The sequence below is a fragment of the Sorghum bicolor genome, chromosome 3 (genome assembly GCF_000003195.3).
Source record: "Sorghum bicolor cultivar BTx623 chromosome 3, Sorghum_bicolor_NCBIv3, whole genome shotgun sequence".
Classification (NCBI taxonomy): domain Eukaryota; kingdom Viridiplantae; phylum Streptophyta; class Magnoliopsida; order Poales; family Poaceae; genus Sorghum; species Sorghum bicolor.
The window spans coordinates 65721787-65788312 of NC_012872.2; the positions used below are offsets into that span (position 1 = coordinate 65721787).

Genomic DNA, 66526 nt, shown 5'->3' on the forward strand with positions numbered 1-66526 from the left:
AAGAGTTCTCCGTATTTAACAGAGTTTTTCCTATCTAACGAAAGCCTCCTAGATCAAATGCAAAGACATTATAAATTTGTAATAGGAGAAAGATTTCCTACTCCTTAGCCATTAAGATATGCAGCCATAAAAAGGGAAAAGATTTGATGGAACAAGATTGGCCAAGCGGTAGAGTCATGGAAACACTTGTTGATTCCTATTTTAGACTGTAGCTCCATTGAACAATATGCTACAACGAAAACATGGAAGAATTGCAATCTTAGATCAAAACATTATGTATGGGATGATACAAACCGCCTAAAAAAGAATTCTTGATCGTTGAATAACCTGATTACTAACTACATCAAACAATTTGCATTAATAAAACTGTGTAAATCCATTAGATAACAAAAAATATGCATGTCTAATGAAATGGTTGTTGCTATCTGTTTTCATAACGAATCCTTCATTTAACTGAATGAGTAAAAAATAGGCCCTATCTCTTAGGTTCTTTTCTAACTTCCTATCCTTTAGTCTCAGGTCAATGGATCTTCTCGGTTAGAAGATCTCCCATATGGATAATACACATTACAGATGACTGAGCCCAATGCTATTGTTTTGTTCTGAAACAAATATATCTATGGAGGCTAGTTCGTCCTATTCTGGTATTTAGGACTAAGACGTCCTGGATTCTCACTTGTTAAGCCACGAAAGGAGAAGAGAAGTTGAAATACCAACAGACCCCTATTTATTCTCTAATTCACTCGGCCCTACCTATTTTTACAAGGTCTAGTGCTAAAGTCACTGAATGGGTAAGTCACCAATCTAATCCATTTGACAAATCGAGTGTTCTATATATATAGAAATAGCACAGAATAGACATAGAATTTTTGGTTGGAAAATTTGAATGAACCATTGAGTGAAAAAGGAGCAAAGAATGACAAAAGATGAGACTCTACTAGTCTTCACTCTTATAACTTTTTTGGTTTCTATTTTCTTATTCAGCTCTTATGACTTTCTTGGTTTCTATTTTCTTATTCAGGATCTTGCTTTTCATGTTTCTCATCTTTGCAACTCATGATTTTTGTGACAAAACCAAATCCAAATTGGTGAAATCATGATTTGGGCTGGCATAATAGTTATTATCTTTGCAATTGCGGTTTGTATCTTTTTTCCTCAAAGAATGAATAAAACTCCTTGTTGAAGCCCTATATGATAAGCTTCCCTGTATTTGGGAAGTTTCTCTTTCACGGTATTAGGATTGTTTGATCGATTTCCTTGATTGCTACTTGTAGGCGTGCGCTCAAAGGATACAAACAGGGATTTACAAACAAAAAAAGAAATTCGTAGTCACATTTTTCTCATCATGTTAAAAGAAGGGCTTTACGTGAGGCAATCGAGGTTGGGATACATGTAATCGATTAGTTTGTGTATCCTATGACACAACACAAGCAGCATCTCCGGGGGTGGGTGGGGGGTGGACAAAGAAACATTGACCTTTGCTTATCCTGCTCTAGTAATAATAAAATAATAAAGCAAATAAAATTCCTGCTTTCGTCAAAGAAAAAAAGGTTCTGTCTCAGTTGCAACCTGCAGCTACTCTGAAGAAACAACAGACCTACGAAAGGGCCCCTGACAGAATTTCGCAAACACTACATGTTAGATATTGTGGTTCTTCAAAAGAAAACAATTTCCAAAAGTCATCAGAAGCACATGAAACCTGCTAGGATGAGGGATGGCATTGGTTGTGGTTTACCCCTCATCCAAATAGGCGTCCTTCGTGGTGCTTCAACTTTTTCTTTGGTATATATATACTGGTGTAAGCTATATATGTATATTCTTATCATGTTCTAAGAGAGCTCACATTTCGTGCGATGCCTGCCAAATGGAATGAATAGCATAGAATATTCTTGTTAATATTCAGTACCAAAAAATTGAGAAGAAGAATAATGCAAGCAGTAGGCATAACATTACCTTTACCCTTGCCCGTGGGTAAGAGCTCTTCAGCGTCAATTCTCAAGTCAGCATTTGATGAGCGCCTCTTCGTCGCCTTGTTTAGTACCTCAACCTCAACAGCAAAGGTTCCGCACACAGGACGGTGATCAGAAAACCTAGATTCCCCACGGTAGTAGGATAATTGCACAATTCCATCCCCACGCCACAATATTCTATCACACCTGAGAAAATTCAACTACTTCAGAGGGATGAGACACAATAAATAAGTTAAGTAAATGATGGTTCAGAAGTACAGTATTTTCATAGCACAACACGGGAAAACACAGACAAACCGCATCGTAAACTGAAAAAAGTGTAGGAACAGATATCAATGGAGCATAGCAACTTTATCCTAAACAAGTTAGCTTACACAATATGAAAACTGCAGAATGCGGTGGTTTTCATTGTATTGTTGAAATAAAAGTATAATAAGAATGTCTCAGTTCTTCTGTGGAATACTATGTTTCCTTTGACAGTTGGAGACTTGGGAGTAAAAAGAAATGAAGGTAGTATTAGGTAATTTTGTGTAATAGAAACTAGATTTAAAAGTGGTGCATACCATGCAGGAGTTCTTCTCTTTTTCTTTGATGTTGCAGTCTCACCAGCATAAGAATCTGAGTTGAAGGAGTACTTATATGTTGGAGCAAAATATATCTTCCCCTCATTCCAACCTTTAAATACTCGCCCAGCATCCCGTTCAATTTTAAGCTGAAGCAAAATAATACACAACATAAGGCGATGTAATGACATAAAAGTTTATTGGGGGAGGGGGATCAGCTATCAAAAGATTTACTGGAACTTTTCAGATATCCTTTGTAGTGCTTGTTAGCATAAAGCAGTAGCATCTTCAACAAACAAATTATTTAATCTTCCTATCTTCTTTCAATGAATAATTATTAATTTAATTCTTTAAATGAGGCATATTTAGAACTGACTCCAATCCTCTGATGAGATATTTTTCCTAAAAGAAAGATTATCCTCGAACTCTGGCATTCACTAAAGAAGCAGATGTAGACCCAAAGCAGTCCTACAGATCCCCCCACCCCACCCTCAAGCACTGGCATGTTCCTGATGAGCCAGAAAGTTACCTGATCCTTTTCAAAAAGAGCATCCCAGTCATTTTCCATTAAAAGCTTCTTGGTATCTGCATAGCTCAGTGCAATACGGTAGTTCAGATCACCAAGCCATATCACCTTACTGAAACCAACAATGCCTAAATTAGTAGGAAAATATTTTGAAAAGGAACATATATTCACAATGTTAACACATGCACATCATTCTTACTCATGATCAAGTATTTTCTCTGGGATTTTTCTTCCAGCTCTTCTACAAATCCTCGAAAACATTGTGAGCCTCAGTATCTCTAGAACATCCAAGTTCCTCCTGAATTCGTCTCCTTCTTTTTGACCTGAAGCCAAATGGCTGCAAACGAAACAAAAGCTTGTCTGGTGCAGTGTCATGCTTATTGATATACATCCCTGCAGTAGAAGGGCATTCAGGAATAGACAGAATAATTACATCCAGGATAAATTTGATATGATTCTGTCCTGACCTTGTTTCCAAGACAGCCCAGAATCCCGCGCCCTATGCAAGACTTCCTTAGATGCCCAATATGTTGTACTAGTTCTTTCTTCACCCAGACAGTAACAAAAATGCCAACCATTTGTTTGCACGCTATGAGATTATATTTTAGTTGATCCCTAGTGGCAAGACCAGAAGTAATTCCATCGACCACAAAGCCATCAGAGTCCCTTGATTTCTCTTTATCTTTCCCTTTCTCTTCTTCATCCTCTCCAGAGGAATCAGTCTCAACTGCATATGCTTTTTTACATCCAAAGCAAGCATCCCTGTAGGACGCTTTGGTCATTTCTATCGGGCAATTACAGGCCTTAAGTTGTTTTCTACGGACTGGCATGAAAGATTTGCTAATGGCTTTTAGCAAGGATTTCTGAAAGATTGTGGTGCCACTTGCTGTTTTTGATAGGTCAGAGAATGAGGTATCGAGGCTTGATGAAGCTCGAGAGGAAGAAGAATCAACAGAGGGAGATGGTTCATGCTGAAAGACATTGGCATCAATGTCAGCTGGTCGATTTAGTGATTGGTTTATAAGAACAAGCCATCTGGCAGCTGGTTCATTGTCTTCTACCACAAGCACATTACCAGCATTGAGAGGAACAATTTCCTGAAAACTGTTCAAATGTTAAACAAACAAAAGCATTTACACAACGGCTTGCATCAAATATAAAAATTCCACTAAAATATCCTTGAAAGTAGATGTACTTCATTGCGCTTCAAATAAATACCAAATATGCCAATGCAACAGCGTCGTATGGTACCACACTACCATGGAGGAATCAAGTAAAACTTCACCAATTTACCATCATTTTCAGTTGTGTAATAGTACTAATATGTGAGCAAAAATTTAGAATCAAGTAAGTAAACATGAAAACAGAAAACATCGGCTATACAGCTAATGACATTGGAAGTAATTTTTGCAGGTATTAAAATCAACAATAGACCTACCCCAAAACATAAATATCCGAATTGTCATCAGGGGGCAGAAAATCATCCATGTTTAGTGCAGCAGTAGGTGTTTTTCCTCCAACATTCCAGGTGGAAACAAATATTCTGCACAATGGCAGCAGAGAGTGAACAGCTTGACCTAGTTAGCATAAAACAGGCTCAAGGATGGTAGGATATGAAACATAGACATTATACCTAATGGGTTCAGTTGTAGTGTTATTAGAAGATTGGGCAAGGAAATGGCTGAGGCGCATGCTCTTAACTTCTGGTCCATTTAGTTTAAAAAAGCATAAGACCAATCAAAACCACCGAAAATATAATTTAAGAAATCATGAAATGCACTGTACTTTTCCGACTAGAGTACCTGAAAGCGTTCTCAAGGGGGATGATGATGATGCCTTAGAAGAACTTGGCGCGAGCTTAGCTGGTGTTATACACGAGCACCCAGAAAAGTTAGTAGCCAGTTGCATGGTATTAGGAAGAACTAGAGATTCTTTTTAGAGAACTGTTAGCACTTAACAGCAGAAGGTGTTTGACTTAAATTCTCGGGAGAAAAATGAAAAATAATTTTGCAACAGTTTAATGGCAAGTTGACAAGAGCTAATGACAGTAGGGAGTGTAGTTGTTCAGTTGTTCGCATGGATGTCTTCAAGTGAATGGTTGCAACTAAGAGATGAATAAATATTACACGATTTCAGAGCAATTGCGGTGATGCAATTTTATTGTGATAGAATATTGTGGAACTGGGCACAGATTCTTGGGTTCAATTGTAAAGTATCCAAACAGACAATTGCCTCTCAGCACCACAATTTCAGCCCCTCTTCAGGGATCCAAATTGGGTGTGATAAGGTCAACTAAGACAACATTCCGTCAGTCCTTGTAAGTTTGGAATGACAAGTGATAGTTACCAGAAAGTCTATTCATAAGACAGGCAATAAGAATGTGAACCAACCAGCATGGCGGCTTGGATTGTTTGAGCTCTTAGCAGTTTTCTTCTCCTTTGTTGTAAAAAGTTTTGGGCCACAACCCTGGAATACAAGTAATAAAAAAAATTAAGTTGAGTTTCGTTTCTCCACAATGCGATTGTAGTAATGCAATCACAGCAATATCACCTTTGTTTTGTCCTTGCCAGTGGACGCCATTATTCACTGAACCCCAGTAGAAGGTTTCCTTTCTGAAATTTAAGTTGCGATGTAATTAATATTCTGCTACCAGTTTATACATAGTAAAGAGTACATAAGATTAGAGCAGGGAGGCTAAGTAAGAAAAAAACTTAATGCAATGACGGATGAGTTTTCTTTGAACTCTGAAAACTTTTTTTTCAAAAACAAAAGGGCCATAAATTGCAAATTTGAACGAAATTGCAGCAAATCACATTCACGAAACCGTCTGCGTCTGATTAAAAAAAAATAGAGAACATACGATTCCAAACAAATCACCCTGCTGCGTCTACGACAGAGGAGAATCACGCAAACAGAACACAGCAGCCATTGAACCGGAAACCTTCCAACGACTGTCATGAAAACCGCAGCAATATGCAAGCTCTCAATCACCAATCCTCCCCTCGAAAAAAACCCACACATAAGAAATGCACAATGCCACACCAAACATACCCACCTATGCCAGCAGGAACCTTTCGACAATCCGACCTCCAAATGCTTCCTCCCCAGGATCCCAAAACCCGCAGCCAAGAATCCGCCACAACCAAGAGCGCTCACCAATCACCGCTCCTGCGGTCCTGCCGGCACGGCCGTGACCACCACCAGTCCTACTACCGGCCAAGAAAACCAACTCCAGGAGCAGACGCCGGGGCGCGGCCCCTGGAATCCGGCAAGGGGTCGGAGGAGGCCGGGGAATGCATGGCCATCGGGGCCCTCCTTCCGTGGATTCTTTAAACCGCGGGAGCGCACAACTGTCGCACGGAGGAGAATACTTTAAGGAAGGAACGCCTCCCGCTGGAATGGCTGGCGGCATTCGATCCGCATCTGCATGCGTCGCCCACCTCCGGTGCGCCGGCTGGTCGAGTTGACCGGACCGGCAGACGAGTTAGAGGGGCGCACGTGCTGTGCATACGGGGAGGGGAGGAGTTGGGTTCCCGGTAGGGAAGGAGGGGGAAGCCCGTGGTGGGGAGAAAGTGGGGGAGGAGTAGGAGCGCACAGACGACGCTGTCAGCGACGAGAATTCTCGCTGGATTCGGACGTGATCCCGGTTCTGCGGCACGGCTGGGGGGCATCATGTGCTTGCGTACTTGCCGAAGGCCAAGCGGCGATTCGTTCGTTCGTTCGTTTCCCTGGTCTGTCTGATGCTGACGACACGCATGCGCCTGCTGAAACCCAAGGAAGCCGCCACGCTCCCGCGCGAGGCCCTCGAGGCCCACGTCGTCTCGCTGCTCCGCGGATGCCGGGGCCTCCTCGCGCTCCGCAGCGCGCACGCGCACCTCACTCGCCTCCGCCTCCCGCGCCTCACCGCCGCCTTCGCGCTCTCCAAGCTCCTCGCCGCCTGCGCCTCGGCGCCCGCACCCCCAGCAGCGGCGGCGTCCTCCTACGCCCGCACCCTGTTCGACCAAATCCCCGACCCGACCGCCTTCTGCTACAACTCCCTCATCCGCGCGCTCCCCGCCGCGGGCGCCGCCCCCGCCCCCGCGCTGGCCGTCTACCGCCTCATGCTGCGCGCGGGGTCCCCGCGTCCCAACACCTTCACGCTCGCGTTCGCGCTCAAGGCGTGCGCGGCCGTGCCGGCTCCTGGCGAGGGGCGGCAGCTGCACGCGCAGGCGCTCCGCCAGGGGCTAGAGGCCAGCGCCTACGTGCAGACCGGGCTGCTCAACCTCTACGCCAAGTGCGAGCAGGTTGCGCTTGCGAGGACGGTGTTTGATGGCATGGCCCCGGACAAGAGTCTGGTCGCTTGGAGCGCGATGATCAATGGGTACTCGAGGGTGGGGATGGTGACTGAAGCGTTGGGGCTGTTCCGGGAGATGCAGGCGGTCGGGGTGGAGCCAGATGAGGTCACCATGGTCGGTGTGATATCTGCCTGCGCCAAGGCAGGCGCACTTGATTTGGGGAAGTGGGTGCATGCTTATATCGATAGGAAAGGTATCACTGTCGATCTGGAGCTGAGCACCGCTTTGATCGATATGTATGCGAAGTGTGGGTTGATAGAGCGGGCAAGAGGAGTGTTTGATGCGATGGTGGAGAAGGATACGAAGGCATGGAGTGCAATGATAGTTGGATTTGCAATTCATGGGCTTGTGGAGGATGCGTTGGGACTTTTCTCAAGAATGCTAGAGCTCAAGGTAAGAATGCTGCACTGATATGTATCTTGAGATTGGTTAGGCACTTGCTGATTTTGTTGGTTATGTGATATCAGAATCATACGCATTGTTGTATACAATTGGCCAGCAATAGAATCTAGTTTTTACTGAAGTATGTTCTATTTTGTAGCTTACATGCTCAACTTATTTCTCCAGAGAAAGCACTGATAGTTCACATATTCAACCTAGATTCCAATCATTGTTAAAATTTCATATATTGCCTTCACAAAACACAGAGTGGCCATTACAGTTCGCATGTTTCACCTAAGTTCTTGTGTGTATTTCAATATTCTAGGTGAGGCCTAACAATGTCACCTTTATCGGCGTGCTGTCAGCCTGTGCTCATAGTGGGTTAGTGGACGATGGGCGACGGTATTGGTCTATTATGCAAAATTTGGGAATTAAACCTTCAATGGAGAATTATGGATGCATGATTGATCTCCTGTGTCGATCTGGCCTTCTGGATGATGCTTACTCCTTTGTTATTGATATGCCTATCTCACCAAATTCAATAATCTGGAGGACTCTTCTTGTGGCCTGTAAAAGCTCGAACAGGATTGACATAGCGGAATCAGCATCAAAGAGACTCCTTGAGTTAGAACCTCACAATCCAGAGAACTACGTTCTGCTCTCCAACTTGTGCGCATCGAACTCCCAGTGGGACAGAGTGAGCTATTTGAGGAAGAAGATGAAAGACAGCAATGTTACTGCTGTTGCTGGATGCAGTTCAATTGAAATAAATGGTTACTTGCACGAGTTTGTGGTGAGCGATGATTCACACCCAGAAATCAAGGAGATAAGACTGGTTCTCAGAGAAATAGCGGATAGGGTGCGACGAGCTGGCCACAAACCTTGGACTGCAGCCGTTCTGCATGACGTTGGTGAAGAGGAAAAGGAAGTTGCTCTTTGTGAACATAGTGAAAGGCTAGCCATCGCATATGGATTGCTAAAGACAAAAGCCCCTCATGTCATTCGGGTGGTAAAGAACTTGAGATTTTGTCCTGATTGTCATGAAGTGGCAAAAATAATAAGCAAGTCATACAACCGAGAAATCATTGTTAGGGACCGCGTTCGTTTCCACAAATTTATCGGAGGAAGTTGCTCTTGTAAGGACTTTTGGTGATTCTTTTCTTCTTTCCTTGTTAATATACTAGAAAACATATATGTGTGTTGCAATGGAATTGTTCATATTGTTCCATGGTTACCTGGATGGTTTACAGCTCAGAGATTTATTCACTAATTGCGTCGTCCATTCCAATTCGTCTAGGAATCAAACTCCGTATTGTACCTGAATGAGTGCTGCTCTAACTCACAGGAGCTCTAGAGATTTATCTAATCGTGTTGTACATTTCAATTCATTTTGGGACTGGATTCCGCACCATGTATGAATGCTCTGCTCTAACTTATATGGCTATGAGAATGACTGACCGTGAAAATGCTGGTATTCCAATTCGTTTGGAAACCGGATTTCATTGTGCTTAGACTCGTACGGATAATGCTACTCTGACTCGTACCATACTGGAAAAATTGGGTCCTTCGGGTCCCATAAGACGGGTGTGAGTGAAAACAAAAACAAAGAAACCTTTTTTTTTCCTCGAACAACAAAGAAACCTCCATACATCTAATATTAAAAGAGCGAAGTAATTCTTCTGTTGGTCTTTGTTTAATCTGATTTCATCACATATCTATATTTCTTATAAAGATAAACCTCATTAACTTAATTCTCTAGCACCTCCTTAAGTCATGTCATCATCCATCTCTCATGCGGCAGTAATGGTTTCAGTAACAGATGTAGTTACCTACACATAACCATGCACACATGCTTCTGTCATGACTTCCTCTTCGAAAACTAATTACTAATACTCAAGCTACTCGATAGACTATAATGAGGACATATTTATATTCCTTCTTTATACTTGCGACAACGCGCGGAGAATCCTCCTAGTTGATATATGTGACCATTATATACTATATCTTTATGAGTTGTAAGTCGTTTAGTGACCGAACAAAAATGTATACATTCCATTGCGACCTACGAGCATGCTCGCTGAGTATTTTGCTTTTAGAGATTCCCCATACGATTATTATTACAAAAGAGACACATGGCCCCAGAAAAAACAACTAGGATTATTTTTATAAAAAAAACTAGGATTATTACACAGAGACATACTCAGTTCATCAAGTTTTCTTCTTATAATCTCACTGCAATTTTCAGGATTTCCTAGTTTTTGCTATATAATGTTGAAAACTCACTCCGCTCAAAAATGTATGTTGTTTTAGCTAATTAATTTTCTCTAACTTTGATCAAGTTTATAGAATAGTGTACAATAATATTAAGGTGGTTTCATTAAATTAAATCCACCCTAAAAGGTATCGAAAGTGCACAGTTAGAGGAGTTACAAGACAAAACTTAAATTCTGGAACGGATGAGTGTATTTTCTAATGAACGGACTTATGGTGTTTGTATGGTGTGTTGTCGAGTTGGATTCATGTACGAGTATGCTCGGGACACATTATATTATACACATGCGCCTCAGCTCGTGGTGTACACGAACTCGGACACATATATAGGAGTACAATGTATAGTACGCCAAATCCGGACCAAAGCAAGGCACCATCCCTCTTCAGAAAACCGAGACACCGATAGATGTCTGAATCTACGTCATGGACACCGGGCGTCGTGCCTGCTTATTACAATGAGGATTACCTGGCCGTCCCCGGCGTCGTGGCTGCTGCTTACAATGAGGAATACCTGACCGCCCCCGGCGTCCGGTTCGTCCCGACGGACCAGGAGCTCATCGTCGACTACCTCGGGCGGAAACTTCGCGGCGAGTCGCTCCCCACCGGCGTCGTGCAGGACGGCCACGACGCCTATGCCGAGCATCCCAAGAAGCTGGGTGAGTCGTCGTCGCCGTCGCCGACTCGCTTCGCTTGATGCAGCCAATCTTTTTAGGCCGTCTCTTCTCGCTCTCACCTTCTTCGTCTTCTCTTGCAGTGCCGAAGCTGGGGGAGGGCATGGAGGGCTCCTGGTACCTGTTCTCGCCGCGGCAGCGCAAGTACGCCGGCGGGATGCGGCCGAAACGCGCCATGGGGGACGACGAGGGACACTGGAAGGCGACGGGAGCTGAGAAGCCGGTCCTCGGCGGCGCCGACGGCAAGGAGGTGATCGGGACACGGCGCGCGCTAACGTTCCACGAGGACACCTACGAGGTGGGCAGCAATGGGAGGCGCAGGCGGGTCAAGAACAAGTCGGCGTCCAAGCCCTCCAAGTGGAAGATGGTGGAGTTCGTCTGCAGCAACTCCTGCAGGGCCCCCGGCAACGATGCCGCGCTCGACCCCATGCTGGTTGGTGATCCCTGACCCGATCCCCGGTCATGGCACAACTGTATGTAACACGTATTGCTGACATGATGGTTTTTTGCTTTGTCTTGCGCCGGGTAGTTGAACGACTTCGTGCTGTGCAAGATTACCAACAGATCGCTGAGTGTGGAAGGCGACGAGGAGCAACCGACGTCTGAAGGTGGTGGCGGCGGCGGCGGCGAGCCATACGAGAAGCATCTCCCAGAGCAGCAGCAGGCAGGCGGTGGAGGCGCCGGGACACAGGCAGGGCAGCAGCAGCAAGGACCGTCTGGCGGTGGCGCCGCGTCACATGGCAATCAGCAACCAGCGCCGGCTGAAGATCCACCGCTCGATATTTATAGTATGGATGTGGACTGGTTCGCTAACAGCATGTTGCCGATCTTCGACTAAAAAACACCTGGAGTCTGCTTTCGCCGTGATAATAGGAAGATTTCTTGGTTTTCTTTTTTTTAGGACACCTAAGAATTACTGGTTTTGTTTTTGTTGTTGTTGTTGTTGTTTTTTTTTTTTTTTGAGCTGAAGCTTTTGACTATTTTCATGTTCGACTAACGGCGCTCTTGTTATCTTCCTCAACTAACCCGCAATGGGCGAATTTTCGAAGAAGCGACAAGTGAGGTTTGAGCAAGTAAATAGTGTCGTGCTGTTCCAAGTTCCATGCATGTTTTCCCGAGAATTCCAAACAAACTGCGGAAAATTTCAGTCACTCCGCAGGGAGAGGCTCATTGCTGTTTAGGCCTTGTTTAGTTTCAAAAAATTTTGCAAAATAGGAATAGTACAACTTCCGTTTGTATTTGACAAATATTATCTAATCATATACTAACTAGACTTAAGATTCGTCTCGTCAATTCCAACCAAAATGTGCAATTAATTTTTATTTTCATCTATATTTAATACTTCATGCATGCGTCTAAAGATTTGATACGACAAAGAATGTGAAAAATTTTACAAAATTTTTTGAAAACTAAACAAGGCCTTAATTGGATTGGGATGAACTTTGAACAGAGTCAAGTGCAATACGTGCCCAGACAAGTTTACAAAAACAGAGTCAAAGTGCGGTTGGCCATTGGAGCCTGAGACTGAGCCGGGACATGGATCTTAAACTGAAAAGGCTGCATATCAACATTACAATAGAGTTTCTCTGAGTATAGTCCTAAATCAACATAACATTTGCGACGCTAAACTATAGACGTATTGATTAACACATTGTTGCAATAGGTAAAAGTGTACTGTTTGCAAACTATGTCGTGCGTCCTGCGCACCAGGTGATGACCCTGTCCTCGTCATTTAACTGAAATCGCTGCAATTCCAACATAACCAAAACACAGAAGACTGAACCAGTCCCAGCAATGTAGGAGTAAATGTGCAAATAATACAACACGATCACAAATGGAACAGTACCAAACACATGAAACAGATAAAAGAATTACACGATTCAGTGAGGAAATAATAATAACGGAAACTCAAATATACAGGCACTTTGCCGGGCAACTTTGGAAAACGTGACCTCTGAAGTTTCAGACACAGGCGAAACAAACATGGTAACGAAGGGAATGATACCAAACAATCACTGATACGACATAATTAGCAACGAAGACTTCCAGGTGAGCTTCCGTATAGCAGATTATCAAGAAGCCAGTTGGTTTTGGCTCCAAAAGGAAAACATCCCCTTGTACCTTGCAGGAGAAAACTGGCGTGACAGTAAGGCAAATGGCTTCTCTTTGCTGCAGCTGGTAGCACATTTGATTGGTTCCAGTGTCTTGAGTACAGGAACCGGCTCTTGCGGTGCGGCATTTTCAGCTAACACCAATGGAGATACCTTGGCAGACTCAGGAACACATGTCACAGTTCTGCTGCTGCTGATCCCGTCACCACAGTATGTGTTACGATATTGAGAACCACTGGTAACAGCTCTGCTGCTGCTGGCACTACTGGTACTGTGGGAAGAATGCTTCCTGTCCCTTTTGCTGCCGCCACCACTGCTGCTACTGTGCCTAGAATGCTTCTTGTCCTTTTTGCTTCCCGTGGTACTGCGGCTACTGCTCTTGGAGGACTTGTATTTGTAGTTGCTCTTCATTGAACTCCTATGGTGCCCTCTCACAGTGTGAGAGTCAGAAGTAATAGGAGGGTCATATACATCAGGGGCCCATGAAACACTCAACTTTGCAATGATTCCCTTCTTCGCACGGGTTCCTTTCATTGCAGAAACTAACCTTGGAGTGCCCTGCATGGAGATAATTTATATACATGTTAGCAAAACAAAATTGATCCATACTTTCTTTTACATAATCAGCAGATAAAATATGGAAGTAACCACCCATGAGATGCTACACTGGTTACTCGTTCAAATAAACAAGGACCAATAAGGCTGCTAACTATAATGAAGTAAGAAATCATAATTGCAATAAGAACAGTACCAAAACCCATCTACTCCCACAAACATTAAGTTAAAAAAAATAGAACTAACATCATCAATTGGTCCAAAAGGATAATCAGCCAAAACAAGACGACAAATAAAAGGAATCAAATCTCAAGTGTCCTTCAGTTAACAAAGGTGCTAAAACACAGACAGGAACTATACAGAATCAGCATCTATGATTAAGTCCCTAATTATTGTGAAAGCTATTGTGATGAAAATAGTAGTATAACTACCAGTAAATTAGTATCAGAATAATATGAGTGTGGAGCAAATATCTGACCACAAAAATATGTAAAGAATGAAAGAATCCAACTTTAAAGTAAATTAGAAACCTACATTAATTGAAGAATTCCCAGCAACTGAATTGTCAATTGATGATTCCATTGCATCACCATCACCACTAGGAAAGGCGGGTGATACAGAGTCCACGTCCACTAAATCATCAGTTGAATCAGATTCCAGAGAAAGAATTGGGTCATCAATGACATCGTTGTCAGAATCTTCATCCAGACCTGGCCCTTCTTCGTCATCATTGGCATGCATCACTTCAGTAAGAGCCATTCCAATTTCCTCAACCGCCAAATCATCTTGCCCAGAAGATATTACAGCTTCAACATATTCATCTTCCCAGCAAGCACAACCGTGCTCGCAACCAGGCTTTAAACAGGTGCTGTGGCAGAGACCTGAGCTGCTGCTAACACCTTCAGCACTGAAGTCCGCCGAGGGTTCGCCCATCCACAAGCTTGATCCCAAATTACAAAGAGAAGTTTCTGATGAAAAGGAGAATGGGCATAAGCAATAAGCAATTTGTATGCAAATACAAGGGCTGCATAAGGGCTCTCGCACAGTTACTGGATAGGATTATGAAAACTATATGCAGAAAAAAAAATGATGCCGCGACTATATGCATTAACATATTTTGCTGATATTTGTATTAGTTTTTCAATCTAGCGGCACAGCTACCAGAAGATGATCATATTCATAAGAAGGTATCTTCTTAATCATATATATATTTTTGGGCGTGACTATTTTTAAAATGCTTGGAACCAAGCAGCACTCTACACCCTTGGATCACCACAAACAACCTAAAACACCTAAAACAAGTAGTTAGATGTTCATCCGAGGGACAAGGGTAGACATAGAAAAATAAGCTGGTTTCAAACACTTGTAAAAAAATAGCCGAAGTATTTCTTATTTTGTTTAATTTAATGAAAGATCTAGGGAAAGTTTATAAAACAAGTTACGTACTGATAGGATCGCACATAGAAATGTCACCTATATGATGCTCTAAACATCAAAATTCGGAAATCATTTCGATGATTTGTAACCTAATAAATGGTTCCATGGCAACAGCAGAATGATTTCCATACCTCTTATCTTGTAGGTGGTAATTACCACGTCCAACACCTTCCTTCCTTCCGATCCTGCAGATCGAATCCAGACACCAAACTATGACACCGAGAGAAGCCGCAAGGCCAAAGGAAGCCTCGGGTCGAGCAAACCAAATCGAAACCCGGACGCGAAGGTAAAGAGGTGTGGGCGACGTAGGGAACGGAAAGGTCAAAGACAATTACTACTACTACTACTACTAAAATTACTACTAAAACGATGCTTGAGGCGATGGGAACAGGGGAAGGCGGAGTCCCCGGAGGCGATGGCAGCGGCCGCTCGGAGGGTAGCGAATGCGGCGAGCACCGCAGGCATCGTATCCTCGCCGGGCGCCCGCAACGCTTTATGCCTCGAGATCCAACTCGGCTGATCCCAGCGACCAGAAACGGCGGCGGCGGCGGCGAAGGGGAGGCGACGACGGCGAGAGAATCCGGCTACCACGCTCCGCGCATGGACCGGATCACGGCTTCGCTTGGCTCAATTTGGGCTCGACGACAAAGGCGAAGAAGGATTGGGGGGAACCGGATCAGGGCGACGAGGCCGCGCGCGGCGAGGACAACGCAAGAGGCGAGGACGCGAGGTGCGGATTGGCTGTTTGGTGCGGCGAGAGGCCGCTTTGGGGTGTCTCTTATACTACTATTTTTTTCGTCCCCTGACACGTGGGCCCGGATCGTTGGGTCCCAGTACGCGGTGAGACGGTACTGGGACCCGGAAACGGACAAACTGGGGGTGGTTTTGTAGGCGCGGTTCGGATTCTTTTTTCTAAAAAGTTATTGGCGGCGTCTGCATGACAGGTAGGGCCAGAGACGTTCGGGGTCAAAGGCGCCCGCGGCTGGCGGGCGGGAGCGGGAGGGTGCGGCACGGAAGGCTTTGCCGCGTCGGACGTGGAGTGGTTGTCCGAGTCCTGAACTCCTGGTCCAAGCGAACAAAACTGATGCTGAGCTGCAATGCGACCTGCATCTGCGTGCATGGGCAGACACCGTTGTTCTTTTCTTCAGAATCTTTTTCCCGTCCTGATCCGTAACCAGCATGGACTCCTTTGGAACGCGGGATTTTTCCCGTTCCTCTGTTTTTTGAGAAATGAACTGATTTTTATAAAAACTTCGATATAATTTTTATTAAAAAAATCCTGCGTTGCAAAGGGAGATTATAGTACACTTTTCTTTCTTGTTGGGTCCGGGAATTCCCCTTCACTTCACCGTGAAGCTCTTGAGAAAACAGGAAAAACACGAACAGACGCTGAGATGTACAGATCTGTCACTATGCTTAACACCAGACCTTGACGTTTGAGAAGTACATATCTATTGTGCCGATTCTGTCACTATGCTTGACACCAGCCTTTTCGACGTTTTGCATAGATTCGGTGATGCATGAAAGATACGGGAGGATAGAAACAAACAATTCACTCACCTATAATAAGCCCAAGAGCATATCAAGCGAGACATGGATAAGTTTCTTTTGATTTCAAGGAATGAAAAAGATAACTGTCTTCATTAGGATGATGGTATACAAGATAGTAGTTGCGTACAAGTTACTACTAGCGGTTTTCAAAGTCAGATCTGGCAAGCTTCAGCTCCAGCCTTTCTAGCCCACAGCTTCGTGAAGGATAAGCATGCGCCAGACAATTCCACGATAGAATAGTCGGCACCTTTCTGCTGTGGAATTATCTGGCCGGTGGACGATGTACAACATCCGTGGACAGATTCTTGCAGCAATATATGGAAACACCGGAGGTGCTTCCTGATCTTATCATAATAGCAACTTCGTGCCTGGAGAAGTGGCAAAAGAAGAATTGCACATGCCAACATAATAGCCTACATCATGTGCACGCATGGACAGGGAGCCAAACTGCCGAAGGATGAAGGCGTCTCGCTGTGCTGTCCAATGTGTGAGACAGGCAGACAGCGGCACCTGCTCCCAAGATGTTGCTATCTGTGAAAAAACAAAAGTAAATGAGTTTAAAATGCGCATCAAATTCCCATGTAAGAAATATATATAGCCCACATTAGTACATTACCAGTTATATATTCTGACAATGACAATATATAGCAATGTCAATAATCAACTAAATATGTGGACATGCATATATACCCAAAAAAAGCAAAATGAAGTCTCCTCCAGGCACAGTTACTCTTATTGTGAAAGCAAATGTGTCAAATATATTATATTCAATCAATCTAGCATACCTCGAGTCCCTTGAGAACCTGAAGGCAAACCGTAGGCTTATTTCAGTTTCTTCCTCTTTGCACGTGGCTCATTGACAAGTCCACTTGCATAACTATCCTGCAGTGGGTGATACTTTGCTCGTTGCAATGCTTCCTCATAATCATTCAACTTGTGCTTCTCTTTGCTCTGATGATAACAACAAAAGCACAACTATAGTAAGGCCAGCCTTTTCTCCTCTGTCAATTGTAGTTAAACCCATGATCACATACATAAGAATTCTTATAAGTTGCTATTTGTTGCTTACAAACTTTCAGTTCCATGTTTAGATCACTGAGACGAGAATCAACAGGAACTGTGCATTGCTGAACCAACTGCTTCTGACGCCCACGAACAACTTGTGGTTGCCATACGTTTAATGCCACAGAAGCTCTCCTGCATATGTCACAGAGAGTAAGAAATTGCAAAATCAGCATACACTAAAGATAAGAAATATGCAACCATGACAGTAACGAAAGAAACGGTGCAAAAGCCATTTTAAATCAATGGTTGAAGATAGCGCAGGCAATGCATCGTGTACAAAGCAATATATTCTCTAAGGACATGCTTCAAAAGGACTGTGTTTGTGCTTTTATAAGGCAGACTGTAGCAGTGTGGCGTAGGCGATAAAGCAACATCTCTCCACAGGATTCAGACTGGCTGGAGGGCAGAAAATTAGAGATGCCATTGTATTGACTTCTTAATTCAAATCCTGACTGGCCCAAGGTACCCCTCCTCCTCCTTCATCCTCGCATCAGACGATGGTCAAGCTCCTAGCTAATTCAAATAGAAAACAGAAACAAGAAAGGAGCTCAGTTCGTTGCAGAGGTGCTGGAGACGAGGTTTGTAACCATCATTTTCCAATTCAACTGTGCTGGGCTAAGAAATGTCCAATCTGATGTTTCAACCCACTGGTTTATACACATTTTTGACCTCTTATAAGCGGCACCCTTTTTGTGCTGTTTGCTTTCTTGTTCATGTGCGCCAACAACAAACCTGAGTGCTGGCAGACAACCTAGAAACTTTCTGTGCACCATTAATATGCTTCGATTGACTTTTTTTTATTCAGAACACTTCCCTAGATAAAAGGACAAATGCTCATCTTTTTAGCCTAATTCAACAAACTAGAGACGATAATAGCTTTCTCTAGGATGATTGTCCATCAACCACACATATGAGATTATGACCTAACCAAGGTTCACTCCTACAATTCGAAATATACCAAGAGCAGCTGTTTTCTGGCAAAGATATGAAGTAAGGGAATAACATGAGCCCAGAACAGAACATACCAAGCGCAGCTGTTTTCTGTCGAAGATATGAACTAAGGGAATAACATGAGCCCAGAACAGAACATACACTTGTCTTGAGTAAAATTATACCAAATAAATGATCGTGCAGTAAAACTTAGCTACAGAACACTTTGTGCAAGGCACTGTTTCAGTACTGTAACATACAAGAGACTTTCAATTCAGACAGAACAAATAGCAGCAAATCACTGGCATGGCTTAACTAGTTGTACATGTGGTCTGAAAGATTGGCCTAACATTTGTGTATGCGATCAGATCGTATATCGTGGAAGCAAATATCTTGAGTAATATGATACTTCTGCAAGACATTGCTTTTGACATGAATAAAACACATGAGACTTCAATTTTGATAAACGTGACAAAACAGGGAAAAAATCATTAATAGCTATAATCAGTGGGCTGAAAAGGCAATCTCAAGCTCGCGTAAACAAGCAGTTCAACGTTCCGTGGAAGCTACTTTCTTGAGCAATATGACACTTGTGTAGGATGTCCTTTTTGTAATGAGTTACATATTAGAATTTTAGTCTGGATGAAGAATTGAAAAGGACAAACAATGGCAGACCATTGACTGAACTAACCAGCTGTATATGTGGTTCGAAAGAACAATCTTTGTCTGGCTCTTGTGTAAACAAGCAGCTTAATATATCATGTAAAAAACAGTCATAAGCATTTTTTTTTCTTCTCATGCATGCCAATTAGATGAGTTCTCAGAAAGACGATGTACTACTATGAGAAAATAGCACGCATTTTTCAGTTGAACAGACACGCACTTCAGCTCTGATATTCCTTACTGATCTGCAAATTAATGTTCTACTTTCTGCGTTAGACTAAAATTTATTGTGCGAATAGCTGATACATTCGTTTGTTTGAGACGCAGATGATTAATTAAGCCTTTGGAAAGTACAGAAACAGCACCAAACGGATGAAACATGAGAGATTTGGCATAAAAAGCTAGCAAACGGACCTGACTCTCTCGAGGTTGTCGAGCTCCTGCGCAGCCGTCTTCATCTTGTCCCCCTCTTCCCGAATGGACCCCTCCAGCTCCGCCAGCCGCCTCCTGGAAGCCAGCACCCGCGCCTCCGCCTCGAACACAGCTCGCCGCCTCGCCTCCGCCATCCGCACCTTGTGCCTCTCAAACCTGCAGCAGAGATGCATCAGTCGAGCAACCCGCACGCACAAGACCAACAATAGCGATCGATGCGAAAGGGGAGGCGGGGAAATTACTTGGTCTTGTAAAGGGATTTGGGGTGGAGCTGCTGCTGCGGCTGGGAGGTGGAGGACGAGGACGTGGACTGGGAGGGGAAGTCGCGAGAGAGGAGTTCCGACCAGAGGGTGGGGTGGACGGAGAGGCGTCCGAGGCGGCGGGAAGCGATGGCGAGGCAGCAGAGGTCGCGGAACCCCAGCGCGGACGACGCGGCTCCCAGCTCCAGCACGCGCGCCCACAGCTCGTCGGGAAGATCCGCCGCCGACATGTCCCTCTTACTCTTAGGCTGGGTCGGTGGCGCACGGCACGAGCGCGAGTACTGGCGGCGGGAGGGAGAGCTACGCCGTTAACTTGCGCAGGCGCCGGCCGCCGCTTAGGAAGGGTTCAGGACGGCAAGGTACGAATTGGTCCTGGCCACTGGCCTTGTTTAGTTCTGAAAATACTGTAGCACTCGTTTGTATTTGACGAATGTTGTCTAATCATAGACTAACTAGACTTAAAAGATTCGTCTCGTTAATTCCGACCAAACTGTGCAATTAGTTTTTATTTTCGTCTATATTTAATACTCCATGCATACGCCTAAAGATTCGATGTGACGGGGAATGTAAAAAATTTTGCAAAATTTTCTGGGAACTAAACAAGGCCTGAACCCACGCATCATGTTTGGACGGTTGTCACTTTTCAGGTCCGAGAAGACCTGAGAATTGAGAGATGCTGAAAGTTTGTCAACAGGCTCCATCAACGGAAATATTTCCATGCCTTTGCAAATTCGAAATCTGTAAAACAAAAAAAAAAATTTGACAAAGCACTCTCGGTACCGACGCCTCCAAAAAGTTTTCACCTATCCCGATCTAGACACTACATTAAATATAGATTAAAAAAATAAACTAATTACACAGTTTGGTTAGAAAATCACGAGACGAATCTTCTAAACCTAATTAATCTATAATTAGCTTTAAATGCTACAGTAACCTACACATGCTAAGAATAGATTAATTAGACTTAATAAATTTGTCTTGTAGTTTCCAGACGAGTTATGTAATTAATTAATATTTTTATTAGTAATACGACGGGATATTAAAACCTTTTCACTTCTCAAGATCTGACTTAGACTAGTCTCAATGCATAGTTTCATAGCACAGATACCAAGACTATAAATTAGGTAACCGAACCACATGAGTTTCATGGGGATGAAACTCTTCTCTCATCTGTTGAAACTCCTTCATTTAATGACTCTGCCAAGTCAGCAATTCTGCTTATGTGTCACCCTATTTAATGTGCACGATACTCTTATGAAACATGCATTGAGACTGACCTTAGAGCTTTCGCAAGCGCAATGACTAGAGCATCTCCAAGAGTAAAAAGAAAAAGAGACTAAAAGTTTTAGCTTTTGGTAATTGCAAAAATGTATTGTGTGGCGAGAAAAAAAAGTGTACTACCTAAGAGCTGAACAGCATTCTATCTCGTGAGATCTCTCTGGTCACCTCTGGATAAAAACACGGTGAGGTTGCTGTTAAAATAAGGTGGTGATTTAGGCTGTTATTGGAAGGATGTTTTTACTTCACATACCAAAATCAGTTTTTGGCTGTTGGTCAGGTTTGGAGATGCTCTGAAGGGTTCTAGAGCTTCCCGCTTCTACCTGAAACGCTGCAATTTTTTGTTCGACAGGCTCCTTTTAGCTTGAGCTCTGTCATAATCCCCATGTCTTGCAAACTCGACCTTTGCCCTGTTCGTTTGAACTTATCAACACGATTAATTAGACATAGTACAGTATTTTTCTTTTACAAACCGGTTGATCTTTTGCGAGACGAAAAAGAGAAAATTGTTGATCCTCAGTGCTAGGCTCCGCAGAAACTATTTACTAAAGCAGATGCCAAATAAAAGATGAACAATCAATCAAAATTCAAAAGCCAAAAAGAATTTGCTGATAGTTGGACGCTAAGATCAGCTCAAGTGCGTATCAGGTTACAAACGGTTTGTACCCGGTCCTAGACGTCTAGACTACTGAAAGAAAGAGTCTAAGCTAACTGCGGCACCCAATTCTGCATGTTTCACCAGGATTGTACAAGCAGGTTCTAAACATGAGGCACTCCTCCTAGAACCAAGCTGCAGGCCTGCAGCTCACTTGACAGAATTCTGTGCAGCTTCAAAAGTCTGGTATTCGTGCTTGGAGCGTTTCAAAACTTCGGACCCTGCGTGTTGCAATCAATCAGGGTCTTCACTGTTACATGTTTATCGTATCATGGAAGCCTGTCAGGTGTTGAGAAGGGACTGGCCACGTGCTTGAAGTTGTACAAGGCTCGCTATCTCTTCCTCATTCTTCGAACAGAGTCATATATCGGACGGAATAGGATGCTGGAGATGTACCTCTCTCCAAAGCTAGGGAAAATGACCTGCAATCCCACGAGACTAGTTAATTGTCTGAATCATGGCAAAATGCCCTAAATGAAATTAACATGCTCGCACCGCAATCAGCTTTCCGGCATTTTCAGGTCTTTTGGCAACATTAATAGCAGCAATTGCTGCAGCACCAGAGGAGATACCAACCTGCAAACCCATAGATGAATCACAAATCACATAGCAGCGACATTGGAGATGCTATTGCAATAACAAAAAGAAAACTCAAAAGCAATTCATTTTACAGTGCGCTGCTCACCAGCAAGCCCTCTTTTAGTGCAAGTTCCCTTGCAGAATCAACAGCTTCTGCTGTGCTAACCTGCAAAGTCAGCAACGATAATCACTAATTAACTATCAGACTACAAAAGGTATAAAACTACCACTAAAATCTGCTTGACATAAAAGTGGTTCTAAATTTAGCATTGCTGACCTTCACAACCTCATCAATCAACTGAACATCTAATATACTTGGAATGTAACCTGTTATTTATTGGCACCAACCAACAGTATATGTCAGTGACAAGGAAAAGATATTCAACAAGCTTTTGTTTCCAAGCATGTTGAATTGCTTATGAAGGGGCCAAGCAGTTAATGCATTACCAGGGTTATCACCAGAAATCACACTAGTTTCAGCAGGTTCTACCCCAATAACCTGAAATGATAGAAGGAAAATTATACAAACAAAACCAAACAGTGACATGAAAACAGGCCATATAAATTTCATACATATGGACATCAGCCTTGCAGAAATCAACTGTATTCTCAAAAAAGAAATTATGATAGTTGAACAACTTTAGAATGGAAAAAATGAACTGTTAACAGAATGATGGTGCTGCTATCCATTTGCTAAAACTAGTTTGATAGTAATGTCTCTATGTTCTCATAAAAATAACTAATTTGCACATATCTTAAAGCAGTATAGTTAATGGTGAAGTAGAGAGGGTTATTACAAGCAAGGCCTTGAACTTTATTTTCATCTGAAAGCTTTAAGCACTTCAAAAAACAATAAGATCTAAGCACAACAGCATTGAACAAGATACACCTAATCCTTAACCTAATAAAATACAAGAGAATCCCTTTAATGCAAAATTGCAAAATTCATCCGAGAATTAACCCAGGCAAAAGTAGGAACCTTAATATCTTTGTTCATCCTTTTCAAGTAACGCCCAGTGCCAGTAATGGTACCGCCTGTTCCTATGCTTGCAACAAGTATATCAACAGAACCCAACGTGTCTTCCCATATTTCTGGGCCTGTGGTTTGAAAGTGGATCTGTAATTTACCCAAGTGGTTTCTCAATAGAAAGCAAATGAATTTCGCATTTTCTGAAATACAGATCATGAGTGAAAGATAAAGCTTGAATGTCAACCTCACTATTGGCCTCATTATTGAACTGCTGAAACATATACGCATTTGGTGTTCTCAAAACTATTTCCTCAGCTTTATCAAAAGCTCCTTTTAGTCCTTTGGTAGGATCAGTTAACACAACCTCTGCTCCGAATGCACGCAGAAGAACACGTCTCTCGACATCTATTGATGAAGGCATAGTTGCTATCAACTTGTATCCTCTTGCTGCAGCCACAGCAGCAATGGCTACACCAGTATTTCCAGTTGTTGGTTCTACCAAAATGGTCTGCACAGGTAGAAACCATCTGCATATATTTACAATATTGGCCATGATAATATTGCTAATAATATGAGAATGGGCTGTAACCTTATCTGGAGAAATTAAACCCTTCTCTTCAGCATCATTAATCATGCTTAATCCAATCCTGTAAACATACCATGAGTTAACACACAAATAATTGCATCATGGGGCATGAATCATGCGCCAGCACAAAAGCGTACCTATCTTTGACACTTCGGCAAGGTCCCATGTACTCGAGCTTTGCAGCAATATTAGCGACACAACCGTCAGCAACACTATTGAGATACACCATTGGTGTTTTTCCAATTAACTGTTAACAGGAAATAAACATTTTAGCAGAGATGCAACTGGGCATTACTGAAACGAAAAAGAAAAGGACTTATTCCAACTATCCCCTTTACAGTTGCTAGCTAATGAAGAGTAGAAAATGGCCTATTTTACCAAGAAATTCAGCGACTCTGAGTCATAATCGGTGAAAACACTAGAACGCATAGTCATCAGCTCCGCACACCCAAATCACTATACAAAGCATGGGGGAAAGGTAAGGATGGGAAGCGACCATGCACCTGGGTAACGTCCTGCGCAATGTTCACCGCGTCCATCTCATCCGCGTAGTCATCCTGTATTTCGACTGAAGCGGAGGCCGCGGCCTTCGATGACCATGCCGCGGTAAGGTGGCGGCGGGGGGAAGCGGGACGCGGGGAAGGGAGGAGACCGCTGCCGCGCTGGGTCAAAACGGAGCTGGAGGTGACGGAACTGGGCGCAGCGGCGGCGACCCGGAGGAAGAGCGAGCAGGCGGGCGGCGGAGCCATCGCCATGGCCGCGTCTCTTCTCTCGTGCTGTGTGCTTGTTTGTCGGCTGCCCGGGGGTTTAGAGAGGAGAGGGGAGTAGTTTTCAGGATAAGGGGAGAAGGGACTGGGCTGCGGATCGGGTCCTCCAGCCCAGTTTCTGCTCCGCGCGAGCTCCTGGACTGGCCTACTGGGGGATGGCTCATTGGCTCTGGATCGTGGATTCTAGAGCGCCTGCCCTCCGGGATCCGCTTGAGAATTAGCCCGTTACCAGAATTTGGAAGTCACCGTTCACAATGTCAGCTCTATCTCGAAATTGTCCCGCTAACGGCTTACTTCAGTGATTCAAGGTAACTGCATAACCAAGATGTTTACTCCTGTTAAGAAGAGGTACTCCCAGTCCACATCACGAATTCAGGTTATTGCATAACCAAAATGTTTAATTTTGGGTTTATATATGAACCCAAAAGTATAAGGTTCTTGCATTGCTAACTGGTGATGGTGAGAGATTTTTTATAGCATCCAATGTTGCACATTACAGATCAATAAAAGTAACAATGTTGTCTCTGCCAATGTGGATTTCTGTTGAGGTAGATATCATTTGACCGCAAAAATAGAGATAGCAAAAATTGCTGGTGCACGACTAATCATGTAATCCTGAACTCCTGATATCAGCTAACGAGCAGAGTCAGGCAGCATTGCTGTGACCGAAGAACCGTGCCGGTCACTAGTTATTATTTGAAAACTTAGCGTTCTTTAGAACTGGAACTGCATCTCCTTTGTGTAGTTGAGCTCGTCAAGGTGTGCAGCCATGGCCTTGTTCATCGGAGGAGGACCACATCTCAGGATCTGAAATAGGTAAACAAATGCAAGCGTCCAGGTTAGATAGAAGAATAGAGAATTCACGATCAATCCTCATAGTGAACTGAAAAAAAAAACAATATTCCAGATCCTGAGATTCACCTGAATGTCCTCAGCAGGTGCTGGGCAATGAGATTGGATCATTTCCTTCGACACAAACCCAACACCACCATTCCAGTTCTCAGGAGGCTGCATATGTAAAAAAAACACTGTGTATGTCAGATGTCTTCGGAAACAATGCGCTCATTAGTATATTCAGATTTCTCAGCATAATAACTTTAGAAAATAGAGAACAACGTAGCAAGTATATCCAGATATTGTTTTAGTTATACCAGCAATTCTACATACATTTCTAAAAGTTTCAAACAAATGGAGAGTTTGAAACAGTGGAGCCCACTTTAATAAATAAATAAATAAATAAACTAATGTATTCCTACACACAAAATCAAGAATGTTGAGACAGTAATGTCTTCAAACTTCTAAAGAATGTGACACAAACCTGATTCAACACGTAGTAGATCTTAAAGCGACCAGGATAGGTTTTGGCCATGCTGTCCAGCTCATCCTGCATGAATTGAATTGAATACAAATTATTAAAGTCAGTGTGGCAGCCCATCATAAAGAGCATGTCCATATCAATCTGACAGGTAAAAGATAAGAATCCATAATAACATTATCTGGCAATGGAAATATTTTCTTAAGCATATGTTGCTGCTATTATAGTCAGTATGTTGCTGCTATTATATCATTTTACATATATCTGAAGAAAATTCTCAGAAAGCTATGTGTTAAAGGATAAGCTCCGGCTGCTAAATTCAAGTGTATAACTCGTTGCTATTTTGTGCACAACAATTTGCATGAGTTAGATAATAACTTAAAATTATGCTGAAAACATGCTAAGTAGAGCAGAAAGAGAACATTAGTAAACTGAATGTCACTGGTTCTCATGAGCAACAAAAATTAATGTGCATAAAGAATAGTAAACATGTCCACAACAGTCAACTAAATCATATATACCACAGAAGGCACGGCTGATGAAACACTAGCCACCACATCAACAAGAAAAATACCATATATTATGTTATTTAAATTGACTGTATCACAACCATCACGATTGAAAATTCTACCTTCAGAAGAATGTCTTCATATGTGACATTAGCATAAATTAAGTGAACCTTGGTGTTGTCATTAGGGTTCTCAAGGATTGCTCTGGCAACCTGTGGTAGCAGAAACAAAAATAAGATCATTGATCACTTGAAAACAAAGTGTTTTGTAGCATGATCTATCGCAATATACAGCTCAGGATTCATTGTTACTTGGAACATTGGAGTAATGCCTGATCCACCAGCCAGCATTCCAAATGCTCTCACTTGGCCAACTTGGTACTTGAAACGGCCCTATATCAGAGAAGAAGTCATATTAACCTCCTAGCTGAAGGCAAATGTGCATGATACAGAAACTGTGAGGCGCTTCATTAGGGTTTGAGGAAAATCCATTTGAATTCACCTCAGCGCTCAAAATAACCAGTGTTTTTTTATGACCACAAAAGAAACCTAAGCTGACTACATCAGAAGCTCACAACATGATGATCACCTTAGGTCCCTTCACAGACAAATAATCACCAACTTTCATCTCGCGGAAATGATGGGACATTCTCCCTTGAGGATACATCTGCATGATCAAAAGGATTGAAGAACTGGTGAGTCGACATATGACTGCAAAGCACAAAAAGTATCCAAACATGGAAAATCGATCTAAATATTTACCTTTATGACAAGCTCGAAATATCCAAGATCAGAATCCAATGTAGTAGGGGTATATGGCTTGATTACTTCTTCACCAGTAGCATCTTGTCCTCTGCACAAAAACAAGGGAACACAGATTATAGTTAAAAAGAAATTATGTAAAAGCAAAATTTAGGGAAAAGGCAGAATCAGAACCTGCAACTGATATGTTGACCGATTGGAAGGCCCAATACAGAAGTCGGAGTTGGAAGAGCGAATTTGAACCTGGCAACATTATGACTTATTTGCTTCTTTTCAACAAGTTTGAACTTCCTGAAGTTCTCAGGATCCAAACAGCCTAATGTCAAAACAACAGCACAACAATCAAATTGAGCTACAACGCATTAACCTTGAATTGCAGAAGCAAACTTAAGCACAAATAATTTTTGGGTGATAAACAAAAAATGTAAATTACCATGTACTGCCAACAACTAATACCTGTAGATGGTTCAGAAGCATGAATAAACAATGAAGCTACAACTATGTTGCATAGAATAAGACCCTCGGTCACTAAAATCACATCAGAGCCAATAATATCAACAATAGCAGACATTTCCTTTTTTTGCGAGGAAATAGCAGACATTTCCTACTACGCAGGTAATAACAAAGACCATAAACCAAAACGTGAAAGCAGATTAAACTTAACTATAATTGATTGACAGCCTACAACAACTACAAGCATGAGTCCATGGGTACTATAAACTTCTGTCTCGTTTTTTGTTTATCCCAGGAACTACTACCTTGGAGGCTGCAAGTAGAAACTCTACAGATGGAGTCCAAATAATAATTAAAAAAAAAACTATACTCTGTGACGCACTGATATCTCCTCCCCAGTCACTTTCCGAAATAACTGAACTAGTACAGTAATTCCACTGGAGCTAATGAAAGCGCGGAGCCCATTGGCAACCAGATCTTACACGAAACAGAGGCACTCGCATCCGCACAACTAGAAACAGTAGAGTGTATACATGTCCATACCCTTGGGCTTCCTGGATCGGAGGAGGAGGAAGGCGCCGCCCGCGGCGATGGCGACGACGGCGACGGCGACGGCCACTGTGGTCTCGACGCTTTGCCCCTGCAGAAAATCCATGGCTGCGTGCGGCCTACCTCGGTACCACTACTACAAATCCGTGGGCGGGTTTGGTTGGGCCGCGGGGGGATTTTAGAGGTGGCGCGGAGGAGGTAGGTAGCTCGGTGTCCGCAGGCTCGGGGAGGGAGGTCAGAAAATGGAAGAGCAGGGTAGATGGCGACTGGAGGCGGAGATCACAAGGTTTTCGTGTTTCCCGTTTTGCCCCCTTCATTGAAACTGCGCACTGTAGCAGTAAAAATACTCTCATCTCAAATTTAACTTTTCTCTGGTGTGCTTAGGCCTTGTTTAGTTCCGAAAAAATTTTGGATTTTGATACTGTAGCATTTTCGTTTATTTATGGTAAATATTGTTCAATCATAAACTAACTAGGCTCAAAAGATTCGTCTCGTAAATTACAGACAAACTGTGCAATTAGTTTTTATTTTCTTCTATATTTAGGCCCTGTTTAGTTTCCCACCCAAAATTTTTTCATCCATCCCATCGAATCTTTGGACACATGCATGGAACATTAAATGTACATAAAAAATAAACTAATTACACAGTTTGGTTAAAAATCACGAGACGAATCTTTTAAGCCTAGTTACTCTATGATTAGCCTTAAGTGCTACAGTAACTCACATGTGCTAATGACAGATTAATCATACTTAATAGATTTGTCTTGCAGTTTTCTGATGAGATATGTAATTTGTTTTTTTATTACTTTGTAAAAACTCCTCCCGAAATCCTTCCGACATATTCGATGTGACACCCAAAAATTTTCATCTCCAATCTAAGGCCTTGTTTAGTTTCCAAAAAATTTCAAGATTTCCCGTCACATCGAATCTTGTGACACATGCATGAAATATTAAATTTAGATAAAAATATATACTAATTACACAGTTTACCTGTAATTCGCAAGATTAATCTTTTGAGTCTAGTTAGTCCATTATTGGACAATATTTGTCGCAAACAAACGAAAGTGCTACAGTAGTCAAAACCAAAAAATTTTCTAAACTGAACAAGGCCTAAACAGGGCCTTAGTGCTTCATGCATGTGCCACAAGATTTGATGTGACGGAAAATCTTGAAAAGTTTTGGATTTCGGAGTGAACTAAACAAGGCCTTAATCATAGAGGGAGCTAGATAGGTGGATAGATGATCTATGGATCACCTTAAAATTTAATTTAAGATTAAATTATAGTAGATAAATTCTTTAAAATTATAGAAATTATCACTCTATAATTTTGATGATAAAAAAAACACACGCGCGCGCACACGAGGGCCGAGGCCTCGGAATTTCGGAACGGCAGCATTTCGCTATTTCGTATACGATATACAGTTGGGGCCTTGTGGGGTAGATCCACTGTCATCAGCAGGTGATTGCTTGGCCTGACGAAATGACGACTGAAGACGCGGTAGGTGAGTTGTTTTCCCCATTCCTGTGGTCGGATCGCGGACCAGCCACGGCGGGTCGGTGGTCTGGAGCACGCCACGACGCCGCGGCCCACGGCGATGGCACATCAATGCCGCCCCCGCGCGGGTTGGTGGCCAGACAGCGGAAAACGGTCACAGGCTCGCAGTTGCAGCCAGGTCAGGCTTTTTTCTTAAATGAAATAAAATCTTTAAATACGGTTGAAAACTGGTGACTCGATCGGTCCCAAAATAATTATTTAGGCCTTGTTTAGTTTCCACCAAAATCTAAAAAGTTTTCAAAATTCTCCGTCACATCGAATCTTGTAACACATGCATAAAGCACTAAGGCCTTGTTTAGTTCGCAAAATTTTTCAAAATTCCCCGTCACATCGAATCTTGCGGCACATGCATGGAGCATTAAATATACATAAAAACGAAAACTATTTGCACAGTTCATCTGTAAACAGCGAAATGAATCTTTTGAGCCTAGTTACTCTATAATTGGACAATGTTTGTCAAATAAAAACGAAAGTGCTACAGTGCCGTTTTTCACAACTTTTTGCGAACTGAACAAGGCCTAAATATAAACAAAAACTAATTACACAGTTTGCCTGTAAATCACGAGACGGATTTTTTTTATCCTAGTTAGTCTATAATTAGCTAATATTTGACACAAACAAACGAAAGTACTACAGTAGCGAAATCAAAAAAAAAATTCACATCTAAACAAGACCTTACGCATCTACATTTTCGAAAACTAGTGACTACTGCAAGACAGTAGCGGAGCTTGAGGTTAAAGTTAGAGGGATCCAAGAGTAGAATATAATATTTTAGCGAGCGTACAAGTGGCTAATTTAAAGCTTCATTTGCAAAATATATTAAAATACTGTAGCATCCTTTATAGAATTACAAAAATAAGGAGGGGCCATAGCCTATATGATGGTCTCAATGAAGCTCCAGCACGTTTGACTTCTGGTTCGACCACTCGGCACACCCAAAGCGAAGGATGGTGAACTGTGTAGCACACACTAGTCACTGATCTACTTGGCGAAACAGGTACCGCTTGGAAATCTACTTGGTGAAATCTAGTTGGGAATTGATGTGTTAATTTTAACACATCGTACATTTAAAAATTTAGGTGTAATAGTACCGAACTAGATTATGATTCTCATATTCTAAATTATAAGACATTTTTATTCTTTTAGATACATAGCTTTTGTTATGCATTTAGATATACACTATGGCCTTGTTTAGTTCACCCCAAAAATCAAAAAGTTTTTAAGATTCTCCGTCACATCGAATCTTGCGGTACATGCATAAAACATTAAATATAAACGAAAACAAAAACTAATTACACAGTTTGCCTATAAATCGCGAGACGAATCTTTTGACCATAATTAGTCTATGATTGGACAAAATTTACCACAAAAACAAACGAAAGTGCTACAGTAGCGAAATCCAAAAAGTTTTCGCATCTAAACAAGGCCTATGTTTACATACATAGTGAAAGTAATGTATCTAAAAAGCCAAAATGACTTATAATTTGAAATTGAGAGAGTAGTTCACTATAGATTTGTCTAAATCAAACTTCTTTATTTTCGATAAAGTTTATAATCCACATCTACAACGAAGTAGTTTAATCAATATATCCATGAAACATGTCTTAATGTATACAAATATACATTGATATACTTTTTCTAAAATTTTGACCAAAAAATAAAGAAGTTTGACTTAGAATAAATCTAAAGTGAACTATAATTTAGAACTGAGTAGAGGAGTAGCACTGAATGCCTGCTAGTTTGTTCTTTTGCTATATCTTTCCTTTTCATGAATGAAATGTATAATACTACATATAATACACTAAGAGGGGTATTGCATATAAGCCAGCAAAATGCCTTCACGTCTGCTCTAGGATCATAATATACATGCAACTTTTACTTAAAGTTGATTTCAGTTATGATTAAGGGAGCTTCTGGTCATTTTTACTTCTCCAAAATGCTTGACAAGCCAGATCCTCATAGGTTTGCTTCTTTAAGCGGTCAGAAGCTCTAAAATCTACACTTCGTTCAAAAAGCAGAGAATTAATTTGCTCCGAGGAGTTTCCTGAGCTTTTTCAGAAAGCTTCTTATTGAGGAGGCTCTTATTGAGAAGTTGAGCTTTTGACTTTTGACCAGAAGGAAAACAAAAGCTAAAACAATCTGTCATTCGTGACACTGATACTAAGGCCTCTCTTTCTAAATTTTAGCTAGCTAAACTTTAGTCACTTTAGTAGCTAAAGTTACAAACACATTGACTAAAAGAAGCTAAAATAGTTTAGTTCCATTAGTCACCCAAAAGTACCTAAAATAATTTTAGCTAGCTAAAATTTATAGTAAGGGGAACTAAACGGGGCCTAAAAGACCAATACTCCCTCCATTCCAAATTATAAACAGTTTTAGTTTTTCTAAATAAATAACTTTTATTACGCACTAAGATATACACTATGTCTAAAGATATAATAAAAGCAATCTATATATATATACCTATATACCTTATATTTTCTATATCCACTAGCATTCTATCTTGCTATGTAAGTTGTCTGTATCAGCATCCACTAGCATATGGCACATGCAATTATGTCTTCATCCAAGCAAGTCATATCATCCATTAATATGTACTCCCTCTGTCCCTATACAAGTGTCGCTATGTGGTGCATATCAGTCAAACTTCTGAAAGAAATATTAACAACATTTGTATCTCCAACTAGGTTATTAAAAAATAGAGTTAATGATCTATCCAATGATACTATTATGTATCATGAATATTGATATTTTTAATATATATTTGGTTAAATTTGAATAAGTTTAACTTCGCATAAAGTGAGATCAACAATTATAAAGGGATTTAATATGCTACATCATCCACTAACATATGTTATGATATTTTTTCATTAATATAATTAAGTAAATATATAAGTACTACTTTTTATTTTGAATCATCTGTGATTGTAGTAGCAACACACGGGATATCCTTTTAGTGTATCTAGAGAAAATAAAACATCTTGGAGGGAATAGTAGATTGCTTCTTCTAGTCTAGAGGAGACAGTAGCCCTAGTATCCAGTGAGCGAGTAACTGGAAGCCTGGAAAAACAAAAGGCCGTGAACACAGACATCTCTGTGGGCCTACAGAGGATGGCCCATTTCCAGGATGATGCGGTAGGGCTTTGTTTAGTTCACCCTATAACCTTTTTTTTAAGTCGTCACATCAAATTTTGCGACACATGTATAGAATATTAAATATAGATAAAAATTATTAATTACGCAGTTTATCTGTAATTTGCGAGACAAATATTTTGAGCCTAATTAATCCATGATTAGACAATAATTGTCAAATAAAAACGAAATTGCTATAGTACATAATAAACTTTTCACCTCCTCAGCTAAACAAGACCCAGGTCTATCAAATTTCATCTCGCCTTTCTGGACTACCCATATATTGTGTTGTCAGAGAGAGTCCGCGTGCAAATTTGTTACTGCAAGTGAAATATCGTCCATTGTATCGTCTTTCAGCTCAAAACACTCGTTGAGCAAGTGAAATATCATTGCGTAATCATGCTATGCTATGCATGAAGATACCAGGATGCAATTCTTTAATTATACATCAGTACCATTTTCGAGGTATATTTATTCGATGATCACATTTTCTTAAACCAGATATCTGAGGGCATCAGGTAAAGTAGGATGTACAACTTCAGAGGCCCCAGTGGAACTACCTACAAGCAGTTATTTTGAGGAAGCCTTGGAAAGCAAATTTGGTAGTAGTTCACAAGCTTGGAAGAGGCAAAGTTAACAATTCAAGAAACGGTAGATACTCTCACAGTTTGTCCTCAACGATATAGCAATAAGTTAATCAAAAAAATTCAAAAAACCCTAAAATCTTAGGCCAAAGAGAGTCAAGTTAATTTGCAGACCAAAATATTGTTTTGCTGCTGACGAATACATGAGTTAGCACAAACCATGGAGGAAAGCATACCATGGAAGATCAACGAATTTGCACCAGTGAGAAGAGGGCAGGATGTCTCATCTCACCTGCACGCGATGTGAGTCAACAGTATTGAAATTTGAAATGCAACATTTTATAAGTCAAAAGGATTGCGGAAGCAGCGGAAATGGTTGACCGACAGAAAATACAAACACGCAGGGAGTTTTATCTCAGAGGACCAAACCATAAGAAACAAGGAGTTGAACAGTTTGAAAAACAATTCCACAAGATTCAAAGCCTGTTTTTTACCGGAACTTGATTTGAGCACTCAGAATCAGTAATGCTAACAAAACTAAAATCATTTGACTTAGTTCCAGTTATACCGAATACAGCTAAAATCATACAATACGGTCCAGTTACAAAGGAATCCAAAAAACAGTTTCATGTTAACATTTGTGTTGCTTTTACTAATAGCCTACTACTATGCCCCAGAAAGAGAAGCACGTTTTATAGAGGTCCAGTTACAAAGGAATCCAAAAACCAGTTTCACGTTAACATTTGTGTCTTTTACTACTAGCCTACTACTCTGTCCCAGAAAGGAAGAAAGAGAAGCCTATTTTATAGAGGGAAAAGTCAAATTTACAAACTTTGCTCAACAATTAATCAAATTATATATGAGTTTAGGACATAAAAAACTTGTACCAATGATAACATATTATAAGATAAAGCAAGATCAAAATATACTATGGTTGACTTTTCCCTAATCAAAATACACTTATTGTTCCAGATCATCTCACATCGGAGTAAAGATTAATTCTTTTTACAGAGTGCAGAAGTCCAGGAAATGCGGCACTTGCATAAGACTGAAAAGACTATAATTCATGAACACAGTATGTGAGTGAAAACCAGATAAACATGACATGTCTGTTTATGAAACCAAGACAACTAAGTAGAATTAGGTTGGGAGAAAACAACTACTATAAGTGTGTGTGGTATTATAGTTCAGAAAAAGGAAGTCTCCTGCAAAGGTCTGCTACTCTGTTTATGATACTGGAGCCGCTAAACTAAAAGGTAAATTTTAGCCTGAGGAAAATATGGTTGAAAAGCAGGTAAGCCAGGAAAAGAACATGAAAAAACATCCAAAACTTAAAAAGTAGGTAGTCTCGCTGAAAGCACCCAGAACATAACACAAGTACAGGGGAATTTAATAAATATAATATGTCTCATGCTAAGCATACAGATAAAAGATGGTAGTGTTAGATGTTATATGACATGGAAAAACAGACCATATTACATTACAGAATCACTCTTAAAGAATCAAAGAACAAACTGTGCAAAAAAAAGGGAAGGCAAATAGCAAAAAGATCATGGTGTTTCTAGAGGCAGCACGGGACAGTAGGAAATATCACTGGTCCATGAGGATTTGCACCACTTCAACTGGTTGGTGTGGCATATAGGCATGTCACAGATTCAAGATTATGGTTGTTCCAGTTATAATCAAGATAAAGTGAATCTGCTTAAGTAAAAAGAAAACTAAGGCACATGTACTAACATTAGGAACTGCATCTATTTAGGCATGGCCGCATGGGTAGGGGTAAAAGGACAGTATCAGGACTCCTCAGCTAAAATAAAGTTGTACTCATGCACACTCAACATTTTATTCATGAATTCATAGAAAGTAAGGTTTCAACTGTAATGAAGTAAAGGTTTCTTTTGAGGGAAGACACATTTACATAACAGAAACCACTCTTGATGGTTGAATTTCAGATCATTACATTGAAACTTTGTAAAGTTTATTGGAGTACTAATTAAGAGTAGTTGGATAACACAAATTCTACCACGCTCACAGTAGGGGTGTCCAGAAGATGAAAGAACAATCTCAAATATAATACTTCACCTCAACAAAAATGAGAGAGTTGGCTATCAATCTACCATCAAAGGAGCTAAAACTTCACCTCAATAACATTGAATCAACAGCAAAAACATTTCAAATAAGACAGATAAGTAGCAACTAAACCCACACCACAATATATAGACAAAAATCAAGGATTCAAAAGGCAGCAAAAGGAGTAGCCAGATGCTGATTAAGATATTGTCTATGTTGCTACTGTATCAGGTATCCAGGATCCCATGAAAACTAGAGAATGAACAAGTAAAGAGCATGTATTTCTGTCCAAATTCCCCACCAGTTCATAATACAAGGAGTATATAATTGTCTATATAAGCTATCTGTGATATAACTGGTTCTGTGCTCCGTTTATTTCTCCCTATACTTATACATACTTATTATTACTGAGGATTTATTTTTTTTCTAGCAGTAGCTACTTATGATCGAGGATTGAGGAAGGAACAAGAGTGCACTAATACTATTGCACTAACTAGTAACCATCCGATCCTTGCTCCTCTTTACTTCTTGATCCGGCGCACCTTCTTGGCGCCCCAGACCTCCATGCGGCCCTTGGGGCAGCCGCAGGGGGCGCGGAAGATGAGGACGGTACGGCCGTTGGGCGGCGCCATCTTGCGCAGCTCTGCCTCCAGCTCCCGCTGCTCGTCGCCTAGCTCCACGGGGCGCGCCCCCGCGGCCGCCAGCAGCGCCGATCGCGCGGCGGGGCCGGGGCGGCCGCGCACGCACTCCTCCGTCTCGAGCTGGATGTCGAACTCGACGGCCTTCTTGAGGCCCCTGCACCTGGGCTTGCCGCACTTGCGGGCGTGGTGGCCCAGCAGCTCCCACGCGACGACCGCGGCCGCGACGGCGACGGCGGCCCCGAAGAACGCGGCGGCGGGGAGGCATGACGCGGCGGGGTGGTGGAGCAGCGCGCCCATCTCGAGGAAGAGCAGCTTGAGGTACGGGATCAGGAGGAAGCCGAGCGCGGTGACGACGGCGAGGAGCATGACCGCGTCGACCACGGCCATCGGGGTGCTGTCGCAGAAGGAACCCGAGCCCCCCGCCGCGGCGGCGGAGGCCGCCCGCCTGGATCGGGAGCAGGCGGACGCGGAGGCGGAGGCGGAGCTGTCGGCCGCCCTGCGGTGGTGCTCGAACGCGCGGAGGAACTCGATGAGGCTGCGGCACTCCGCCATCGTGGCGTGGCGTGGCGACCGGGGCGACGGGTGGTGATGGGGGAAGCAGGGGAGGGAGGCGCGAGCGCTGTGTGGTGGGGGCGCCGGGATCTGTGGGGGAACTACCGGGGGGATTTTGCCGATCCGATCGGTGGGGCTGGGGAATGCGAATGGGAGCTACTCGGCACGGCAGTCGGCACCGCGCCTTTGCGTGGTGCGCGTGCGGACGAGACGACGACGAGTGGTGGTGGCCTGGTGGGTTTGGTTTGGCTCGGTCGGCGCCTCGTTCCGTGGCGTACGTCGCGTGACACTGGGCCGGGCCCGTGCCCGTGACGCCCCTGCGGCCTGCGGGCGAGGCAGAGGCCAGACGCCAGAGTCAGGTCAGGCGCCGTGACGCGATGTCACGCAGCGCGCAGGACCCCGCCGCGGCAGGCTGAGGAGGTCACGTCCGGCTGACGTGTGGGAGGGACTACTATTATAGCAGCGGCGCCCGGAAGGCAGCCGCCGGATCGGCCAGACAGATTTTTTTTTTGACGCAACGCATAGCAGCAGCTTTCGAACGGATAGACGGCTGTCCGCACGCAGCCGCACCGCCGAGATGTCAACGCGGCCGGACGACGGACGCGTCACGGCTTCCGTGGTGGTGCCGCTGCTAATCGCTCGGGTCGGCTCCGTTCCCGCACCAGGGTTTCCCCTGTCCTGTCCTGCAGCGCACCGGTTCCAGAAAAAGGCGTGGCAGCGCACGTCGGGCAGGAGGAATTTGAGCCACCAACAATGGCTCAGCGGCGACTTTCGGATCCACCCCTTCTCCTTCCCTTCTTTTTTTTCCCCGGTGGTCGTGGTGCCGTGTCGTCGTCCTGCTGTGGTATCTCCCTTTTTGCATCCTTCGATGAATCCTTTCCGTGCCGCCTTGGCGCATTTTGGCTTTTGGGAAGACAAACGTCTCTCTTCTGACCTGACAAGCAATGTTAGCCGGCCACTAGACGCCGATGCGATGCTAACTTTGGGTGTTGCCAATGGCGACACTCCACGGTCATGTGCCCCACCGATCCAAACTGAGGAACTGAAGGATACCAAACCCACCTTTTTTCTATCCTTCCACTGAAACTGGAGGAAGAATTCAGATGGGGTTTTTCTTTCCACAGTTGGTCAAATGACAGCGTCAGAGTAGATGGTGCTGCGTGCTTTGGGAGAAGATAGTACGTAGGAGTAGCTCTTGGTGGCGTCAGTAAAATCAGCGGCCGCGTGAACGGCCGGGGATCAGCCAAGTGGGAAGCACTGGTCAAGCAGATTGATTAGCGGAGGCACGGCACGACCTGATGACCGCGCATGCCATCACACGCGGCGAGAAATTTCCCGCGGTTTCACATGGGTCTAGCCTTTGATTCAGTGATGACCAACTGGATTTAAGTATTGCGTCTCGCCATCCTCGATCGTGCTTTATTGTACGCTAAAGACAAACCAAACCATTCATAATTCATAAATATATATACTAGTAGTGCTATAGTATATTTGGCATGCGTTTGGACCCCTCTGATTGTCATTTGGGGGATGTCACAGGCGAGTAATCCCATCCGGAAACAATGATTCTGCGGCACATCTCGGATCTTCGTCGATCACACCACACGGGGCATGCCATGCGTGGAGTTGGAACTTTGGGGAGACGTGGTCTCTGACTTGGAACCTACCGTTTGTATATTCTTTCCAGTAAGGTTCTGTGTGATGGACTCGGTAGTGAAAACGAGTCCCGATGAATGAATGGGTCAGAGAGAGTGAGTAGATTACTATTGTTAGTGAAGTTGAAAGGATCCTAAACAATGGAGTACATACACGGACCGGGATATCGGCTGAGAGTGACAGAGAACAGATTCAAGCTTGTTCGCCACAAAAGTACAGCCACGGTTGACACGATACAACAGTGAGGCATGAACACCGATCGAGCAAAAAACGAACGAAGAAAGCGACAGCGAAAATACTCTGTAATTTCTGTGAGGTGACCATTTCTTATTTACCTCTCAAGGGTGGTGGTGAACAATGTAAAGAAAGGACTGCTAACAACTTCATTACAGACCCAGGAAACACGTTCACATCAGGTTAGATCACAACTGCTCTGTCTGCTACAGCCTTTCCCTTGTTACCGACTACTCCCTCCGTCCCAAAAAGAGTGTTGTTTTAGGTTTTTGTGCCACAAGTTTGACTTGATTTGTAGAAAATATATACAATATTTATATCTCTAAATAATTTTTTTAAAAAACTAGACTTAAAGATCTTTCCAATGATACTAATTATATACTATAAATACTAATATTTTTTATTATATATTTAGTTAAAGTTATTTCTCGAGAAGCGAAAACGACACTTATTTTAGGACGGAGGGAGTACTCACTAGTCACTACTGTACATATTGTACCACACATCAGATGGTCCAACAAGGCCATGTTTAGTTCACCCGAAAAAGTAAAAAGTTTTCAAGATTTCCCGTCACATCAAATCTTGCGTCACATGCATGAAGCATTAAATATAGACGAAAGCAAAAACTAATTACACAGTTTAGCTGCAAATCACGAGACGAATCTTTTGATTCTAGTTAGTTTATAATTAGATGATATTTGTCACAAACAAACGAAATTGCTACAGTACCGAAATCCGAAATCTTTTTGGAACTAAACAAGGCCCAAGAGGAAAACAAGCCCTGCCATGGCTGCCCTACCAAGCAGACGAAACAGAGGCAACCATCGCAGTCGTCGGCCGTGGCTCTCTGCTGCTCCTGACTTGCAAACACACACTGATGGATGGCTGCACCTGCACGCTGCTGATCGATTCCCGTGAAAACTGCTCTCGATCCGTGATCAGCTGCGAGGGTTTCAGCGCCGACGGCGTCCGTTTCCACGACCCCGGCATGTGAGCTCACATGGGTGGACAAACGGAGTTCAAGGTTGATTACAGTTACAGGTCCAGGGAATTGAAAGTTTCTTGCTTGACTATGCTGCTGGCTTCGACGACACCTGTGACATGAGACCAAGGGGAGGCACAGGTGTTGGATGGACCCAGGGTCGTCCACCCAATTTAATTCCCCTGAGACCCCGTTTCGTCACGCCAGCCATGCCGGTACGGTTTTGTTTTTCCCCTGGTGTTGTGCACAGGGAGGGAGATTTGGTCCAGACCCATCGCTCTAGCCATGACCAACCAATTCGGCATTCGCCGTGGGCGGCCGAACGTGGCTGCACGGTCAGTCAGAGAAAAAACGGGGATAGAGAAGGACTCGGCACTTCCGACTGACGAACATAGCGTTCAATGGACAATGGGTGGCAAAAGTTGATTAAATCGAGGTCGGCCAGTGCAGCCAGATGCTCTGCCTCAAGTCTTGGCGCTGAGATGATGATGGGGACGAAGGACTCCCTATCGCTTGACGTCAATCAAGACTTACAGCAACTACAATGGTATTCAAAAAGCAGTCCATAGACATTATAATAATATATATCACCTAGCCGAAAGACGGTGAGATTTGTTTATATAGTAGTCCATAGTAAAAGTTACTCGTAAACTTATGGACTACCCATAGAGAATAAAAACAATTATTTTCTTACTTTTCTCTATCTCTCTCCCTCCTTTGTAGTGGTTGGTGGATTGAAGCTAAATAATTATTTATTCTCTTTGGGTCCCATCTTATAGACTATAGTCCATATACATTGTCAGAAGAAAACAATAGGACTAGTTTTGTGGGTCTCATGTATATGAATTACTTGGTCCATATACATTATGGTTGCTCTTAAAAGGTTGCAATTTTATTTCATAAAACAAAAGGTGTTTTTTCATACCTGAAAGTATACTCCCAGGCCTTGTTTACTTCCACCTCAAAACCCAAAAAATTTCAAGATTTTCCGTCACATCGAATCTTTAAACGCATGTATGGAGTATTAAATATAGACGAAAATAAAAACTAATTGCATAGTTTGGTCAAAATTTACGAGACGAATCTTTTAAACCTAGTTAGACCATGGTTGGACAATAATTACCATAAACAAATAAAAGTTCTACAGTGTCGCGAAATTTTTGTCTTCGGAAATTAAACAAGGCCCAAATCTGTTGTACACTGCGGTAGCAGCTTGGAAAAGTCTGTGAGCTGGGCTTTGCGCTGGGTCGAATATGAAGGAGTTAGGACTTTGTGCTGGCCCAAATAATATCAGGGGGACCTTAGATAAAGGCCAGGCTTTCCATCAAGATCATTTGTAGGGAGCGCTCATTATCTTCTAATCATTAATAAACCCCTGATCTAGCGTTTTTTTTTGCGTCAGATTCAGTTATAGCTCTGGAGCCCGCGGAATCGAGCGCGGACCACGGTTTTGGTGCAACTACAAGGGCGAAAGCGAAGTTCACGACAGGTTTCCTTTAATCTGTCTTGATGAATTGATCCGTACACGATGGTTTTGATGGCAAGATAACGAGAGCTCAACCAAAGCTAGTGCGCTAGCCGCCAGATGTTTCATCAGCTCTGACGCGTTAGCACACAAACGAAGAGGATATGGTGTCTTTGCCAACGTCCTCTGTGTTCAACTGTTCATCGGTCTGAGAACTCAACCTTTAGCAGCTTAATTGCCCCCTGGCTTGTCAGCTTTGATTGTCGAAACTCAATAGTACAATGGCTAAACCTGTAATGCACTTGCCAGTATTCTAGCTGTTGATTCACCGCCTCTCCGGGCCGTGGGTTTGGCAAAAATAAGGCTATAGGTAATAGAGTCAAAGTGCAGATAAGTCATGACAGAAAGTACTGCTGGCTGATTTGTTGCAAGAGAAAAACATATTATTGAATAGAAGACAGATTCGGCTGATAAGCTCAAGCGAACAATGATTTCTTCCAGACAAATCGTTCTGAGTGTCTCGCCACCCCAAGACCAAGACAGAACTAGTTTGTATGCATCCTTTGTGGTCGGCAACTACTCTCTGCAGCCCGTGATTCGTGCACCTTTTTTTTTTCTTTTGACATCTGAACAATATGCAAATGGCAGAAGCATAACAATGACGTTTAGTGGTTCATGTACGTGATTAACTAAGATTCCAGCCTTTGAAAGAAAAGAGTAGTACGTCAAAGCTAGTCCAAAGATACATTTTAAAATAAAATTTGACTAACAGTTAAGCAAACTATTGACATGCATGCTTAGGTGTATACAAGAACTACAAAATTAGATTCATAATTCAAAAACACCTTCTCACTGCATTTAACTTTTCTTTATCGAAGTATATGTGATCACTAAGAACGTAGATGCTGTACTATAGTACTCCGTAGTATTATATTAAGTAAGGACGGGCAGCCGATCTGCCTTATGTTCACTGAAAGGAATCACGATTATTGTTCGATCGAGTTCATCCCCCCTGCCGTTACGTTCAGAAAGAGTTCATTCCCTGTGAACAAATCCTGCAATTCTCACCCGTCTCTTTCGCGTTTGCTGCTCGCTCGTCTGCTCATCCTTCTTATTCAACTTCAGGAGAAACGACGTCTGCGGCATTCTTTACTCGTGAGCCCACAGTTGACACACTAGACGTGTGGCGACACGCCGCCCACCTGCAGGGCCCCTGGCCAGTGCACAGTAGCGTAGCCGTCGTTGCATTGCATCAGATTACAGCTTTCATTTAACAGTTGAGCATCTTATTTATTGGCGCCAAACCGGGACACACCAGAGGACAGAGGAGGTCTCGGTCGAGTCCTCTGCAGGGCGAATGCGACTTGCAATGTGAAGGGACAGCCATATGTAACACGACAAACAAGAGGAGTGGCGATCGAAATACACCGGCCGTCAGCAGTCAGCACACACACACGTACAGACCATGAAAGCCGCACAAGTAAAGATCAAGAGTACTATAGTTGTTGACGACGCTAACTGATCGCTTGCGTTTCAGATCAAGATAGCAAAAGCTATCTCAAGCAGATCCGCCGTTGACATCTAGCAGTACGAAAACAACCCATGTACAGTGGACACAGCAGCGACATATCGACTCGACTATCGACGTACGTGTTGAATGGCCGTGTTTGGCTGATAAGCCATGACAGAAAGTACTATTGGCTGATTTATTGTGAGAGAAAAATACTACTAAATAACTAGCAGATTCGGCTGATAAGCTCAAACGAACAAGACTGCCGCTGGCTATACACGGAACAGCTAGCACGGCCAGCTCGTTCACTTGATCTTCTGACAGTGCGTTGTTGAAGGCCCTAACAAAATACTATGCAGCTAGCTTAGACGGCCTCAGCACCACCGGCCGTACCACACCCCACGATACGATCGACGTATACAAGTACTAAGCTACGTAATTAAGTATACACGACAAGACTCGTTAATAAGCTCTAGTAGAATTTATAGCTAACAATGTACTCCTGCTGCATGCTACGTACTTAGTAGCTTAATTATAAAACTCTCAAGACTCCATGCCATGCTCTTCGTTCTTCTGTGAGACGTACGCAGGGATGATATATATGACGGGGCGTCAAGCAAAGTTCATGGTCTCCCAGGGCTCCTAGGTTCATGGCGGTTGTTGGCACCGGATCCAGGGTAGTCGTTCACCTCGATGTCCATCCTCGCCGCCACCTCGCCGAGGTTTCCATCTTCCACCGCACCCTGATCCTGTGTATAGCACAAAGACGACGTGTTACACATGATATAAAATTAAAGATTATTAGCTGATGATGATGAGTTGCCAGTGCGTGCGTCAGATATTTACAAAAAAGAGTTTATGATGACATCAAGCAGTCAATTGACGGACAGCTAGCTAGCGTGCAAGTAAAGTTGAGATTGTGTTGTTGCACGAACGATCGATGTTGATCATCAACTAATTAACTGAACCTTTTGCCTTTGTGGCGGGAAAGGCGTCGTGATGAGTAGTGGGGTACGCAAACACAACTGGTGCGAGTGGCCATGCATGTGATCTGCACTATGCATGGCCGGCCGGCCCTAGCTAGCTAGCTTACAGTGCATGTGAGTGGACTGTGGAGTGCCCTGCTCCAAGCCCGCCCCCCCAACTTTCAACGGCCAACGCTTGTGTTCATGATCTGCTCTCTGCTCTCCACCGAGCATCCAAAGGCCGCAGCAAATAAAGCTCACATGTATTGCAGTATATGTGTGGTGTGGTGCAAAAAGGCAAAGCAATAAACGTAGGCATTGGATGGTTGTATATATAATCTAATCTCTCCGTGGATAGTTTATGTCGTTGGCTGCTGACTCACTCAAGTCACTTGTGCGCATGCAGAGAGAAGCTGGCCCTAGGTAGTCTGTGACGAGTGGTGCTGGTGCTATGAACTGGAAGCTAGGCAGCTACAGGAGAGCACTGAGCCTGTGACTGTGAGTGCGCTTATAGCTAATTTAAATCTCAAATGGTCTGTTTCGTGAGACTGCCAGCATGGGAGGTAGCTAGCTCACGTGCCTTTGTTGACACATTGGATGGATGCAAAAGCGGGTTCTAGGTTGCTCCAGCGCTTACAGAGAAAACCACACAAGTTTGCGCAGGCAGTTGTGATATATGTGATGAGATCTACCAACAGCTGCAAAACGAGATAGCGATCGAGCAAGCGCGACCGACCTGCTGGGCAGGCACCTCCAGAGCAGGGTTCTTCGTGGGCAGCTGGCGGTTCGTCAGCGACAGGCTTCCTGCGAAAGCAAAACAAAGGCAGCAGATAGTGAGGAAGCATGAAATAGATAGGCAACGGAAGAAGAAGAAGAAGAAGACATCTGGTGGATGCTTACTGGAAAGAGGCGCAGCAGAGGAAGCCCGGGGAAGAAGAAGAAGGCAGGAGAGCATGAAGAAGCAGAGGAGAAGCACAGCCTTCTGCTTAGAGGTGAACTCCATCACCACTGTCGCCGGTCCGCCGCCGCTGCCACCAGCCCACCACAAAGCACAGTAGAGCAGCAGCAAAGGCAAGGTAGTAGAAATAGAAACTGCTCTATCTATCGATGATGAGTGGCTCTCTAGATCTTTCAGGGAAAAAAAAAGTTTTGAGTGGCTCTCTCAGTAGACCTCGGCTAACCACACAAATGAAGTGAGCTGTGTGCTGCTGCCTCTCGCGCCAATCTGATAGGCATGCAGTGGATGGGGGTGACCAATGGCCATGGGTAGTGGGGGGATTTTATACACAGCACAGGACAGCCCGCTTGTCTGTGGAGAGTGTGTGTGTGCTAGTCTCAAAGTCAACTTGCACAGTTTGCTTTATTCAGGCCTTGTTTAGTTTGCAAAAATTTTCAAATTGTCACATTGATTCTTTTGATGTATGTATGAGGCATTATATATATATATATATATATATATATATATATATATATATATATATATATATATATATATAAACTAATTATATAATTTGTTTATAATTTGTGAGACAAATTTTTTAATTCTAGTTAGTCCATAATTAGACAATAGTTATCAAATACAAATGAAAATTCTAAAGCTAAAAATTTTCACGAACTAAACAAGGTCTCATTTAGGAGCGAGGGGAGGGGAGGAGGAGGAGGACCGACAGATGACGATGATGGAGCATGTGTCGTTTCCGCATCCGCGACCTGTGTCTTTCTCTTGATTCCATTTCCTCTGTGATCGCTCGATGGTGCGCGGCTGACACTGGCTGGCCCGTGGGGCGGGGCGGGCGCGAGGTGTCGCATGCGTAGGCCTGGAGTGGTGTGTGGTGGTGGGCGCAGAGCTGGCATGTGTCCACGGGTCCGTGGGAAGTGCGAACCCCACCTAACATCCGCACCCGCCACCACCGATCTTTGGCTGCTGGTCAACGACACAGTCGGGGCGCCCGTCCGTCCACCAAGAGCTTTTGGTGATTTCTGATTTGTGTGTATCTCGTACGTGCATGGAGCAACGCTGCGCTGTCGGATGCGCGCCTCTTGCTCAGTGCTCTCCTCTAGCTAGGGATGGCTGGCCTGGACGGACGTACACGTACGTACAATACAAGTAGGCATGCATGGCGGGCGGCGTTGTGCATTGCGAACCAACTGTGACGCAGCAGTTGGCTCGGTTAGGTATTTGGGTGCACGCCCACTCGATAAAATACGTACAGCACTGATCATGCATCAAACAAGTCCCAATTTGCATCGCAGGTAGCTAGTAGTGTACGAGCACACGGCAGGATTCCTCCCTCCGACCCGATCCTCGGTACGTAGCGCGCGGACGGGAAATGTAAAAGGAGATCACATCGTGCGTGGAAACGAGAGTGAACACGGAAGATAGTGTGTAATCCACTGCGGGTGCGGGATCCCACGTACGTTCCGCGTCTTTTTTCCCACGGCGCAGTGCATGTACCTAACCTAGGCCTTGTTTAGTTCATTGCCGAAATTTTTTCGGTACACTGTAGCACTTTCGTTTGTTTGTGGTAATTATTATCTAATCATAGACTAACTAGGCTTAAAAGATTCGTCTCGTAAATTTCGACCAAACTGTGCAATTAATTTTTAATTTCGTTTATATTTAGTACTCCATACATATGTCTAAAGATTCGATGTGACGGAGAATTTTGAAAAGTTTTTAGATTTTGGGTGGAAGTAAACAAGGCGCTAGTAACCTAGCTCCCCCGATCGACATCTTGGTCGGGATAGAAAGAATACGCTTTTCCTCGCTGCAAGGCACGCACGCAGCTCCTCAGCGAGGATGCAGTGGTCATCAACACCCCGTGACAGCCGACACGTTTTAACGGAACAATCTTTTGGGCCCGTTATTCGACGAGAGCCCATGAAAGTACCACGAACGGATCTAGTAGTAGTACGTAGTACCATCCTGAGGGGCCTGACACCTCGGCGACTTTGAACTCGTGAATTGACATCACATCGGCCGGATTCCGCTCAGACTCACCTTTGGACGAGCGTACGGTACGGGCAGCACGTACGTAGTACGTGGACGACACCGCGGACCGCACATTCTCTTCTTGAAGTCGCGGATCCGGATCGTGTCGTGGTGGAGGACGGTTGGTCAATCCCCGCCCGGATCCTGGCGAGCGCATTGGCCACCGCGCCAAAAGCTATCTGAAAAGAATGCAATGCAGCGCCTTTCCCCTTTTTTCGCACGTTATCGCTGACCTCGTTTCATTTCCACAAGGGGCAGTCGGGTGTGGACGTCCCTTGCCTCGCTCAAAATTCTTTTAACCTACCCAAAGAGATCAGCTTTGGATCCCCATATCCATCCATGTGCTAACCATTCTACACTCGTACCACGAGCTTATTTGCGGGTCATTGTTTTTATTTTTTATCTTTAATTTATTTGATTGATAATAATACTTTTTCAGTAGTAGTATTATTTGCACTCTCTGTTTACTACTTTTGAGTGGCTGGGCCCTGTTTTGATCCACATTACTAATGGAGTAGCTAGCAACTCATAATTAGGAAGTCTAGATCTCAACAGGCCACCAGCTAATTTGTGTGCTAACTAGTAATGTGGTTGCTTTTTAGGCCCACTAAGCATGAGTTAGATGGGCTGTAATCCTATAAACAGTGACCTGGGACTAGAACTACTGTACATCCCACAGGCCCAAGGACCAGCCTAGAACTAGAACTTCAGCCCACAGGCCGAACGGCCAGCACGAACCATCCCCTCACCGGCGACAACAGAAACAGAATACTAGCCGTCCGATCACAGCGAGATATTATCTCTCCAAGCTCCGTCCGCCGTCCGCCGCCCGCCGCACCGTGCTGCCGTTCGGCTAAACCCGGCCGCCCGCCTGCGGCACTGCACTGCACCCCATCCCGAAGCCGGGAGCGGAGGCGCAAAACCCTCTCTCTGCTGCTGCTCCGGCACCATGGGCTGCGCCTCCAAGCTGCTCTCCTCCCTCCTCCTCACCTCCTCCCCGCTCCGCCTCCGACCCACCACTACTGCCGCCGCCGCCGCGCTCTTCCTCTCCCCGCCCGCGGCGGCCTCGCGCCGCCTGCTCCTGCTCTCCTCGCCCTCCCCGCCCCGCACCCTCTCCACCTCGTCCGCTGCTGCCGCGTCCTCCTCCCTTCCGCACGGCTCCAGCTCGGACTCCCCGGCGCCACCACCCCGAGCTCCTTTCCCCGAGTGGTCCCGCCTCGTCGACCGACTTGCCGCCGCCGGGTACGGCTCCGGCGCGCCCTTTCCTGATGACGAGCTCGCCCTCGCGTCCGGATGCGGTCTGCCGGACGGGGCGCAGGCCGCTGTCTCCACCTGCCTCGCCTTCGCGCTTGACCGGCCTGGCCTCCTCAGGTGAAGTAAATCGCTTGGCTGGCTGGCTACCTGACTGAGCTTTGGCGGGGTTCAAGTTCTCTTAGTTGCTGTCTTGCTGACTAATTCGGGTGTGCGTCCAGTTCGCTTCCAAGGAAGGATGTGGAGGTCCTGGTGACCAATGCGGCGCCGTCTCTGTTCAAGGATGGGGAGGCATCAGCACAGCGGCTTCGGCGCTACCTTGCTGGGGAAGAAATCAATGTATGTCATTGGGCTTCCGTTAATTGGTCACATTGCAGCATTGTTAGTTTGGGCTAGTAAATAATATTAGTTCAGTCATCGGCATGTTCATCAGTCTACTGGAATATGACCTTGCTCAGCTAAACACACTAAACATTGGAAAATTTTGCCAGGTCATTGTTTCAGAGAGAGCTGAAACTGTTGATATTGTTCGATATCTGCTAAGTTACACATACGGTTCTTCTGACAGCTACCCAGAAGACAAGGAACTCACTGATTCTGCTGTGAGAAATATCATGGCTGAGTTAGTCAGTTTTAGTGGTCCCCAGTCTTCCACTTTTGCGGAATCAACTCCCAACCAAAGTTGCTTGAGTCAGCATGAACGATTTTCCAGGCCTCCAGGGCAAAATATTGAAATGAAGCGAGGTGACTGGATTTGCACAAGGTATGCCACTTCTAACATTCTTCTTCTTTTCTTTAACATTTGTGCTCCGCCCAATGCCTTGCATTAAAGTATACCCTGTTATTCATTTTGCTACTAGATATGATGCATCTAAAAATTAAAATGTGTACCCAGATGTTTCCTTTTTATTGGTAACCTGATACCATTGTCACACTAACTTTTAACTTTCTACCTGTTTCTTTTATATATATAATACTCCGTGGGTTCTTTCATCTGCAACTCATTTTTTATGAAAATTGCTCTGCAACTCGCAGATGTAGCTTCATGAACTTTGCAAGAAATGTTAGGTGTCTTGAGTGCAATGAGCAGCGGCCAAAGAAGATGTTGACTGGTGGAGAGTGGGAATGCCCTCAGTAAGATCTGACATGCTAATTGCTAAATTATTTGTATTAAGCTTATATAACTTTGACGAAGCTGACTTTGTTTTGTCCTTTTGCTAAGGTGTGATTTCTATAATTATGGGAGGAATATGTCATGCTTAAAATGTGATTGCAAGAGGCCAGCAACAATCCCACTGAATCCTGCATCTGTTGGTGCTGGTTTAGGTGGTGTGGCGCAGCTTCTTAATGTAACGAGTGTTGGTAAATCTGAAGTTGAGAGAAAGCTTGCTGAAAATGATGAAAAGGCAGAAAGATGGTTGAGCAAAGTATCTCAACTTAATGATTCAGCTGACTTAAGTAGTCTAGCAGAAGATGAGGACTTTCCTGAGATTATGCCTATGCGCAAGGGGGTGAATAAGTTTGTGGTTAGCACGCGCAAAACACCACTGGAGAGAAGGCTTGCAAATGCACAGTACAGCAGCAACAATAGCCCCACATTATCTGACCCAAAGATAAGTCAAACTTTGGACAGGATACTTGGGCGTTCAACTCCTACTGCAGCCCCAAACAATCAATCTGTTACTAGTGACACCACCACTGAAGCTCCGAAGAAATCAATAGACCACCTCGGTGGCATTGATCCTGTTCCATTTGTGCCCCTGTCTGCAGATCTCTTCGCTAAACCACAGAGTAATAATGGACAGAGAAATGAGAATGAAAAATTCAGTGCAGAAGATGACAGTTCCATGGCAAATAACACAGTGCCTTTACCTGAGAGGAAAAGTACGGAATCATTAGATACCACTGAGAAATGGTCCGAGAAAGTAGCAGAACTGGACAATGTAAAGGATTCCCCAAGTGCAATTTCTGATGAAAATTTTCCTGAGATTATGCCAATAAGGAAAGGTGAAAACCGATTTGTTGTTAGTAAGAAAAAAGATCGCTCATTGACATCACAACAGTACAAAAGGCGTAGTATTCTTGAGCAGGCAGACAGTTCTGATTTTGTCCCATTTGTTCCATTTCCTCCTGGCTACTTTGCAAAGAAAGATACGCCAATAAAGAGTACTACAGACACAGGAGTTATGTCAGAAGGCAGTCAGCCAAAAGGTAACCTGAATAATGAGAACTGGAACAGAAATTACTATCAGCATCAATCACAATCTCATGGGGCGCAATCTAGGCCTAGTGGTACTGCATATACTGGCACTCAGATCACGGGCAACTCCCAGGGGAACTATAATGGTGGCAGAGGTGAATCTACTTACCATGAAACTAACTTTGAACAGCAACCTTATAACTCAGGTTATAGCAACAGCAGTTATTGGAGCAGTGATAACAAAAACAGCAACAATTCCTGGAGTGAAAACAGCAGTTATAATAACAATAATGCTTGGAGTGGTAACAACTCCTATAACAGCAGTACTAGGAACGGCAATAGCAGCGACAACAGCAGTCATGGTTATAATTACAATGGTACATGGAATGACAGCAGCAACAGCAACAATAACCAAAGTGGTTCATTTGCTGATAATAACAGTGTCAGTAGCAGCAGTAGTTCCATGAATGCTAATCACACGGTTCACAGTTCAGGTTATGAAGGGAACTCAAACAGAGGTTATACTGGAAAGAGCTTGGAAGGATCTGCTGTAAAGGATCCTGATCCTCTAGACATGTCTGAGGAAGCTAAGGCAGAGAGATGGTTTAGGAGGGCAGCTCAGATAAAGGACATCTCTGAGCTAGCAAACATTCCCGACGAGGACTTCCCTGAGATAATGCCGATGAGGAAGGGGGTGAACAGATTCGTTGTGAGCAAGAGGAAGACACCATTGGAGAGGAGATTAACATCCCCGCAATACAGAAGGAACCTGCCAATCGTCAGTTCTGAAATGGACAAAGATGCCAGCTGAAAGCAGAAGTATGATTGCCCGCATACCACAATCTTAACTGCGATGCGATGCACCATTTTTACACCAAGGTATTGCTCAATAACAGTTTGTGACGATAAGCGAGCGATCAGAAACAGAAATCATGAAAAAAATAATGCCCCAGGAATGGTTTTTTGTATGGTAAAATTTTGTTCGCTATGACCTGGGGTTTGCTGGATTGTGTTTGCTGCATGTATACTATACACATTTGTGTTGTACTAAAAAAAACTTATTACATGCAACCCGTGGATCGGTGCGTGGCATTACAAAGTTTTGGCTTGTCTGAGGATACATTTGTACTAAGTTTGTTCATAAATCCGGATACCATAATATATTCTACTAATTGGCTTTGATGATGCAAAACATGTCAGCTTTTTATACCTTCTTTAGCAAGGTTTTTGCTAGGGTTTCCCTACCGGTTTAATCAAAAGCTCTATCAAACCTGCACACATGAGAACAGCTTGCAAAACTAAAACCAATGAAGCCAAAGCCATTTTCGCCTAGAAGTAGAATCCACAGAAACATGAATTTCCTTAGGTTGTCCGTTGTTAGTTTAGTCTAAGTCATAGTTTGCCTCTTACCGGTATGCGGTATATAGTTTGAGTGAAACAAGTTGTATGATTCTGCATTGATCAAAAACACCATCACGGACAGATCTAAAACAAATTGAATTATTACGAGACGATTTAAAAGACAACTCATTATAAAGATTGCCCGTGTGAAGTTGTATGCATGAGACTAATATACACCCATGTACTGACCCTAATTGGGACAATGGTTGCAGCTCACGAGATTACATAGACAGTGCTGCAACACTGACAGAATTGGGCCTGATAAGCAAGACACTACGGTGGATCCTAACTATTCGTCGAGCTAGCTGAATCAACAACACTACAAGCGGGCGACTTCCTCACTGCAGTATCAGCCATCCATTGCCTGACGTTCAAGGCGTCGCTCCATCGATCAGCACTCGCATAAATATTGCTCAGCAACATGTAGTCCCCGCTGTTACTGGGGTCTAGTTCACTGAGCTTCTTGGTGGCCACCTCGGCAACAGCCACGTTACCATGTGTCTTGCACGCCCCTAGCAATATCCTCCAAACCACAGGGTCAGGAGCCAGAGGCATCTCATTGATGAAATTCTTCGCTTTCTCCAGCTGACCAGCACGGCTGAGAATACCAACAACACATCCGTAATGCTTCATCTGTGGTTCCAAGTTGTGAACTGTTTTCATCCTTTCAAAGTGGTCAAGCCCTTCCTGAACTAGTCGCTTGTTAGCACAAGCGATCAGCACACCAAGGAAAGTAACCTCATTTGGTCTGGGGCCTTCAGTGAGCATACTGTAAAAAATGTTCAGTGCCTCATCCTCAAACCCATTGTTTGCTAGTCCTAGTATGATTGAGTTCCATGACAAGGTATCCTTCTCCTCCATCTCTGTGAACACTTGTAGTGCCTCCTGCATGCACCCGCACTTTGCAAACATGTCAATCAGAGAGTTCTCCATAATGGTATCAGTTTTGATATTGTTTCTCCTCACATAGTCATGAATCCACTTACCAAGATCAAGTGCACCCAAGTGTGCACAAGCAGAAAGTACACTGGCAATCACAACAGCATCTGGTTTCACCTTGGCTCTCTGCATCTGCCTGAAGAGCTCCAGAGAATCAGAGAAGTGACTAGCCTGTGAGTATGCGCATATCATAGAACTCCAGGAAATCAAATCTTTGTTAGGAATTTGATCGAATATTTTCTTCGCTGAGACCAAATTCCCACCCTTTGCATATGCATGGATCATTGCATTCAGTGTCACGGTGTTCTTATCCTTCATCTGAGAAAACACCTTTTCAGCTGATTGCAGCTGCCCAATTCTACAGTAATAATCAATCAAAGTATTTCCCAAGTACACATCCACCTCAATATGATTACGCTCGATGTACCTAACCATACAATCTGCCATGCTCCAGTCTCCTAGATGAGTGCAAGCTGAAATCACCTTGACCATAGTAACCTTATCAGCTTGCACTTCTTCAGCCTGCATTAGCTCGAATAATGCCAATACCTCTTTAAATCTATTGCGCTGGCTGTATCCACCGATCAAGGAATTCCAGGACACGACATCCTTAACTAGCATCTCATCAAAGATAGATCTTGCACAGACCAGATCACCGCAGGCAGCATATAGATGAATCAGAGAATTGGAAACAAAGATGTCCAGAAGAAATCCAAGTTTTATAACATGGCTGTGCATCTGTTCACCTTCCTTGGGAGCATAAGTTTTTGCACAAGCCTTCAATACGAAAGGAAATGTCATGTTGTCTGGCTTCATACCCTTTTCCTGAGCTTTCTTGTAAAAAACAATTGCATCTTTTGGAGCATCACTCTGAGCAAGCCCCCTGAGTAGAGTATTCCAAAGAAAAGTTGTTGGTGATTCGATCTGCTCAAATACTTTATGAGCAAAAACCAAATCTGATTGTTGAAGAGCATAAGATCTGATAACCTTGGACATTGCATATTGACAGTTGTGCAGGCCAGAAACAACGAGATGAGCATGGAGCTTCTTTACAGCTTCCATCATTACAAATGATCTAGTTACTAGTTAAAGAGGAGCAAGAACTGGACATGAGGTTCACTTCACCTGCTTCCTGCAACTGCAAGGAATCGTAAGAATAGGTAAAAGGTCCAACAAACAGTTGTACTGGGCGAAACAGTCATTTTGAAGATAGAAACGAGTTAACAAATACATCATGCCTTCGAGGCTTATTATCAGTACATAAAAAGAAAACAAAGTGAGATGGCACAATGGTAACACTGAGTTCACAAATATGGAACTGCAGGCATATCATTTATGACAATCTATTTAGCAACCAAGAAAAAAAAACATTCTTTTTTGAATTAAAACTGTGGGGCAAAACACCCCAGCGAATAAAATTCAATTTTGCCTCTTGACATGGGAGATAATAACAATTAAAAAGGTAAAAAAGTGCAATAACCCACCAATAGGCTGGGAGGTTTTTTAATGAAGTTGGTATGCTACTGGGACATAATTAACGTGGTAAGGTTGCAATGAAATTTTAGAGAGCTTCTCCTCATCAGACCGAACAATTTTGATGACTATTGAATCTCACCAACCAAAGCAAGCCCAGGAACCTTAACAATTTTCCTCTCATCCAATAACTTCCGCGCTTGTTCAGCATCACTGAACCTACCAAGCTCATTAAGCACATTGGACAACACCGCAAAATCACCTCCGGATTCTCTTTCTAAGTCTGATATCATCTTTATTGCCCTCTTCCCCATCTCAACTTCTCCATACTTACTGCAACAACCCAACAGTATCCTCCATACAATTACATTAACCTCCACAGGCAACCCTTCTATTATTTGCTCTGCCTCACACAAACGTCCAGCCCTACCTAGCATGTCTATGATGCACCCAAAATGCTTGATCTCTGGATCTATATTGTACTCATAAACCATGCTTTTGAAAAACGCTAACCCTTGCTCTACCAGCCCCCCATGACTGCAGGCATTGATGACACTCAAGAAGGTGATTCTGTTGGGCCTAATCCCTGCTCTTCTCATCTCTGCAAACAGCTCAAGTGCCTCAACTGACAGCCCATGCATTGCAAAACCAGAAATTATTGATGTCCATGACACCAAGTTTCTTCTATCCAGCATTTCATCAAACACCTTCAGCGAATTTTGCACAGAACCAATCTTAGCATACAAGTCTATGAGTGAATTCCCAACCCGGGCATCTGACATGATACCTTTCTTCACACAATAGCCATGCAGCATCTCACCCATAAGGATTCCTCCAAGATTAGATATTGCAGGAACAACTGCTAAAACAGTTATCTCACTCGGGCTAATGCCTCCAGCCATCATGTGGCGGAAAAGAGCAACAGCCTCTGCATAAAGACAAGCACGTGTATATCCATCAATCAGCCCAGTCCATGAAACAACATTCCTGCAGGGCATCTGATCAAACAGAAGCCTTGCATACTCAATCTCACCCCATCCAGCAAAGCCAGTGATCACCACATTCCACGAAACTACATTCTTCATCGGCATTTCATCAAACGCCTTCCGTGCTTCCACCAAGCATCTGGACACAACATACACATTGACAAGGGCGGTGTGCACGTAGGCATGGAACTCGAACCCCTTCTGGATCACGAGCGCATGGAGCTGCGCACCAGCTCGAGGCCACCCCAGACCCGCACAAGCCTTGAGCACAAATGTGAAGGCAAATGTGTCATCAGCCAGGTGCTGGCGCGCATGCCTGAAGAGGTGCAGAGCTTCCAGGGGGAAAGGACCGTGGGAGTAGGCCTTGAGGAAGGCGCGCCACGGCGTGGGATTACGGTCGAACACCTGGTGGGCAATAAACTGGGTGTGGATTTGGAGGAGTTGGCGCCTCCTGTCTTGGTGCCTCAGGACGAGAGCAATTAGGTCGCGGAGGCGAGGGCTAGTGGCGGGACGGAATGGTGGGCTTCGTTGCCGCAAGAGGTGGGAGGGAGAGAGCCATGTCATGGAGGTAGTAGTCCCCAAACCTTCCTCTAAGCAAGCATCAAGTGCCAGAAATCAGTAAATCAGGATCACTACGCACTGCAAGCATGGTGAATTCGGCGACGCAGCAAAGGGCGCGCGCACCTTGAGAGGCGTCGCCGAGGGTAGTAGATGTCGGCGTGGATGACCTCGCTGTTGCGGGAACTGGTGCCGGAGCTGGAGGCTCGAGATCGACCTCAGGCCTCAGCTTCCTTCTCCAGCGCCGTACAATTCCAAGGCGGGACGAAAGTTTAGTCTTGGCCTTTGGGGCTTTGACAGGCGACGTTCCATGACAATATAACAGCAGCCTGACACAGCGGGCGGCGGCCAGTTCCTCTTCCTCCTCGATGTTGCGCAGAGTCCTCCTCGCGAGAGCGATCCCACTCTCCTCCGCCTCCTACGGGTTCCCCAAACCGCTAAGCCCTCCCCTCCGCATCGGTGGACCGCGCCTAGCCACTTCTTCCGGGGACCCCGTCGCGGACGGTGGCATCGGCGGCGAAGATGACCCTTTCTCCTTCCCGGACCACTACCACAAGCAGCTCCCGCCCGATGTCGCCCGAGGGGTGGACGCCCTCGTAGCCGCTGCCGAGGCTACCGGCTCCAGTGCCGCGGGCGCCGCGCGGGCCCTCGACGGGTGCGGCGCCGAGGCGTCCGAGCCGCTCGTGGTGGCCGCGCTGTCGCGCCTCCGCAACAGCTGCGCCGCCGCTCATGCTGCGTTCCGGTGGGCCGCGGCGCAGCCCGGGTACGCGCCGGGTCGGCGCGCGTGCCACTCCATGCTCGCCATCCTCGCCAAGCACCGCCGCTTCGACGCCGCGCGCGCCCTGCTCGACGAAATGCGCCGCGCGTCGATGGCGTCTCCGGCCGCGGTACTCCTCCTCGTCCGGCGCCACTGCGCCGCGAGGGACGTCGCGGCAGCCGTCGCTGCCTTCCGAGCGCTCCCGAGCTTCGGATTCGACACTGGCGTCGCCGAGTTCCATGGCCTCCTGAGCGCGCTTTGCCGGTACAAGAACGTGCAGGACGCGGAGCATTTGCTGATATCCTGCGAGAAGGAGTTCCCCTTCGAGACCAAGAGCTTCAACATCGTCCTCAACGGGTGGTGTAACATTGTCTGCAGCTTGCGCGAGGCGAAGAGGTTTTGGAGCTCCATGGAGAGGAAGGGCATTGACAGGGATGTTGTGTCGTATGGGAGCATGATCTCCTGCTTCTCAAAAGCTGGGAGCCTTCACTCAGTCATGAAACTCTTTAACCACATGAATGAGGCTGGCGTTGCTCCAGATCGGAAAGTGTACAATGCTATTGTGTTTGCTCTAGCCAAGGGTCGGTGTGTGAAGGCGGCAAAGATGCTTGTCAGGACTATGGAGGAGAAGCAGGTTGCCCCAGACACAGCCACTTTTAACTCTCTCATTGGCCCCCTTTGTAAGGCTCGTCAGGTTCAGGAGGCAATGGAAATGTTTGATGCTATGTTAGAAAGGGGGCTGTCTCCTTCAGTAAGGACCTTTCACGCGTTGCTTAATGTGGCTAGGAACTCTACTGAAGTGTTTGATCTCTTGGATAAGATGAAACAGTTGCAGTGTGAGCCAGAGATGGACACTTACATTATGTTGATCAGAAAATTCTGCCGGTGGAGACAGCATGAGAGTGTGGAGAAGTTGTGGAGTGCAATGCCTGCAAATGGGCTGAGCCCTGACCGGAGCGCGTACATTGTGTTGATACATGGTTTATTCCTGAACGGAAGACTAGAGGAGGCAGCAAAGTATTACGGAGAGATGAAAAGTAAAGGCTTTTCGCCAGAGAAAAAGACTGAAGAAATGATAACGGCTTGGCTTGAAGGCAGAGAGCTTGCGAAGGCGTCAGTTAGCTCTAAGGGTGGTTCAGTGTCTCTCAAGCTTCCCAAAAAGTAACAAGTTTAAGGTTAGCCCTTATGGGCAATTCATAAAATAAATGAAACAAGGTAGGAGGGCGCTTATTGTTATTCCTGAAGAACTGCTAAAAGTTCAAAGAGATATTTTTACTGCACAGGAAATGGGTGCTACTGTATGTTTGGCCTAGTTGTTTTCCACTTTATTGATAAGTTGAAAATTGGAATTACAATGGCAAGGCATGTCCAACTTCAAACATACAAGCTGCATGTGATTTTCTGTATTTATTCACATTTACATTTTAGTCTGCACCCTGCAGTCCTGCACTGACTACATGCTCAATTATTGGCATACAAAACTTATCCTGAAGCATGGAGGGCTCATGCCTGCTAAATACTTCCATTAATGTCGAAGGGGCACTACAGTTTCATTTTGCAGAAGGAAATCAGGGAAAATGAGATGAAGATTTTGCTTTCATGTTTCTTGGATGCCCCAAAGCAAAGCTGCAGATAGCATCCATCGATCCATTAACCGGTAGATTCCAAGGAGATACTTGCACTGAGCTGCTTCCAAAACTGGACTGCCTGAGGACAAGGAAATTGCGAGGGAAAGTGAGCTCTTCGCCATTGTTCAGGAGTCAGGACTGGCACTGTGATGCTGGCCCCTAGCATTTAACTTGTAAGCAGTTTCCACTTTCCATCATGTTCATGCTTCCTGTCATTACACAAGAAGAGAAGGAATCTCTAATTGTTCATGAAGGTTAAATTTTCGGTTGGATAATGACTTCTCGAGTATTCTAATGATAAAAAACCCCATAATGACCCAAGAAGTTATGGACTTCCTTCACATTCACTGAATGGGGTTGGTTTCTTAGCTGCTACATATTTGTTTAGTCATTCTCTTCTGTTCAGTTCTTTTCCTGCTATGCTTCTTTGTGAACCGACTCGTCAGACTCGAACTGGCAGACGCTGATTGGGGGCACTTGTCCTGGGACAGCACCAGAAGTCACTATTTTGCTGTCCGACTTCTTTGACGGGATCCATAGTTGTATTAGGGTTTGTGTAGTAGACTAGTAGTGTTTGTCTGGTTGCTAAATATGCAATGGCACAGTTTAATACCGTCTGTTAAGTATTATAGTTAGGGATGAAAACCATAACTGAAAATCTTGTTTACCGGGCTTTTTTCCATTTCGTTCTCATAAAGGTGATACCGTTTCCGATTATTACGGTAGATAAATTTGGTTTTTTTAATTTCTTTCAGTACCTGTATTGTAGTCGTCATTGAATAGTTAAATTGTTTAATCGGGAAAATTGATCCCGTTACAGACTGTTTCCGACCCCCTTTCATCCTTAATTATGGTACCATCTAGTGGCACAATATTTGTTATGAGGACTAGAGGCATGAAATTTATTTATGTGGAATCAGGGATGTAGGCAGACCTGATGACTTAGAAATTTTGTGCCTCCAGACCATACCCAAATTCCTCATAGTACTGCCATTTTTGAATTATGTGTAATTATGCTTTCAATGTTCAATATCTTACAACCTTTCCATTTGTAATCAGCATGTGTAAACATATGAATTGTATTTACACTGTCATCTGTTTAATTTGAAGCGTAAAGCCTTGGGATGCACTGAATATATAAAAATCACACAACTATTCACCTCCATATGTGCTCTGCAGCTTAACAATCGGTTCTACTGTCTTCCTCAGTTCCTCTACTATATCCTCGTCAGGGTGAGGAGCTGTTATTGTGCATACACGGAGTACTAGATACTGAACATATAAAGCTAAGAATCATCTTCAAGCATTACAACACCAGCTATTACTACATCACTGTTTCTTTGTGGCTGATAAATGAGGATACACAGCGGCATTAATCACTAGCAGGTCCAAGTAGCTGCACCTACCGCCTAGCAGCAATAGTAGCGATGGTGGAAATGCAGCAATAAAGAATCAATATGTGTGGTCAACCACCATCTCCCTCGGCTCGAGAACAGCAAGCATCCAGTCACAGCTGCCAAGCCACAAGCAACCCCTACCTCAATAGACAGAACATCCCAGTTCTCTGAATCATTATCAACATCATCTCTAGTGTTTGATTTAGGCCTGTCACACCCATGAGAAAGTGGACTCCCACACAATCCGTCGTTCCCCACATAGGATGTGTTCGGGAAAGTCAAGAACTAACCAGACTGTGGAACTGGCCCAGATAAATGATTGTAAGAGAGGTCCAGGACCTCAAGAAAAGTAAGGGATGTCAGGCTCGAAGGGATGTCCCCTGAGAGGCGGTTGTGAGAGAGGTCCAGTGATTCCAGCTGTACCATGCTTGACATCTGGGAGGGGATTCCACCAGCAAATGAGTTCCTTGATAGGTTGAGCACTTTGAGAAGCTTGAGTTTGCCAATCTCACTGGGTATGATACCATCAAAGCTATTTTTTGAGACATCAATGGATTTGAAGGTTGACAGGATTCTTACAAGCGTCACATCCAGTCCCTTGAATGTCACGGTGACAGAGTTCTCGTAGTATGCGTCAGTTGAATACTGGTACCCAATTGGCTGAGCCTGGCTTTCGACTTGGGAAGAGTTAATCATTGCTTTCAGTCTCTCCAAGCACTGTGCTGGTAAACTACCATTGAAACTGTTCGAAGATATGTCAAAGACTTGCAATGCTGGAAAGAAACCTGTTCCATCACCGATGGAAATGGGGCCATGGAATCTATTTGATCGCAGAACAAGCACTCTCAACTGAGTGAGGTCTCTTAACCAGTCTGGAAAAGTGTCTGACATCTGGTTGTCCCCGACATCTAGAACCTCTAGCATCTTACAGTTGACCAGAGGCTTCGGCAGCCTCCCCTCCAGCTTGTTGGCATTGATATTTACTGTCTGGAGTGCACATCCTTTGCTGATATTTTGGGGCAGTGATCCCTGGAAATTGTTGCCTCTCAAGTTCAACACAGCAATGTTCTTGGTCTCCTGTAACAGACAGGGTGGTATTGAGCCACCCAAACTGTTAAAAGAAAGGTCAAGGACTTCGAGATTGCTTGTGTTGCAAATCATAGGTGGGACGTCTCCTGTGAGCATATTGTTTGATAATGACAGGAAATTCGCATAAGTCAGGCCTGACAGAAACTTTGTTGGAATCGAGTGAGTGAAATGGTTGTTGGAGCAGTCCAAGAACGAAGTGTTCAGTGGGGGAACTGGGAGATGGCCCTCAATCATGTTAGAATGGAGATCTAGGTAGAGATATGAGGGTGCTAAGATGTCCCCCTGGATACTGGTGAATAAATTATGGGAGAGGTTGATGTAGTAGAAATCGTTTGCTCCAGCCCTCCAAATCCAATCAGGTATGGGCCCAGCAATGCTGTTGTCTGAGAGGTCCAACCGTTCAACTTCATTCTGATACATCAAGAATGCAGGCAGCTTTGTTAAGTTGCACGATGCCAACCCCAAGGACACAATATTGGGATATCCAACATAAGATCTAGCATCACCTTTCTCAAGAATAGACAACTTGTTGTCCGATAGGTAGAGAAGAGAGAGGTTCCTCAAATTCTTGATCACACTTAGATCCATGGTACCTGTGAGATTGTTGGATGAGAGATCCAACCTTGTGAGCCCTGAAAGCTGGGACAATGACTCTGGAATCGGCCCTTGCAGATTATTTTCACCTAGAAAAAGATACTGCAAACTGGAAGATGCATTTGGATGCACCAGTAGGTGCCCAGTGAAATTATTTTGCCTGAGGTCCAACACTAGCAAACAAGGGTGGGAAAACAAATTTGCAGGTATCTCGCCAGAGAGTGAGTTGTTGCTGAGATAAACCCCAGTGAGGTTATATAGTGCACTGTACCCATCCGAAGGTAATGATCCAACAAGGTTGTTATTTGACAAATCCACCTCCTGAATCATCGTCCATTGAGCAAAGGACGGCATAGCTCCATAGAAGAGGCAACTGGAAAGGTCCAGTGTAATGAGGTTGAGGTTGACTATAGATTCTGGTATGTTTCCAGAGAACATTGTGTTGGAAAGCATCAAACTCTGTAAAGCACTGCCTGGCGTGAACTCAGGCAGCTCCCCATGCAGTATGGTGTTCCATGACAAGTCTAGCACTGTCATGCTCTTGATGGAAAATATCCTTGATGAGGGAAAGTTTCCCATCAGCCCAGAGTTCCTGAGGCTAAGAACCCGCAAGGAAGATAATTTGTCAAACCCAGTAAAGGATTCTGTTGTTGGATGGCTAAATATACAGTCGTCCATTATAAGCTTTGATAGTGACCTTAACTTTGGAATAAGGGAAGATGCAATAGGCCCGTTGACCCAGCAGTCTGATAGCCTCAGCTCTCGGAGGGGATGCCTGGAACTGGAATGAGCATCAGCATTAGCAACTGAAATGTTAACGTAATCGAGGTATAGCCTCTGGAGGCTGTTCAGGTTGGTGATCAGTGTGCCAAGAGTAGGTTCTTTTAACTCTAGGAAGGGAGTTGCTTGTTGCGCTAGAGCGTCCCAGGTGAAGCCACCGGAGATATGAAGGGTCTCCAAGTTGGGAAGCTGGGCAATGGTACTGGGCACTTGGCCGACGAAGCCACAACTGGAGAGGTTAAGGTAGGTGAGGTTGCTGAGCCGCTCAAAGCCGGCGCTTGGCAGAGGGATTCCCGTGAAGTCATTGTTGGCAAGGCTAAGGAAGCGAAGGGATGTAAGCGTGAATAGAGCAGAGCTGAGGTTACCGGAGATGGTGAGATCGGCGAGGTCCAGTGAAACAACCACCTGGACATCTGGTGTGCCGGCATCACCGCATGTTATGCCTTGCCAGGTGCAGCAGTCGGATTCAGAGCTCGCCTGCCAGGAGGATAGCTCTGAAAGCGCATGGTCGAAGCGAAAGCTCTTCTTGAGGCGGATCAGAGCGGCCTTCTCGTCTGGACGGCATAGGCCATCTCCTAGTTTACTGGCAACAACGATGATGGCGGCAACAAGGAGATGCTGATAATAAGGCATGGCTCAAGCTCTAACTCAAAGAAAATAATGGCTATGTATGCATATCTTTTTCTTCCATATATATTCCGGGTCATCAGATTGCTTTTTAAGCATGACGCCGAAGTAGCCGGCCATAATAGTGTGAAGTGTGAACACCATTTTGCTGAGTTGACTGATGTTACTGTGAAGAAGCGACCTCTGCCGTTCCACGTGTGGAATTGAATTCGTCAACACAGGATCTTTCAAGATCCACAGATCACAAAACTTTAACTGCTCGTTCTCTTGCAGCACAAGCTAGAGCTTCTCTGGGTAGGTTGTATGCGAAGACCCCTCTCACAGTTCGCTTTACTCATTCGCTTTTTTTATCAGCCGTACTTTTTCTACCAGTGTTTTTTTTCTCATAATAAATGAGCCAACAGTAATTTCAGTTTTGACTTTTCAGCGCACTGTCTTTGACAGCCTTTTTGACATCTTGGACATTTTTTTATCGTAGTGTGTGAATTTTTCTAATCAATATGAACTTGTATTTTTCTACAAAATCTTTTATAATGGAAAGCCAATTGAACATTTCTTACGTTTTAGATCTTTTTAAGTTTTTTAGAATTGCACAGCACAACGTGGACGCGTAAATACACACGCACACTCATCACCATAAACATATGTACGCTTATCCTATCTTTATGAGCACCTCTAAAGGATTGAACCGGCAGATTTTGAGACTCACAAAGTCACCATAGGCGTCTCACGATCGAGGAGGACGTCGTCTACCACTGAAAGTATAGATAGCATCGATAAATCTAGAAAAATGCAAATACCCGTGCCAAGTTAAGGACTTGAACTTAGATGGAGAAATTCCACCACAAGAAAACAAAGAGCAACTTTTTTAATAGAACACTCTAATTTCATCTATAACAATATCTTTGTAACTTGTGGGATTTGCACTATTTTAGATGAACATACATGCTTGGGCTTAGACACCCGGACGTGTGTTCTTGCTCTGGATATTGACGTGGCTCAAACTTGTTCACATGACCACCCGATGTCTTCTTGTTTCTTGGTGGCGGAGCTTGGTAAGTTCAGCAGGGCCCAATACAGAAATCAAATAGATTAAGGCCTTGTTTAGTTTCCAGAAAATTTTACAAAATTTTTCAGATTTTCCGTCACATCAAATCTTTAGACACATGCATGAAGTATTAAATATAGACGAAAATAAAAACTAATTGCACAGTTTGGTCGGAATTGACGAGACGGGTCTTTTGAGTCTAGTTAGTACATGTTTGGATAATATTTATCAAATACAAACGAAATTAGTACTATTCATATTTTGTAAAATTTTTTAGAACTAAACAAGGCCTAAATAGGAAAGAACTTGTTTTTAAGCTGCCGGTGGCACCTCTGCCTCCTTGGAGCAGCGCCTCAATGGTCCATTGATTTTCTAAAAGATGTGTTTCGGTACTTTTACTCCAACCAGCTGCGTGCATGTAAGTGCAATGTTTAGTTTTGATTTGCGTTGTCCTTGTCCAAGTCATTTTTTAATGCTGTATACGCTATTTTATACACGTTTCCTCATCTTCAGTCGCCTGAGCTCTCAGGCGACATATGGAGAGCACCGTTTGCTGCTGAGCTGATGGAAGGAGGAACCAAGCGGATGACCACGGCTCTAGCAACTCCCCTATTTTGGCCTTGTTTAGTCCCCAAAAAGATTTGCAAAAAAATTCAGATTTTCCATCACATCGGATCTTACGGCATATGCATAGAGCATTAAATATAAATAATAATAATAATAATAATAATAATAATAATAATAATAATAATAATAATAATAATAATAATAATAATAATAATAATAATAATAATAATAATAATAATAATAATAATAATAATAATAATAATAATAATAATAATAATAAATTTCACAGTTTGTCTGTAATTTGCGAGACGAATTTTTTAAGCCCAGTTAGTCAATGATTGAACAATATTTGTTAAATACAAATAAAAATACTGTAGTGTTCGTTTTGCAATTTTTTTTGAAACTAAACAAGGCCTTTATAAGGCTGGTCACAGCGTTACTGGTGTTGAAAAATCATATCTGTACGCTAGCTCCCAGTGGCGGATCCGGGATGAGAACAAACAGGGGCTAAATAGTAAACATTAAGGATAAGTTAATAAAGATTTAAAGCTAATTAACCTCAATTTAATGGACAGATCAGACTCAAAGGGGAGGGTTGGAGCCCACCCAGCCCCCCCTTGGGTCCGCCCTTGTCAGCTCTTAGGATAGTCTCAATGCATAGTTTCATGTCACAGTTACCAAGAGTATAAACTAGGTAACCGAGTCACATGAGTTTTATGGGGATGAAACTCTTCTCTCATCTAATGAAACTCCTTCATTTAATGACCCTGTCAAGTCAGCAATTTTGTTTAGTGACACTCTATTTAATATGCATGACACTCTCATGAAACATGCATTGAGACTAGCCTTAGTGTGAGCATTGATGATATACTGTATATGGGACCTAAATGTTCAAAGTTGTCAACGTGATGCAGTGTGTGGAAGAGGGAGTGATGCTGGTTCAAACGAACGGGGATGCAATTTTTTTTTAATCTTGCATCGAGAAATCAACATGCCAAGGTGCCATCTGTTTTTTTTCAACTCCATCGCCCACAATGCTCAGCACCGATGCCCCAACATTCTTCTCTTTTAGGCCTTGTTTAGTTCCCACAAAAACTAAAAACTTTTCAAGATTCTCCATCACATCAAATCTTATGGCATATGCATGGAGCATTAAATATAGATGAAAAAAAACTAATTGCATAGTTTGTCTATAAATCACGAGACGAATCTTTTAAACCTAGTTACTCTATGATTGGATAATGTTTGTCAAATAAAAACGAAAGTGTTACAGTAGCAAAATCAAAAAAAAATCACAACTAAACAAAGCCTTAGCACCGCAAAAACTCGGACTATAAAGTCACGTAACTTTTCCCTCATCGTTGCCGCCCAAATCAGATCCGAAGGCTGCCTTTCGTCTCAGGCATAGAGCCATCTATTAGAGACTGCCAGCCTGAAGATGCTTCGCTGCCTCGGCACTCTACAACTGCGTCAAGCCTCACCGCATCGCCACTACGGCGCCGTGCCCGCCATTGCCCCGGTCGTCCGGACCTCCAATGCAGAGCCTCGTCGCCATCCTATGCTGCCCCAGCTCTTCGGAGCCGTTGTTGGTATAAATTAACTGCACCCTAAATATTGATTATAACCAGATTATCCGCAAGCACACAGATATATACTGATGAGCACTTTACCAAGATCAACCTAATTTTAATATCGAACCCAAAGGAATAATAGGTGATTTATGACCTAGCCTATAATTCTTAATCTAAAGGGGCACAATCAATCTAGAAAACTATTGAGAAAAAGGAAATAACCAATGTACTCTGGTTTTAATAACCGGTAAACTTTGTATAGTATCGTCTTATCGGGCAAGTAACCCGAATAGGGAAAGAAACAAAGTAATCCCCTATCAGGCACCTATAAGCCTATCAATCCTATCAACGGGAAGTGGATTACTGAGGAATCAACACAGTTATAAAGTCACCTACGCGAACTACCACTGTCTAGCTGATCAGGAGACATTCACAAGCAACCATAGCCCAGACACCACGTCTACGCTACGAATCACTACTCCGACCTAGGAGCTACCCAAATTGTAGTACTCAATATAATATGAGTTGCAAACCAAAGAACGAATACAAACAAGTTGCTTACTTGAATCAGAAGGGTAAATACAAAAGTACCTCAGAACGCAGCTCCCGGCGAGGGAGCCGAATCCAGACGAATACAGCTCCTGAGGAAGCTCCGACAGGCCGGAACTCCTTAGAATCTACTCCTCTACTCTATCTCTCTAATCTCTATCTTGATCGCTAGCTTAGATCTAGTGGATCTCTATCTAATGCTCTGACTCTTCATCTCTTGATCTGACCTCTTCCAGGGAGGGTCTAGCCTTCTATTTATAGCCTGGTGGGATGGACATGTGCCGTTGGATCAAACCGACTTAACAAGCGGCCGAGATGGCTTCTCAAAGGCGAGGGAGGAAGCTTTCGGAAGGAGGGAGCAAACCCTAACCATAGTGGGCGGCCGGCCGGCCCCACCTGGTGGCTGCTGGCTCTCCCGTTGCGTCTTGTGTCTTCTAGAGTATTCCTGATCCCTCTAGTGTCATCCTTCCGTCGCGGATAAGTTTCGTGGTCAATTATCACTTAAATCTCTATTTTCAGCTCTTTCTGGAATAATTCCTGAAAAACACAGAATATGCAAAACTTGTGAAAATTGTCAGTGGCAACTCTATTCTAGTAGATATTCATATCTGGTGGAGAAATAAATGCTAT

At 43.9% G+C, this 66526-nt stretch overlaps 13 protein-coding genes across 18 annotated transcripts; 4 read left to right on the forward strand and 9 right to left on the reverse strand.

Annotated features, from left to right (window-relative positions):
• Positions 1344–6544, reverse strand: LOC8055287 (type I inositol polyphosphate 5-phosphatase 10). 5 transcript variants are annotated; one of them, XR_002451378.1, is made up of 13 exons: positions 6115–6520; positions 5610–5671; positions 5450–5525; positions 4862–4921; positions 4693–4762; positions 4498–4602; positions 3527–4163; positions 3259–3452; positions 3063–3171; positions 2534–2682; positions 1954–2156; positions 1700–1857; positions 1344–1611 (listed from the first exon to the last, which is right to left on the reverse strand). XR_002451378.1 is itself a non-coding variant. In XM_021457091.1 (12 exons), the coding sequence occupies exons 2-12, from the start codon at positions 5637–5639 to the stop codon at positions 1823–1825; spliced, it is 1668 nt and encodes a 555-aa protein (XP_021312766.1). In that variant the 5' UTR covers positions 5640–5671; positions 6216–6523; the 3' UTR covers positions 1344–1822. The 5 variants fall into 5 exon arrangements, 4 of the variants coding, with proteins under 4 accessions (XP_021312766.1, XP_021312767.1, XP_021312765.1 ...); XM_021457091.1 differs by having other exon boundaries at positions 1344–1857; positions 6216–6523; XM_021457092.1 differs by having other exon boundaries at positions 1344–1857; positions 4693–4759; positions 6115–6523.
• On the forward strand, positions 6639–9021 carry LOC8085381 (pentatricopeptide repeat-containing protein At2g02980, chloroplastic). The gene is made up of 2 exons (XM_002456481.2): positions 6639–7786; positions 8100–9021. Exons 1-2 carry the CDS (start codon positions 6800–6802, stop codon positions 8925–8927), a joined length of 1815 nt encoding a protein of 604 aa, XP_002456526.2. The 5' UTR covers positions 6639–6799; the 3' UTR covers positions 8928–9021.
• On the forward strand, positions 10452–11554 carry LOC8055288 (NAC transcription factor 56). The gene is made up of 3 exons (XM_002456482.1): positions 10452–10701; positions 10800–11149; positions 11246–11554. The coding sequence occupies exons 1-3, from the start codon at positions 10452–10454 to the stop codon at positions 11552–11554; spliced, it is 909 nt and encodes a 302-aa protein (XP_002456527.1).
• Positions 12445–15581, reverse strand: LOC8055289. The gene is made up of 3 exons (XM_002458624.2): positions 14951–15581; positions 13917–14350; positions 12445–13385 (listed from the first exon to the last, which is right to left on the reverse strand). Exons 2-3 carry the CDS (start codon positions 14313–14315, stop codon positions 12789–12791), a joined length of 996 nt encoding a protein of 331 aa, XP_002458669.1. The 5' UTR covers positions 14316–14350; positions 14951–15581; the 3' UTR covers positions 12445–12788.
• Positions 16358–20142, reverse strand: LOC8085382 (F-box protein SKIP24). 2 transcript variants are annotated; one of them, XR_002450892.1, is made up of 5 exons: positions 19703–20142; positions 19443–19616; positions 17440–17567; positions 17156–17321; positions 16358–16901 (listed from the first exon to the last, which is right to left on the reverse strand). XR_002450892.1 is itself a non-coding variant. In XM_002458625.2 (5 exons), the coding sequence occupies exons 1-4, from the start codon at positions 19948–19950 to the stop codon at positions 17193–17195; spliced, it is 714 nt and encodes a 237-aa protein (XP_002458670.1). In that variant the 5' UTR covers positions 19951–20138; the 3' UTR covers positions 16358–16901; positions 17156–17192. The 2 variants fall into 2 exon arrangements, 1 of the variants encoding a protein (XP_002458670.1); XM_002458625.2 differs by having other exon boundaries at positions 17405–17567; positions 19703–20138.
• On the reverse strand, positions 21561–24788 carry LOC8085383 (cysteine synthase). Its single transcript, XM_002458626.2, has 10 exons — positions 24292–24788; positions 23926–24035; positions 23792–23849; positions 23447–23710; positions 23212–23349; positions 22680–22731; positions 22510–22559; positions 22339–22398; positions 22149–22229; positions 21561–22075 (listed from the first exon to the last, which is right to left on the reverse strand). Exons 1-10 carry the CDS (start codon positions 24541–24543, stop codon positions 21986–21988), a joined length of 1155 nt encoding a protein of 384 aa, XP_002458671.1. The 5' UTR covers positions 24544–24788; the 3' UTR covers positions 21561–21985.
• LOC8085384 (NADH--cytochrome b5 reductase 1) lies at positions 24927–28390 on the reverse strand. The gene is made up of 9 exons (XM_002458627.2): positions 28137–28390; positions 27315–27456; positions 27141–27231; positions 26968–27045; positions 26691–26771; positions 26502–26591; positions 25874–25939; positions 25477–25563; positions 24927–25362 (listed from the first exon to the last, which is right to left on the reverse strand). Exons 1-9 carry the CDS (start codon positions 28246–28248, stop codon positions 25270–25272), a joined length of 840 nt encoding a protein of 279 aa, XP_002458672.1. The 5' UTR covers positions 28249–28390; the 3' UTR covers positions 24927–25269.
• LOC8085385 (uncharacterized protein At5g19025) lies at positions 35680–37093 on the reverse strand. Its single transcript, XM_002458628.2, has one exon. It carries the CDS (start codon positions 36675–36677, stop codon positions 36006–36008), a length of 672 nt encoding a protein of 223 aa, XP_002458673.1. The 5' UTR covers positions 36678–37093; the 3' UTR covers positions 35680–36005.
• On the reverse strand, positions 42642–44744 carry LOC8085386. Its single transcript, XM_002458629.2, has 3 exons — positions 44390–44744; positions 44226–44293; positions 42642–43273 (listed from the first exon to the last, which is right to left on the reverse strand). The coding sequence occupies exons 1-3, from the start codon at positions 44490–44492 to the stop codon at positions 43148–43150; spliced, it is 297 nt and encodes a 98-aa protein (XP_002458674.1). The 5' UTR covers positions 44493–44744; the 3' UTR covers positions 42642–43147.
• LOC8085387 (zinc finger protein VAR3, chloroplastic) lies at positions 47217–51104 on the forward strand. The gene is made up of 5 exons (XM_002456483.2): positions 47217–47852; positions 47954–48071; positions 48224–48495; positions 48768–48866; positions 48955–51104. Exons 1-5 carry the CDS (start codon positions 47431–47433, stop codon positions 50741–50743), a joined length of 2700 nt encoding a protein of 899 aa, XP_002456528.1. The 5' UTR covers positions 47217–47430; the 3' UTR covers positions 50744–51104.
• LOC8055290 (pentatricopeptide repeat-containing protein At2g22410, mitochondrial) lies at positions 51411–55314 on the reverse strand. The gene is made up of 3 exons (XM_021456322.1): positions 53875–55314; positions 53533–53570; positions 51411–53354 (listed from the first exon to the last, which is right to left on the reverse strand). The coding sequence occupies exons 1-3, from the start codon at positions 55293–55295 to the stop codon at positions 51619–51621; spliced, it is 3195 nt and encodes a 1064-aa protein (XP_021311997.1). The 5' UTR covers positions 55296–55314; the 3' UTR covers positions 51411–51618.
• On the forward strand, positions 55629–58015 carry LOC8085388 (pentatricopeptide repeat-containing protein At5g15010, mitochondrial). Its single transcript, XM_002456484.2, has one exon. It carries the CDS (start codon positions 55658–55660, stop codon positions 57209–57211), a length of 1554 nt encoding a protein of 517 aa, XP_002456529.1. The 5' UTR covers positions 55629–55657; the 3' UTR covers positions 57212–58015.
• Positions 59357–62167, reverse strand: LOC8055291 (receptor-like protein 12). The gene has a single exon (XM_002458631.1). It carries the CDS (start codon positions 62165–62167, stop codon positions 59357–59359), a length of 2811 nt encoding a protein of 936 aa, XP_002458676.1.

What these genes read in the sequence shown, in the direction of transcription:
- LOC8085382 (XM_002458625.2), bottom strand. Translation starts at nt 19,950, where the DNA reads ATGTCGGCGGCGGATCTTCCCGACGAGCTGTGGGCGCGCGTGCTGGAG. An exon ending in AAATCCCTTTACAAGACCAA is followed by an intron (nt 19,617 to 19,702) that starts GTAATTTCCCCG and finishes TCTCTGCTGCAG; the next exon opens with GTTTGAGAGGCACAAGGTGC. An exon ending in CAACTTATAAGAATTCTTAT is followed by an intron (nt 17,322 to 17,404) that starts GTATGTGATCAT and finishes TGTTATCATCAG; the next exon opens with AGCAAAGAGAAGCACAAGTT.
- LOC8085383 (XM_002458626.2), bottom strand. Translation starts at nt 24,543, where the DNA reads ATGGCGATGGCTCCGCCGCCCGCCTGCTCGCTCTTCCTCCGGGTCGCC. An exon ending in GTTTAATTTCTCCAGATAAG is followed by an intron (nt 23,711 to 23,791) that starts GTTACAGCCCAT and finishes CTACCTGTGCAG; the next exon opens with ACCATTTTGGTAGAACCAAC. An exon ending in GGATGAACAAAGATATTAAG is followed by an intron (nt 22,732 to 23,211) that starts GTTCCTACTTTT and finishes CTATCATTTCAG; the next exon opens with GTTATTGGGGTAGAACCTGC.
- LOC8085385 (XM_002458628.2), bottom strand. Translation starts at nt 36,677, where the DNA reads ATGGCGGAGTGCCGCAGCCTCATCGAGTTCCTCCGCGCGTTCGAGCAC.
- LOC8085387 (XM_002456483.2), top strand. Translation starts at nt 47,431, where the DNA reads ATGGGCTGCGCCTCCAAGCTGCTCTCCTCCCTCCTCCTCACCTCCTCC. An exon ending in GACCGGCCTGGCCTCCTCAG is followed by an intron (nt 47,853 to 47,953) that starts GTGAAGTAAATC and finishes GTGTGCGTCCAG; the next exon opens with TTCGCTTCCAAGGAAGGATG. An exon ending in GGTGACTGGATTTGCACAAG is followed by an intron (nt 48,496 to 48,767) that starts GTATGCCACTTC and finishes TGCAACTCGCAG; the next exon opens with ATGTAGCTTCATGAACTTTG.
- LOC8085381 (XM_002456481.2), top strand. Translation starts at nt 6,800, where the DNA reads ATGCTGACGACACGCATGCGCCTGCTGAAACCCAAGGAAGCCGCCACG. An exon ending in CAAGAATGCTAGAGCTCAAG is followed by an intron (nt 7,787 to 8,099) that starts GTAAGAATGCTG and finishes TCAATATTCTAG; the next exon opens with GTGAGGCCTAACAATGTCAC.
- LOC8085388 (XM_002456484.2), top strand. Translation starts at nt 55,658, where the DNA reads ATGTTGCGCAGAGTCCTCCTCGCGAGAGCGATCCCACTCTCCTCCGCC.
- LOC8055291 (XM_002458631.1), bottom strand. Translation starts at nt 62,167, where the DNA reads ATGCCTTATTATCAGCATCTCCTTGTTGCCGCCATCATCGTTGTTGCC.
- LOC8085386 (XM_002458629.2), bottom strand. Translation starts at nt 44,492, where the DNA reads ATGGAGTTCACCTCTAAGCAGAAGGCTGTGCTTCTCCTCTGCTTCTTC. An exon ending in CTCTGCTGCGCCTCTTTCCA is followed by an intron (nt 44,294 to 44,389) that starts GTAAGCATCCAC and finishes TTGCTTTCGCAG; the next exon opens with GAAGCCTGTCGCTGACGAAC. An exon ending in TGGAGGTGCCTGCCCAGCAG is followed by an intron (nt 43,274 to 44,225) that starts GTCGGTCGCGCT and finishes TGCTATACACAG; the next exon opens with GATCAGGGTGCGGTGGAAGA.
- LOC8055288 (XM_002456482.1), top strand. Translation starts at nt 10,452, where the DNA reads ATGTCTGAATCTACGTCATGGACACCGGGCGTCGTGCCTGCTTATTAC. An exon ending in CGAGCATCCCAAGAAGCTGG is followed by an intron (nt 10,702 to 10,799) that starts GTGAGTCGTCGT and finishes CTTCTCTTGCAG; the next exon opens with TGCCGAAGCTGGGGGAGGGC. An exon ending in CCGCGCTCGACCCCATGCTG is followed by an intron (nt 11,150 to 11,245) that starts GTTGGTGATCCC and finishes TGCGCCGGGTAG; the next exon opens with TTGAACGACTTCGTGCTGTG.
- LOC8085384 (XM_002458627.2), bottom strand. Translation starts at nt 28,248, where the DNA reads ATGGATTTTCTGCAGGGGCAAAGCGTCGAGACCACAGTGGCCGTCGCC. An exon ending in GGTCAACATATCAGTTGCAG is followed by an intron (nt 27,232 to 27,314) that starts GTTCTGATTCTG and finishes GTTTTTGTGCAG; the next exon opens with AGGACAAGATGCTACTGGTG. An exon ending in GCATTACTCCAATGTTCCAA is followed by an intron (nt 26,592 to 26,690) that starts GTAACAATGAAT and finishes CTGCTACCACAG; the next exon opens with GTTGCCAGAGCAATCCTTGA.
- LOC8055287 (XM_021457091.1), bottom strand. Translation starts at nt 5,639, where the DNA reads ATGGCGTCCACTGGCAAGGACAAAACAAAG. An exon ending in CAATCCAAGCCGCCATGCTG is followed by an intron (nt 4,922 to 5,449) that starts GTTGGTTCACAT and finishes GTATAACACCAG; the next exon opens with CTAAGCTCGCGCCAAGTTCT. An exon ending in ACCCACGGGCAAGGGTAAAG is followed by an intron (nt 1,858 to 1,953) that starts GTAATGTTATGC and finishes TCCATTTGGCAG; the next exon opens with GCATCGCACGAAATGTGAGC.
- LOC8055290 (XM_021456322.1), bottom strand. Translation starts at nt 55,295, where the DNA reads ATGACATGGCTCTCTCCCTCCCACCTCTTGCGGCAACGAAGCCCACCA. An exon ending in TTGGTTGGTGAGATTCAATA is followed by an intron (nt 53,571 to 53,874) that starts GTCATCAAAATT and finishes TTGTGAACTCAG; the next exon opens with TGTTACCATTGTGCCATCTC. An exon ending in TCACTTTGTTTTCTTTTTAT is followed by an intron (nt 53,355 to 53,532) that starts GTACTGATAATA and finishes CTCTTTAACTAG; the next exon opens with TAACTAGATCATTTGTAATG.
- LOC8055289 (XM_002458624.2), bottom strand. Translation starts at nt 14,315, where the DNA reads ATGGGCGAACCCTCGGCGGACTTCAGTGCTGAAGGTGTTAGCAGCAGC. An exon ending in CTGGGAATTCTTCAATTAAT is followed by an intron (nt 13,386 to 13,916) that starts GTAGGTTTCTAA and finishes ATCTCCATGCAG; the next exon opens with GGCACTCCAAGGTTAGTTTC.